The 72,089-nt window shown below is 46.7% G+C and overlaps 1 protein-coding gene and 1 long non-coding RNA gene across 2 annotated transcripts; one reads left to right on the top strand and one right to left on the bottom strand.

The window, feature by feature from the left end:
• Nucleotides 1-45,329: 45,329 nt before the first annotated feature.
• Nucleotides 45,330-48,439, top strand: LOC120976955 (uncharacterized). Its single transcript, XR_005773645.1, has 2 exons — nucleotides 45,330-45,991; nucleotides 47,889-48,439. It is a non-coding gene; the product is annotated as an uncharacterized lncRNA (long non-coding RNA).
• Nucleotides 48,440-62,107: 13,668 nt separating this feature from the next.
• On the bottom strand, nucleotides 62,108-67,323 carry LOC109741638 (D-3-phosphoglycerate dehydrogenase 3, chloroplastic). Its single transcript, XM_020300712.4, has 5 exons — nucleotides 66,024-67,323; nucleotides 63,616-63,992; nucleotides 63,411-63,521; nucleotides 63,215-63,310; nucleotides 62,108-63,127 (listed from the first exon to the last, which is right to left on the bottom strand). Exons 1-5 carry the CDS (start codon nucleotides 66,622-66,624, stop codon nucleotides 62,453-62,455), a joined length of 1,860 nt encoding a protein of 619 aa, XP_020156301.1. The 5' UTR covers nucleotides 66,625-67,323; the 3' UTR covers nucleotides 62,108-62,452.
• Between the last annotated feature and the right edge of the window lie 4,766 nt (nucleotides 67,324-72,089).

The raw sequence follows: 72,089 nt of genomic DNA, 5'->3' as shown, positions 1-72,089 counted from the left end.
TGTGGGATGTACATACCTACAGAAATGATTTTCTCGGATTACCGTGTGGGATGTACATACCTATGGAAATGATTGGGTTTCGATGCCTCGCTTGATCGCACACGGCCCCAGCCTGGGTCCCAGGAGGGCCTATCCTTGACAATTTCTGGGTTGTGTGGGAAGGACCCCGCTATCGCCCACACTCACTTGGCGACGGTTCCAAATGCCGTTGCGGAAAGGGGTTAAAAACCGTTTGTTTAGCACGTCGCTATACCAGTGAGTAGCTGGGAGTTGATAATGATTTATCTGGGATATCAACATAGCGTTAAAATGATTGTGATGTAGTATGATGACGTGGTATCCTCCTCTGAATGTTCGAGTGGCTTGACTTGGCACATGTTCATGCATGTAGTTGAGTCAAAAGCAACATAGCCTCAATGATATTTATGTTCATGGTGTTCATATCCTACTCATGCTAGTGTCCAATGTTACTTATGCATAATGCCTGGTTATGATCGTTGTTGCTCTCTAGATGGCCGCTTCTCAATCTTAATTGCTAGCCTTCGCCTGTACTAAGTGGGAATTCTCCTTGTACATCAAAAACCTTGAACCCAAAGTTATTATATTCCATACAAGTCCACCATACCTACCTATATACGGTATTACCCTGTCGTCCTAAGTAAATTTGCATGTGCCACCTCTAAAAACTTCTAAAAATTATCCTTTTTGTGTGCCTGGATCGTTCATGGAACGACAGGTGGTCGATATCTTCCGTGCTAAGCATGTTATTCTCAGGTCGAGTGTTTATTCACTCGCCATCGCGCGAGGAAATGGGCGGTATTAGGGATGCCCAGCCCCAAACTGCAAATATGAAAAAGAGTTCATCTCTTGAATAATCAAACAAAAACTCCCAATGGTGTCAAAACCTTTACTTTTATCGCTTGGGAACCGCCACTAGCATGCTTAGCATGGAAGATGTTGATAACTGATGGTCATGAAGTGAATAAGAAGGGTGCATGTCTCAAAATATCATTTATCTCTGTTTTAAAAATTGAGCTCTGGCACCTCTGCAAATCACTGCTTCCCTCTGCGAAGGGACTATCTATTTACTTTTATGTTGTGTCATCACCTTCTCAAACAAGCGCCAGAAGCTGAGTAGAGCACAGCTGTCATGATTTATGCATTGTGTATAGCTCATGTTGGGTGCATCATGACTGGATCTTTTCTACCATGAATTACAATGTTTAGTCGCTGCTTGAACTTTGGAGGTGCTCTGCATTTATGTATTGCGGTCTCAGAAAGGGCTAGCGAGATACCACTATTGTCATATTATATCATGGTTGTTTTAACAACATGTTGCTGTTTGAGATATCTTATTATTGCTCGCTAGCTGATTATGTCATTGATATCAATCATTATAATCTTTAAGAGTTATTATTGACATGGTTAGTTATAATGCTGGCTGAAAACTTGGGTGATGTTTAAGCTTATTTATGCAAACAAGAGCAAAAGAGTTCGTAAAAGTTTTTCTTTCCCACTTTCAGTTTATCAACTGAATTGCTTGAGGACAAGCAAAGGTTTAAGCTTGGGGGAGTTGATACGTCTCCAATGTATCTATTTTTTCTCACGCTTTTTCCTCTTGTTTTGGACTCTAATTTGCATGATTTGAATGAAACTAACCCCGGACTGACGCTGTTTTTAGGAGAACTACCACGGTGTTGTTTTTGTGTAGAAATAAAAGTTCTCGGAACGGAACAAAACTTTGCGAGGATTTTTTATATCAATAATAAGAATTTCTGGAGCCAAGACACACCAGAGGGGCCCCTGGTTGGTTACAACCCACCAGGGCGCGCCCCCTCTCCTGGCGCGCCCAGGTGGGTTGTACCCACCTAGTGGCCCCGCTGACGACCCCCCTGATACTATAAATTCACATTATTCCAGAAAAAAATCAGGGAGAAAGAATTATCGCGATCCACGGGATGGAGCCGCCGCCAAGCCCTGTTCTTCCTCGGGAGGGCAGATCTGGAGTCCGTTTAGGGCTCCGGAGAAGGGGATCTTCATTCTTCGTCATCACCAACCAATCTCCATCGTCAATTCCATGATGCTCCCCACCGGGAGTGAGTAATCCCTTCGTAGGCTCGCTGGTCGGTGAGGAGTTGGATGAGATTCATCATGTAATCGAGTTAGTTTCGTTAGGGCCCGATCCCTAGTATCCACTATGTTCTTAGATTGATGTTGCTATGACTTTGCTATGCTTAATGCTTGTCACTTTGGGCCCGGGTGCCATGAGCTCAGATTTGAACCGTTTATGAATTCATCATTACATCCATGTTTTAGATCCGATCTTGCAAGTTATAGTCACCTACTACGTGTTATGATCCGGCAACCCCGGAGTGACAACAACCGGGCCCACTCCCGGTGATGACCGTAGTTTGAGGAGTTCATGTATTCACTATGTGTTAATGCTTTGTTCCGGTTCTCTATTAAAAGGAGGCCTTAATATCCCTTAGTTTCCTTGGACCCCGCTGCCACGGGAGGGTAGGACAAAAGATGTCATGCAAGTTCTATTAATAAAGCACATATGACTATTTACGGAATACATGCCTACATTATATCGATGAACTGGAGCTAGTGTTGTATCACCCTAGGTTATAACTGTCACATGATGAATATCATCCAACAAGTCACCGATCAAATGCCTACGAATTTATCCTATATTGATCTTGCTACAAATTACTACTATCACTGTTACTATTACCGTTGCTGCTGTCACTACTATCAAAACTATCAAACTACTTTGCTACTGATCACTTTGCTGCAGATAATTAATCTCCAGGTGTTGTTGAATTGACAACTCAACTGCTAATACCTTCAAATATTCTTTGGCTCCCCTTGTGTCAAATCTATAAATTTGGGTTGAATACTCTACCCTCGAAAACTGTTGCGATCCCCTATACTTGTGGGTTATCAATTTTATATAATTTCATAAGTCCTTGGTTGATTTCCACCTTCGAATGCACTGCTTGTTTGCTCTCCACACGTGACAGGATCATTCCGCACTGCAATCAGCAAGTCAACGTACGAATAAGCTTATTTCATCTTGCGGTGGTCATTGTACCTAGTTACGAATGTAGGAATACCTGGAGCACCATGAGGTTAGCTGACAGCAGGTAGATGCAGCCATATAAATTTTGTGCGGTGCTACCAAAATTGAGGTTTGTATCCCTTCCCGTTATGAGAATTCTTCTTGAAGTTGGTAGAATGTGACGGCTTGTTCTTTGCATCAAACTTGCCTTTCCCCTGAGATTTGTTCTTGTTGTTTTGGGCCTGGTTGGGCTGGAAGTTCTTCTCGTGTACCATGTGGGCACTAGAAGCTCCCTCAGCGACCCGAGCACGTGTGTCTTTTGCTCTCGCCTTCTCTTCAAAATCAAGAGTGCTAATGAGATCCGAAACGGAAAACTCATGTCTCTTGTTTTTCAGAGAAGTAGCAAAATCGTTCCACTAAGGTGGAAGCTTGGCGATGATGGTCCCAGCAACAAATTTGTCCTTCAACACACACTTAAAGTACTCAAGTTCCTTAGTGAGTGACTGTATCTCATGAGTCTGCTGAACAACAAATCGCTCATCAGTCATCTTGTAGTCACATAATTGCTCCATGACGTACAACTCGTTGCCAGCGCCCGAGGCCCCAAACGTGGCCTCGAGCGCAGCCCACATGTCTTTGCCGCTGTCAAATAACATATATGAATCCACAATGGAATCGTCAATAACACTCAGCAGGGCGGCTTTGAAGAGGGTATCCATGTTCTCAAAAGCTTCTTGCTGTGTAGGATTAAGATCGCCCTCAGACTTACCCTTAGCGGCGTCATAGCAGTACATGATCTGAAACCAATATACTACTCTTATGCGCCACCTTTTATATTGCACCCCCTTAAAAGTAGGCGTCTTCAAAAGCACAGCAAAACCACTCGGAGTAAATTGCCTATAATCAGGTTTTTGGATTGGATTGTTGAATATATGAGTAATTTACTATGAGATTTAATCCGAATCAACAGTAAATAGATCATGACGACAATTGCAAAGATCAAAGTAATGATGTGGACTAAACCAGGAGGACAGAATCACATACTATACAACGGGAGCAGAACCGCTGTGGTTGATGTTGTCACTCATGTCGTTGATGAAGAGGTTACCGAGGTCGGGGAAGAAGGCTGTCATTGAGGAAGTCGTCCCTGGCAGCAGTCACAGGAGTGTGCTCCCCAAAAACCTGATCGCCCCTCTCCCGTACAGGATCATGAACGGCGGGGTTCAGAGGACTGTTGTCCCTTCTCGCGGTGCACGCCGGAAGGAGGGCTGGAGAAGAATTGCGTGGCGGCGCTAAAATCTAGAACGGCGCAAAACCATATGATACAACGGCGGCTAGGGTAGAGCCTGTCAGGTCGGTCGTGCGAGTAAGACCAAGTATAATAGTAGGCCTTTGGCCCAAACCCCACGTCCAAGTCAATAATAGCCCCACTATCCAAAAGAATCAGAAACAGTTGAGTAATTAAGGCGTCTGTTAATTATTAATTAATGACTTAATAAATTTTCCGACCAACAAATATATAGACCATGTGGATAGCTTTTGTCCTTGGACAGGCTCATTCCCGAAGAGCGCACGTGTAGGTTTCCATTATCATGCTCATGCAAATGCTAGAATAGATCACATTGTAAAGTGGTGCAACTCACACTCACCTAGCAGTATGGGACTAAACTTTAGTCCCACTCACACTACACTTAGAGCATGGTTAATAGTATAGCCAACATCCGGCTATATGAAGTTGACACATCATCTAGGACCAACCTAATAGCCTGCTAGTATAATAGTTAGTCCCTTTAGTATAATACTATATCATTAATAATGGCCCCACATTTTGTCTCACAAAGTATGTTGGAGCTCTTGCTACAACCGGCTACAAGTTTACAACCCGCTTCTCTTCTCTCTCCTCTTCTCTCTCCTTCAACTAAGCACAAATACTATATTTAAATCCTTATAGCCTGCTTATGTCATCTAATTGTAGTACTTGCTCTAAAGTTACTCTCCACTATGTAGTCTGAAATGCCGGATGTGCAGCGGGCGGTGCCCTCAGTGGGCGTGCCGCTTCAACGGCGGAAGCAGTGAGAGGTCGCGGCGCCCTGACTTACCATCAATGTGGAGCGGCGGGCTCAGCTGGCGCCGGGCCGGAAGCGCGCGTGGGAGGGGGGAGGGTTTTTTGATGGGCCAAGAAGGTGAGAAGCCAACTTGGGATCGGTCCGGACGGGGAAATATCATGTACTCCCATACTCACTAGTTTCATGCATATGACACTAGTCTGTGTTACTACTCCCTCCTTTCCGGTTTATAGGGATTATCTCAAAATCTTAGTTTTTCCATTTTATAAGGATCACTTTGGTTGTTCCCCATCACAAGTTTAGATTTCAAGGTGTATTAAATAATTGCATGCAAGTATTAATAGAAAATTATCACGTGAGCTGCCTCTTCATCCAGAAATGAGCTCCACCGTGTACCCGTGTGCATGTGTTAGGGAATGAGGCATAGAGTACATGCGTCCGTGTGTGCAATTTTTCTCTTCGTGCACGTACTCCTTTTTTTGTGGGTGATTCTTGCACGTACTCGTCCTACGTTGGTGACCGTTGGTGAGTCTCAATTATCTCTACATCTCAACATGTACATGTACATCTGCATCTACGTCTACACTACATCTACATCTACATCTACATCTACATATACCTCTACTATAGTACAACAAGTTTTAAACATGAGACCAGCCATTTTCTTGCATGACACGACCAGCCCGTATCGCTTCTTGCTCCTCGTCTCTCTCAAAGTGCGTCCGGCAGGCGATTTTGCTGTCGATTGAGGTCGGTTCGCTCACACTCGGTCCCACATGTTATAAATCTAAAAAGAATACTCTGACTAGCGGACCATTGAAAGAAGTTATTTTTTCACCCTCAAATGTAAGTTGATGGACAAATAACCCCCAAAGTCAAATTTGGTACGATTTTTACCCTCAAATATCTAAAACCGGGTATATCACGGTTTTACTGTTCACATGTTAGAGTTTAGGCGGTTTTGATTGTTGACTAGGAATTGACTAATTATTTAGACTAATGAAATGGCAACGACGCCGTCGGAAGCCGCGGATGTCGTCGGAGATGTACCCAATGGACCCCGACCTTCCCTATGAGGAGAGGAGATCATGCGGGTGCCTTTCAAGCTCAAGGGGTCGTCGGGCTACCTCGTTGGCTCGTCGCCCGCCTCATAGTGGGAGTAACTTAGGTAGTAACATAGCGGACTCTAATTTTTTTTGCTTATGTGGCATGTAGTTAATGAGGAGAGAGACGTTTAGAGTAACATAGTAATATGTTACTCCCTCCGTCCGAAAATACTTGTCATCAAAATGGATAAAAGGAGATGTAGCTAGAATTAAAATACGTCTAGATACATCATCTTTTATCCATTTTGATGACAAGTATTTCCAGACGGAGGGAGTACAATATAAGTTACTCCCACTATGACCAGCCTTGGCCTCTCCCAGTGCTCCACCATGTATAGCTGCTAAGCCTACCATGTAGGCATAAAATATGATGTGGCAAGTTAATTAAGAAGAGAGAGACTAGTTTGGTGACCCCAGGAAGAAACGGTGCTAAGCGCGTGTGCCTAGGTGGAAAGACAGTTTTGAGTCTATAGCTAATTAAATGAAGCAAGCTTAGCAACAACAAACTAAGCAACTATGCATTGGAGACTTGAGTTGCTAAGCCATTTAATGCACTTAGCACCTCATCTAAGCACATTTGCATTGGAAGAGGTCTTAATTCCATACGGTATCATAATATGATATTCAACCCTCTCTTTCTTCATTTAATTCTACGCCACCTCATAAAATTTGTCTACTACTAGTTGGCATGCATGATACTACTTATAATACTCCCATTACAACCAGCCTGGTAGAATTAAAATACCTAATCTAAATGGTCGCCGCCCGATCTCTTTGTCCTCCTCCAGCATCCGGCAAAAAAATAATCATGCAAGACATCGGCTGTACTCGCCGGCGTCGCCTCGGCGGTGGCCTTCATGGGATACAATCGGCGGCGTCCTCCTGTGTTCTACTTCTCCTCGATGATGGCGGCGGGCGGTGATACGTCTCCAACGTATCTATAAATTTTTATCGTTCCATGTTGTTTTGTTATCAATCTTGGATGTCTTATAATCATTTTATAGTCATTTTATATCATCCAGCCGCCACAGAGTCCAGAACCACCAGATCCAATCTAGACACCATCTCGGATGGGGTTCACCACCTCCATTGGTGCCTCTCCGATGATGCGTGAGTAGTTCTTTGTAGACCTTCGGGTCCGTAGTTAGTAGCTAGATGGCTTTCTCTCTCTCGCTGAATTCTCAATACAATGGTCTCTTGGAGATCCATATGATGTAACTCTTTTTGCGGTGTGTTTGTTGGGATCTGATGAACTTCGAGTTTATGATCAGTTATATCTTTTTATATCCATGAAAGTTATTTGAGTTTCTTTGATCTCTTATATGCATGATCTCTTATAGCCTCGTATTTCTTCTCCGATATTTGGGTTTTGTTTGGCCAACTTGATCTATTTATCTTGCAATGGGAAGAGGTGCCCGGTAGTGGGTTCGATCTTACGATGCTCGATCCCAGTGATAGAAAGGGAAACGACACGTATGTATCGTTGCTACTAAGGATAAAAATATGGGATCTATATCTACGCAATAGATAAACGGATCTTGTCTACATCATGTCATCGTTCTTATTGCATTACTCCGTTTTTCCATGAACTTAATACACTAGATGCATGCTGGATAGCGGTCGATGTGTGGAGTAATAGTAGTAGATGCAGGCAGGAGTCGGTCTACTAATCTTGGACGTGATGCCTATGTAATGCTCATTGCCTGGATATCGTCATAATTATTTGAAGTTCTATCAGTTGCCCAACAGTAATTTGTTTACCCACCGTTTGCTATTTTTCTCGAGAGAAGCCACTAGTGAAACCTACGGCCCCCGGGTCTTCTTTCTCATATATTTGCTTGCGATCTACTTTTCCTTTCCATTTTTATTCAGATCTATTAAACCAAAAATACTTTGTTGCACTTTATTTTATTCGCGATCTATTATCTCAATCTATCACAAATTTCTGGCATCGTTACCCGAAAGGGATTAACAACCCCTTTAACACGTCGGGTTGTGAGGATTTGTTATTTGTGTGCATGTGCTATTTACATTGTGTTGCTTGGTTCTCCTACTGGTTCGATAACCTTGGTTTCATCACCGAGGGAAATACCTACCGTCGCTGTGCTGCATCATCCCTTCCTCTTTGGGGAAATACCGATGTAGTCCTAGCAGACAGGAGCTTTTCTGGCGCTATAGTCAGAGAGCGATCAGGCGGGGACGTGCTGCCCGTCACCTCGTCGACATCTGCGGCGGCTTCTTTCTCTGCCTGCATGTCGCAGGTACGCGTGCGTCAACGGTGGATGGCGCAGTCCCGGACACTGGAGGCACTGTACGACGCGGCGGCGTCGAGGGCAGCGATGATGCCCGTGCCGCCGTGCTCCCCGACAAGCTGGCGTGGAGCAAGTCGGCACTCTTCCTTGAGCTGTATTGGAGAGGCCAGCTACGGAAACACGCGCGCTGGCTTAGTGCAGCAACTGCCTCCAACGGGCTACGCGAGGTAGGTGGAGAAGCGAGCTGCCTCGCTCATAATTGCCGGGCTCAGCGGGCCACCCAGACGGCTTTTATGCCGGAGAACTGCTCTTCCTGCTCATCGGATGCCACCGAAAGAGTGGACAAAATGGTGGAAGGAGGAGCTTGGCGAGGAGGCCGGTTTAAATGTAGGTTTTTGAATGCGGCGAGGAGGTGGGTACAGCTGGGAGTGCAGCGGGTGGCACCCTGGGCCGACACGCCGCTTCAAATGGCGGACGCAGTGAGAGGTCGCGTCCGCCCTGACCCCCTTGACCGTGGACCTTGACGGTGTATGTCACCTTGTGTCCAGATCTGAGATGCCACGTGTACCAGATGAATGACTCCAAGCTCGACCACCGTGATGCAAGAGGTGCGAGCCGAGGAACACTGTTGGAGACACCCCCCTCAGACTAGCCACAATGGGTAGTAACATAGACTAGTAACATGCTCATGTTACTAGTCTATGTTACTACCTCTATAGTAACATATGTGTGGTAACATGCAACACTTCATTTATTAGGCTATAGACACATCTTGCCTTGATATGTGTGATGTTACTCATACTACTAGTAACTTGCTATGTTACTACTTTCCTCTCTTTCTTCATTTATTTCTTGCCACATCATCTAATTTATATAGATATGTGTGATGTTACTACCTATGTTACTCCCACTATGGGTAGTCTCATAATTTTCCTCGTCATCATCTGAGTCCTAGAAGATCTCACCCACATCATCATTAGGCATGCAGCCGCCTTCATAGACAACGTGCGCAGAAGGAGTGGAGGCGACTGGGGACGCACCACGTCGTGGGCACTCCGTACGTGCTCGTGTGCGTGCAGCGTGCGTGCTTTTCCATCGGTGCTAGCTCTAAGGCCGAGGTTGCGGTCGTCTTCGTCTCCGGCTAGTCGTTGAGCAACGATGGCAAAGAGGTGTTGCAAGAGATGTGTAGGCACCGTTGTGTGCGAGCTTCGCCGTAGCACGATGAACCGGGCGTCGCCGCAGATGGCGCACACCTCCATGCAGCCGAGTTTGTGCGTATGCATGTGTTGTTCACGTGCATTCTACGGCTGAGTGTGTGTGCATGCATGTGTTGTGTACGTGCGTTGTGTGCTCCATGTTGTGCGCGTATGTGCATGAGTTGGATCGGCATGAGTTAGTGCGTTGGCGTGTGTACATGCGTGGCTGCATGCGTCCTGTACATGCGTGGCTTCTTGCGTAGTTATCAATATAAACTATAAAATATCTTCAACTTAGCATCCTGATGTATCGTCTCTAGTGGTTAGCGAAGAGTTTATTTTCTTTTATTTGTTTATAGGTAGGCAGGCGGCAAAAAACAGGGGAAAACGCGCAAGGTTCCTTGCAGACGCTCCACCGCGAGGTTCCTTGCTCCTTCTCGGTCGTCGGGAATCCATGTTCTTCCACTCTTTTTTTTACGTGAGCTTTGTTCATCCTTTTGCCAACACGCGAGACATCTAGCATCAAGGTGCACGTGTCATGCAGGAAAATGGAGATAATCAGATAAGCAGTGCGTAACTGAGTCGTGCACTTTGATGGCACCTACTACGCAATATTTTTTTCTCCTCAATGGCATGTGAATAGTGCATGTACTCAATGACGGAGCACGGGATGGTAGCCATGACATGGTCATCCCTTTTTTGGAGAGAGTACGTACTAAATAATATTGATGTGTCCCATCAACTCGCAGAACGACGCGAAGCTTTCTTACTACGCCTCCTCCCTCGCCAACGCGTGCGCGGTGGCTCGCAGCACGAGGAGAAACTTTTGCTTACAAGCAGTGGCTCGCAGCATTTAATGGGAGGAAAGAGATAGAGAGAAGGTTGAAAAAGTTATGAACTTATAGCCAATCTTATAGCCAGCTCTATTGTATAAGTAGTTAATAATGCTAACTTTAGACGACATGGCATGTTCATATAGCCAGCAGCTGGCTATATTATTAACCATGCTCTTACTCCCGCTATGACCAGCCTTAGTAGGTGACCTTGCGCTTGGCTCTTCGCCTCTTCCAGAAGTCGAATGAACTGCTGGCAATCTAGCACCAAATGAACTGCTGCACGTCCACCGCTTGTAAGCAAAAGTTTATCCTCGTGCTGCGAGCCACCGCGCACGCGTTGGCGAGGGAGAAGGCATAGTAAGCAAGCTTCTCGTCGTTCTGCGAGTTGCCGCGTGTTGGCAAAAGGATGAACAAAGCTCATGTCAAAAAAAGAGAGTGGAAGAACATAGATTCCCGACGACCGAGAAGGAGCAAGGAACCTCATGGTGGAGTGTCTGCACTCATAATATTTTATATTATTCAGCGATATAAAATCAACCAATCATCTCCACAGTAGACCGGAAGAGTACGAAACACGACAGCCCAGTGTAGTTACATCATACTACATGGCTAACCCACGCTATCACCATATTTCTTGGCCTCCGTGCGACACCTAGCTCTAGTAATCCAGCAGCCCGTATCGCTTCTCGCTCCTCGTCTCTCTCAAAGTGCGGCGGGCTGGCGTTTTTGCCGTCTATTGAGGTCAGTTAACTCATCACATGTTAGCGACATGCCAAGAGCATTCTAAAAAAATCACAGTACTCTATTGTTATGCCGAGAAGAGGAAGCGCTTTGACCGACGGACCAAACGAGACAGGCGTGTCGTGCCTTGAGTGGGTCCAGTTTCACGTTTTGAACTTGTTTGGTGTAGTAGTAACACTTGGTTTTAACTATTGATAACATTTTATATAGGGCCTAATGTATTCTTCGAGGATGCCTTTGACTATTGATAAGATTTTATATAATTTGAAAATTATATCATTCGAAGATCCTTTCACGTTTCGTGTAAAAAAAGATCCTTTGACGTACGAATTTGACTATATGCTTTGAGCAACTTGCATGTCCTATACTGCTCCTGTTTGGATACTCTAACTTAGCTAGAGGTTAGACTAACTCATGACTAACCCTGAACTAACTGTAGCCAAAGAGGTGTTTGGGTGACAGGGTTAGATTGACAATAAATGCACTTGATGGAGAGAGAAAAGTGATTTTTCAGTGGGCCCAATGAGAACTATCTCCAATTAGCACCTCTTGGGTGGGATAGTTTTTTTTGGTGGGTTCGGTGCAACTTGCTCCAATTTAACCCTCATGCTTGGATACTTTAGGGCTATATGAGCCCCAACTAGCTCAAACTAACTCTAACCCATGGATCCAAATAGGGCCAAAGTTAGTCTCGGAAAACGCATTAAGCCCTATATACATGGGCAGACGAAGTACATGATACTAGCAAACACTCACCATTAGTAGTAGTTCATTAGTTGGTTTCGATTTTTGTTTCAGTTGCTGTGCTGCTACCATCCAATATTCGCGTGTGGTTGCTTCTAGAGTAAAAAAAGGAGGTACTGGTACTTACTGTGGGGAAGGTGAAGTGATGGTTGTTTCGCCCGAGCAACTTATTACTCTGGGAATATGGGAGTACCAGCGGATTCAAGGAACAGAGAAATGATGGTTGCTTCGTTCGAGCAACTTACTGTGGCGAAGGTGGGGCTCTGTGATTTGACTGCTCACTAGTCATTACTACTGCGGCGCAATAACCGGGGTGAATCTTTCCCTGCAGTTGTGCACTCAATATTGCTGCATGGCAGGTGGAGCCGGATGAAGGATGTCCCACATGTCGGCGAAACGAAGTTGAATTGTTTCTGGCATTGCTATCAATCCTTCAGGATTTGTTTATATGTGCGCATAATTTTAATGAAATTGTACTATGATGCTATGAAGGATTCGACTTTTGTTCCTGCAGGAAAAAATGTTTCGACTTAGTATTCATGTGTCCTCTTGCCTCAAGATTATCTCGTTACAACATTCCATCAAATACAAATGAAACTACCATGGCTGCTAATGCATCTCAATGGTTCGTAGGTCAGCGCCAATATTCACATCACAACCGAAGACAAAGTTGTGAGAAGGTGTACAAATAAAGAAAAATATATAATTGATTGATGCTGTTCGTAGGCATGGCTCCATTTCCTGGGCAGTGTTCATTGCTTGGCAGCTAGTTTCACCCAGCTCTGTAGCCAAAAAAGAGGTGTATGGAGGACACCACAATCCGATCATTTTGTGCAGCTCCACTAAAATCAAGCTGACCATCCCTGTTTGCAACGATATCCAGTCAGTGTGATTACAATAATAGTGGAACTAGATGATGAAACATAACACACACAAATAGAAGCCAATCACCTCTGCGATCTCTCTTTAGGACTAAATACTTGTTGGAGAAGATTAGGCACGAAGTTGGATGAGGAGGATAGCAAAACCAATCTCCCTTTCTGCAGGCCCCCAGAAATGTAAAAACGTTGCCCGCGTGACATTTTGGCAGAACTGCACAAAACACTCTTAAGAAAAAAGTGATTTGTGCAGTTCACCAAAAGGTCGCAATAGCAACGAGGTGAAATGGATAGCCCTGTTTGCAAAAGGAGGTGGAAAGGAAACAATTACTGCCCAATAACACGAGTTGAAGACACATACACCGACAAAAAAGAAGCATATTCCATGTAATAAGGAAAGATAGCAGCATGGTGGTTTATCAAAAATGGTTTGAGGACAAGATTGCAAGATGGAAAGTACGTCGGCCGAGATACGTTTTAAGCAAACAACAGAAGATCCACATGCAGCAACGTGGGAAGATGGGCAGTGGAGCAAGGCCGGAGGAAGCTGTACCTGAGGGTCGTCGGGATGTTACCAGGAGGGCGCTGGCGGCCGGGATCTGGCCGTACTGCGGCAGCGAGCAAGTGGTCAGAGAGAACGGCGGGTACCGCAGATCGGGACGTGCTGCCTCAACGCCGTCGAATGGAGAAACGATGCACATCCTCCCTTTCCGCCGGCGGACGGGATGCGACCGGATCACTGACCAACGGTGAGAGAGAGGCCACTGCCGCCTTGTTGAGATGGTGTGACGAGAGACAAACCCCGGCAGGCAGGCTCCGTTGTATATAGTGGAGCGGATTTTTCCATTTTCCCCATGGCAATCGTTTTTTATTCTGTACGTGCCATTGAGGAATATATAACTTTATTTAATACTAACGCGTCAAGTAGAACTTTGTTCTGTCTAGGCGTGGTACCCGACCCTCCTTCGAGTAAACAACCGCTACACACGTCAAATTATCACGTGGGCTGCCTTTTCGTATAGAAACGAACTCCACCGTGTACCCGCGCGGGTGTGGCCGGGAACGAGACGTGAGTACGTGCGTCCTGCGTGCACCTCTTCTTTAGGTGCAAGTACGTACGTGGGTGGGTGTGAGAGAGATGGTTTGTGCGAAACAGAGGCAATGTGTTGATGATATCTCAAACAAAAAAGGTAACATATGCAATGTGTGTGAAACAGAGTCATGGATATATCATATATAGAGGGAGCGATCCACGAGAAGAGAGTGGAGGGATCATCGGCCTGAGATATCGATAGAATCGAAAACAGGGATGAAGTGTGTGGTTGCGCGATAGATAAAGAGTGCCATCGAATTTGTATTTGCCCACGTCAAAGATACAGGGCGGCTGGCCTACTGGAATTTGAGAGGGTAGAGGTGCAGTTTTTCTCCGTGGCATGGATACCTACCTACAACGTTCGACTATCGGTGTGTGTGGGGGGGGAGGGGGCAGAGACCTAACTATAGAGAGGTAGATCGACTAGTATATGTGTGGAGAAGGAAAGAGACCTAGCTATGTATTGAGGGAGATTGATCGGCATCCATGTATATGTGTAGCAGAGGAATAAGGTTGGGAGAAAGACAAAGGTAGAGTGTCGGAGGGTTGGTGGTGGAGTGGCGTCTCACAAATGGTGGGAGAGGCCTGCTAGACAAACGGAGGGTACGAGTGCAATATCAATAAGAGAGGGTCGGGGATGTCTGTCTGTCTATGCACGTGCGTGTGAGATACGGGTCGGGAGGTATGCAAGGATGATGAGGGGAAACGATATGGTTGTGGTAAGCATACCTAGGAAGATCAACCGTCGTGTGTCCGAGAAAGGGAGGGACATAATTAGTGAGGTAAGTCTATCGGTGCGTGGGGAAAACGAAATATGGTCGACCTGGCTATATGTAGGGAGATCGGTACGTATACATGCGTGCATGTGTCAGAAGCAAATAAGGTCTGGAAAGACAGACAGGGGGAGAGGGGTGCAGCTAGGAGGTGGTGCAAGAGGCCTACCATGTCGAGGGGGAGGAGTGTGCGAGTATGAGATCAATGAAAAGAGGGGCGGGAGTGTGCACATGCGTGGAACCGTATTGGACATAGGGGGCATGGACGTTGAAAAGAGAAGAGGGGACGTATGTGTTTGTGATAGGCACACTTGGCTAGAGAGGTATATCGACCGGTGTGTGCCGGAAAGAAGGAGCCGGGGGGCCTACACACACCGCGGGTGAACGACCTAAAGAGAAATAACGAACGTGCTCAATGGAGGGGACGCTGAGGGAGGGTGAGAGGGGGGCGGGCGTGTGCATGCACGATAGAAAGTTAGCGCTAGCTAGCTACAAAGAGAAGAGGATCATGAAGGTGTAAAAGACGAACAGAGATCATAATTCATTATAAAAAAGTGGATACGGATACTTGAAGAAGATATCATAATGTAGAAAATTGATTATAATTTGGGCTAATATGTGGCTTTTGCAGCTCAGGGCAAAATATACTTGTCATAATGTAGGGGCGGGGCACTATACTTTGTGTGATAAACACGGTGTACGTATGGAACATGGTTTAGATTATGAATATATAGTTAGTACATCAAATGTACTATTATTTGGAATCAACATCAAGTGTATTCAAAAAATTCAATTCGAGTTCATATAGTACACATAGTTCATATCTATCTCTATAGTAATCATGTGGTGTGTTGTTAAGGTAATATACGAATGATGGTTGAAGTTGGCAACAATCATGATTGTAGATTCTTATTGAAATAGAGAAACGAATTCAAATTTAGTTCGAATTGTAGCGGTAGTATAGACATTTGGAATGCACTAAAATGTTGGTATGAGTAGGTTACATGCATTATACAGCCAGCGAAAAAATTTAATTGGACATAACATGGATTCATACTCCTTCCTTCCATCTATATAGGGCCTGATGCGTTTTTAAGACCGCCTTTGACTATTGACAAGATTAATAGTACATACATGCACAATGTGAAAATTATATCATTGAAAGCTCCTTTCACACACGAATTTAACGGTGTGCTTTGTGTAAGTTGCATGTCTTATATTATTGCTCCAATATTTGGCCAAAGTTAGCCTCGAAAAACGCATTAGGCCCTATATAGACGGAAGGAGGGAGTAGCTTTGAATAGCATTTGTATAGTAAAATGGGACAAGACTCTCTCTCTTTGTGTGGTGTGAATAGTTTTATTTTTTTCGTTTTTTTCGTTGGGGAAGTGCGTACAAGTACAAGATTACACATTAGGCTTGTCCCTAAAATTCAACCCGTGCCTTGTTATATCCCGAAAATTCAGATATCGTGCTCCCAAAATTGGCGCCTTGCTATCCCGAAATTACAATGCGCGCGAAAACTCCCTCCAGCTGCCAAATCCCGACACGCGAAATCCCCCTTCTAACCCTGAGCCGAAAGGGCCGCTAGTTCAAATCGGTGGGGGTACTTTTGTAAACACCCTACATTTTGGACAAGCGCGTCCCTAAGTCATGGTCCCCCCTCCCATCGCCTCCTTTTTGCCATTCGAAATCCCAGGCCACCATAACCTCTCCGCTCCAGCCGTGAAACCCCACCCTCCTCCGTCCGCCAGCTCACCACTGCCCAGCCGTAGCCTCTTGCCCGACTACGTCGTCCACCGCAACAGCTCGACGTCCCTCATCCACCTCCCCGGATGAGGATCCGTCATCCATCTTGTCCTCCCGCCGGTTCAGCCGCCCCGTCCTCCACCTCCAAGGAGCTGCTCCGATGATCGTCTCGTCTATCACGACTGCTCCATCCCCACAGCGCCGACTTAACCTGCTCCACCGGAACCGCAGCATCCTCATCGACTCCACGGACGAAGCCGGGGCCTACTCGGCGCCACCAAAGCGGTTGTACACTCATCGCACCGCACCTTCTCCTTAACTCGACCTCCTGGCACCGACGGTGCTCCATCCCGCACCCGCACGGAGAGGCTACCTCGAAGCTGGCGCCGCATGCGACATCTCCACGGCGGCTCTCCCCCAGTGCGAGGCCCCTTCGGCGGCGGCATCCATACCAGTCGGATCTGCTGTTGCTACTCCGGCTCTCGCTCGCTCGCACTGCTGCTGCTCTCCCCCTCGCTCGTGCTGCTGCTCTGCTCTGATTTAGCTACACTTCAGTCGACTGAATCGACTTTTGGGTCAGTCGATTTTCAGGGGGTGGGTGGCTCGCCGGAGTTAAGGAAGAACCACCCGCAGCGGGGAGGGGGGCTCGCCGGAGAAGTACCCCACTATCTATCTTAGGGTTCAGGGTGGGGGCGGTGGTCGCCGACGGTGGGGGCCACGGTGGTGGGGCGGTGGCGTGGTGATCGTCGGAGAAAAAGCTCGGCGTGGGGGGGGGGCTAGAGGGCTGGCCGGGGCGGCGGCGGAACGACGGTGGGGAGTTGTTTCGGGGAGACGAGGCGGCGGCGGGCCGGCGATGGGGAGTTTTTTCGGGCCGGCGAGGCGGCGAGGCGGCACGGGGGCCGACAGTTCGGCTGGTGGTGGCTGGCGGCTCAGGGGGGTGCAGGTTGAAGATGAACTGCGAGCCCTCCCTAAACTACATCTTAAGTGCCTCTCTGCTACCATTGCATTCAGTTTCGACAGTAACATTCATATTCCACAGTAAATTTCAGTTTCGACAGTTAAGTTCAGAGTCAACAGTTTTTACCTCATCTGTTGTAGTCAGGTGGTTTTTGGTGATGTAAATTTTACGAGCATAATTGGTTTGGTGCCAAAAATAGGCATGCCAATGTTTGACATTGTGCCAAATATTTGCTACTACTTGGTTGGTTACCGAGTTGTCTTGCCTATCTCACATAAAGTTGCCAATATTTGGCAAGTCTTGGTATTTGGCAATTCCAACATTTGGCTGGCCAAATATTGGTAGCAAACCAATCATGCTCGTAAATCTATCACTTTTTGGTAATGTATTTTAGATCATCTATAGGAGATGCTATTAGAATCCCACTTGAGATTAACGATGTCTATCTTGTGCTGCTTCAGCCTCGACGTCTTACGGCTCACCGGAGCTGCTCCAACGACGAATCGATCCATCACAATAGAGCAGTGCCCTGGACGCCGTCTACAGATTCCTCAGATCTCCCTCCACACCTCCGACAGCCACCTCTCCCTCAACTTCTTCAGCGACCAACCCAATGATGCTGAGGTCGACACGGCTATGGCAAAGAGGTTGTACACTTGTCGCATCACTTATTACTCTACATTCATGTCGATCCATTAGGGCTATTTTGGTTCAACGGAAAAACATAGCAATAGGAAATTTTCCTATGGCACTCTACTATTCAATTATTCATGCATTTTGTTGAAAGGAATGGAGCAAAACATCCACCTGGACCTACTTTTCAAAATCCTATGCATGAAAACATGACCAAGTGCATTAGTGGCAGAATAACATTCTAACTGTACACGCTTTCATATGGTTTCACTTTATTTTGGCCATGTTTCTTTGCATTCCTCTGCTCTTCCAATTCCTGTGAACCAAACACCCAAGTTGACAGAAATCTTGTGTTTACGAATGCTCTGTTTACCATGTGCATTCCTATCCTATTCTGATGTTTTTCCTATCCCTGCGTTTTTAGAATCATGCAAGCCAAATGAGCCCTTACAGAATTACTTCAATTACAGGTAGGTGTCGAAGGAAACTTTGTGTGGTTTGTCCTGCTTCTGCCACGACGTCGTCCACCTCACTTGAGCTGCTCCATCGACAGAAGCATCCGCCAAACCAGACATCACGACTCCTGACCGTCTTTCGCCACCTCAGATCTCCTTCCCTGCCGGCGGCTGATGCGTCTCCAACGTATCTATAATTTTTTATTGTTCCATGTTATTTTATTATCAATCTTGGATGTTTTATAGTCATTTTATATCATTTTTTGGTACTAACCTATTGACATAGTGCCAAGTGTCAGTTGCTGTTTTTTCCATGTTTTTTACATCGCAGGAAATCAATATCAGACGGAGTCCAAATGCCACGAAACTCCACGATGATTTTTTATGGGCCAGAAGGAACACAACGGGCCCCGGTTGCACCTGGGGGGAGTCTCGAGGAGGGGACAACCCACCAGGGCGCGCCAGGAGGCCCAGGCGCTCCCTGGTGGGTTGTGCCCACCTCGGGTGCCCCCCGGACCGCCTCTTTGCTCTATAAATACCCCAAAAATCCCAAAACCCTAGGGGAGTCGACGAAATATCCATCCAGCCGCCGCAGAGTCTAGAACCACCAGATCCAATCTAGACACCATCTCGGATGGGGTTCACCACCTCCATTGGTGCCTCTCCGATGATGCGTGAGTAGTTCTTTGTAGACCTTCGGGTCCGTAGTTAGTAGCTAGATGGCTTTCTCTCTCTCGCTGAATTCTCATATATTTGCTTGCCATCTACTTTTCCTTTGCATTTTTATTCAGATCTATTAAACCAAAAATACAAAAATACTTTGCTGCACTTTATTTTATTTGCGATCTATTATTTCAATCTATCACAAATTTCTGGCATCGTTACCCGAAAGGGATTGACAACCCCTTTAACACGTCAGGTTGCGAGGTGTTGTTATTTGTGTGCAGGTGTTGCTTATGTTGTGTTGCTTGGTTCTCCTACTGGTTCGATAACATTGGTTTCTTCACTGAGGGAAATACCTACCGTCGCTGTGCTGCATCATCCCTTCCTCTTTGGGGAAATACCGACGTAGTCCTAGCAGACAGGAGCTTTTCTCGCGCTATAGTCAGAGAGCGATCACCGGCACCCACCGCAACGGCATCACCATCATCGATGCAGTAGATGAACCTGAGGAGTACACGAGTCCACAAGAGTGGTCGCACTCTTTTGTTTCTGCTTATGTTATGCATTGCTTAAAATTACCTGCTACTTTATTGTCCTGTTCACCTCTTAGACTCCAAGTCAGGTCCAAATTAATGTTCAAACTTGAGTTCTAAATTAGTTGTGGGGCACATATCGAGGCAGGAATGAATAGTATCTCTGTCTAATATCTGGTTCACCTAGGGTACGCCTATGTTGTTCATCTTGGGTGGGAAACAAATAGTAAAGCAATCATCATATGTCTTTTTATTAAATTAAAGCTATCATCAGCCTGCTATCATTATTTTTGGATCCATCCACTGGTTGTTACCATCACTCTAGATTTCTGCATGCTCTCCTTACATAATCTCACCATATTTTTTTCGTATGCATGTCAGATATTGTACACAGTCATGCTGAACATGTAGAGAAAAAGAGAAGAGTTTTGTGCGGCAATACAATGTCATGCAGACATCGCTCCATGGTGGGATCAATGGCAAGCCCCCCCTCTCCAGATTGTAATCCAGAGGAAGATATATGTTCTGAGGCGGATTCAGACGTAGCTGACCACTCCTATTTACCCCCAAAGGTGTTTGCTCTACCTTGGCATGATGATGTTAGTCATATCATGCATATGTTGCCTTGCAGTGCCTACTTTTGACATCATATATGTCATCTGCTTAGTTTAGACATATTCTGTAATGCCACCTGTTTAGTTTCTATATCATATATGGGAATTATGCAGTCTCATGTCTTTTAGCCAGCCATAATATATGTGAAATGTGCAATGCCATCCTGTTTAACAAGGCATCATATATTTGAATGATATCTTTCCCATCCTTTTCTTCATTACATTTCCATTTGTCGACAATGTTTGTACATTAAACTACTCTTCCTGTGAATCAGCCATTTGGGTGGGAGATGGAAAAATCTGGAGTGAAAACAAGGCCTTCAGAGCAGACAGTGCTACCTGTCGAGGCAGATCTCTTGTTGGGTCCCGATAGCTCCTCAGAGATGGATTCAGAGATAGATGACCAGTCCTATTCCCCCACCGAGGTGTATGCTCTAACTTGGCACAGTTATACTGCTCATATCATGCCTATGGTGTCTTGCATTGCATAGTTTAGACATCATATACACAATATTCAACACCATGTTCTTAGTTCAGACGTCGTATATAGAATCCCCTCTGTTTAGCATATAAATCACATATGTGAATTAAATCATGCGATCCTGATTACTCAGATAACATGTATGTGAATTATGTCATGCGATACTGTTTAGTTATTCATCATATCTTTGAATTATGTTATGCTATGCTATCCAGTTTAGATAGACATCATATATGTGAAATTATGTCATGCTATCTGTTTCAGTTAAAGAATATACATGTCAACTATTTCATGCCCTCTTTTTTCCACACTATCTATTGCATCTGTCTCTCATACAATGTCTGTACATTCAACTATGTTTCCTGTTTATCAACCAATTGAATTGGAGCGGGTGATGCCAGTATCTAGCAGAGTAAAAACACGGTCTTCAAATAAAACAGTGCTACCTCTTGGTCGAGATAGCACCCCGGTTCTACATGCACGAGAACCAGCCCTACCACACATAACCCAGACTCTCGCAGATTGTACCCCTACTGCGATGGACAGAGAACCAGCTTCACCCAATCTAACCCCAACCCTAGCAGATAGTAACCCAGTTCCTGTTGACACAGCACCATCTCCACCACAGAGCTCCCAAACAAGAGCAGTTAGTAAGGCAGCTCTAGTGCCCAAAGGGCCAGTACTACCACGGCGAACCCCAACTCACCAGTTAGTACGCCTATTCCTGTGGAGGAAGCACAACCAGCCAGTCGTAGTTTAGCATCTATCGCATTTGATGTTGTTAAATCCTATGTGCGTATCTTCCCATCTTGCAAATATTATACTGAAGATGAAGGAAAATGCCAGTTGCAGGTGTTTGTCCAGGAGTTATGTGTAAGTAATGTTATTCATGGCAATTACTTTGCTTTGTCCCATACATTCTACCTCTATGATGGTTATAATACATCAACTTTTCCCATTTTTGTCTATAGAGAAGGACCGATTTGGAAACTCAGGATGAGGTAATAACCTAGGCTAATACCTCTGCTATCTTCAAGAATGCTTGGTGGCAGTATTGGAATTACCTGAAGAAAACGTACTTCACTGGCAAAGAAACTCATCAAATTCCCTTACATTCTCCTGAGACACATTTACTGGATGATGACTGGGAACGCCTTGTTCTGTACTGGTCCCGAACCAAGAATGTGGTAAGGTCTATGAGCTCATTTTCTATTTTTAAGTACTATATTTTGCGTCTTACTGTACTCTGTTCATGTAGAACAAGTGCTTAAACCTAAAGAATAACTATTCTAATTTAAGATTCCATTGCTATCGTGCATACTGCTTTCTCTTGTATCACTGTATTTACTCATACAAACTTATTTTTAAATTGAAGGATCCAATCGAAACTCCAATGGCACAGCAGGTATGTTCATGCATGTTTCTTTAACAGGTTTGCTCTTATCAATAGCTCTGTTGATTCCAATTTCAATTGTGTATACAGTTGACTTCTCATATCATGCACATTACTAGCATCACAACAGAGCCAATAGTGTTGTTGTACATGTAGACCCGTGGTACCCATCTGAAATCTTGTTGTGCCGTGTAGTTTCCCACGCTTTGTATTCTTTCACTGCTGCTTTGTCTTGAACTGATATGATTTGAACCGTGTCTCTATTTTGATTTGGCAAGACAATGCAGTGACCATAGGACATAGATATATGTTTGTTTGATGCTTTTATTACGTACTACTTGGCAATAGAAGACTTGGTAGTTTAGTCCTATCCACCGTACTAATGAACTGGTTCACCGAAATGAGTTTCATATACTAGTACATGCTAAACATGTTATGTGTCTGCTTGTTTCTTCTTTTAGAATGCTGACAGAATATTGGGGAAGAGTGCCTTATTAAGCAATGGTAAGGGAAGTAATGCAGATAAGGTTCAGGATAGTGAGACATCCTTGTTGGTCTCCAACAAAGCTGATAAAACAACTAAGGAAGACTATCTTGAAGACAGTGAGACAACCCCAAAGTCCTGTCTTGGTTTAGTGTTCGAGTTACTGGCCACTACCGCTTGCACAAGCTATACAAACTCACTGTCTGAATCAGTTCGGTTTCTTGAGTCTCAACTACAAGCTGAAAGACATCGATCAGTTGTTCTGCGACAAGAAGCAGAAGGATTGCGGAAGTCCCTGGAGCATTCAAATGCATACTTTCTGGTGCAACAACAAGCGTTGGAGGATTTTAGCGCCAAACAGGACAAAGCTAATAAGATTGCTAAGCTTATTGCCACCATGGTGGATACCCAGCAAATGCTTATTGAGCTCTTCTGAAGTTGTTTCAGTTATGGACTTGTTTTGATGCCGCGTTTATTTGCACTGGTGGCCAATTTAGATAGCCAGTGTATATAATATGCTGCTTTGTTCCCTATATTTGCACTGGTGGCGAACTTTGATGCCCAGTGGATGTAATATGTGTAATAGCCGTAATAGCCTAGCGTTAGTTCCTTGCTTATTTATTTCCTTATTGTCTTGTTTAGTTGTTTGCTTGTAGTCACTGTAGTTCTTTTTCCGCGTTTTTCTAATGGCCACAAACACGGACTGTTGTGACCATGGTCCTGCTACCTGCGTAGTGACCATGGCCCTCCACGGGCTATACGATCCATGGGCCTTCCACGGGCCGTAGGATCCATGGGCCTTCTACAGTTATTCTTTGACATAGACATTATGAGCATAATTTTCATAGCAATATTTAAGTATGTCAAAATTTTCAGATTCGTAGAGAGTAATATCATACTTTTCAATCAAAGAAGCAACTTCATAAGCACCCTTAAAAGCAACAAATTCTTCAATTTGTTCGATATCGTAGTAACTATAAACACCCTTTGCATAAGAAGATGAGATTTAATTATCATTAAACTCACATAGGTAGGGGAGGTGTTTTTTAGGGTTCTTAGAGCAACAAGTAAAATCATAAATTTCACAAAGATTCCAAGCATAACACAACAATCTGTTTATTTGATCCCATAAGAGTCTCCCGTTTTCAGACAAACGGTAACGCACAAAATGAGCATGCTCATCTAAAGATTTCCCATCAACTAGGCTAGTTGGGGTTTCAGCACGAGCGCATAAGGATCAAAGATGATCCAAGTAGAACACTTTAAGTGGATCCATATCAATAGATTTTTAGGAAGCAAAGATGCAAGCAAATAGAAGGCACATGGAAACATGAATAAAGATACATACAAGAAGAAGGCGAAGAAAAAGGCAAAGGTGAAGTGGGGGAGAGGAAAACGAGAGGCAAATGGCAAATAATGTAATGCGAGGGTGAAGAGTTTATGATGGGTACTTGGTATGTCTTGACTTGTGCGTAGATCTCCCCGGCAACGGCGCCAGAAATTGGCCAGTTGCTGGGAGATCAACTCTTGACTTGACTTGGTGCAAATCTCCCCGGCAACGGCGCCAGAAATCCTTCTTGCTACCTCTTGAGCATGCGTTGGGTTTCCCTTGAAGAGGAAAGGGTGATGCAGCAAAGTAGCGTAAATATTTCCCTCAGTTTTTTAGAACCAAGGTATCAATCCAGTAGGAGATAACACGCAAGTCCCTAGTACCTGCACAAACAATCAAGAACCTTGCAACCAACGCGATAAAGGGGTTATCAATCCCTTCACGGCCACTTGCAAAAGTGAGATCTGATAAAGATAATAAGATAAATAGGTATTTTTGTCGTATAGATTGAAAAGTAAAGATTGCAAAATAAACGGCGACAGCTAGTTGACGGGAGATTAATATGATGGAAAATAGACCCGGGGGCCATAGGTTTCACTAGTGGCTTCTCTCATGATAGCAAATTCTACGGTGGGTGAACAAATTACTGTCGAGCAATTGATAGAAAAGCGCATAGTTATGAGAATATCTAGGCATGATCATGTATATAGGCATCATGTCCGTAACAAGTAGACCGAAACGATTCTGCATCTACTACTATTACTCCACACATCGACCTCTATCTAGCATGCATCTAGAGTATTAAGTTCATAAGAACGGAGTAACGCATTAAGCAAGATGACATGATGTAGAGGGATAAACTCAAGCAATATGATATAAACCCCATCTTTTTATCCTCGATGGCAACAATACAATACATGCCTTGCTGAAAGGACACCGCAAGATTGAACCCAAAGCTAAGCACTCCTCCCATTGCAAGAAAGATCAATATAGTAGGCCAAACCAAACTGATAATTTGAAGAGACTTGCAAAGATATTAAATCATGCATAAAATAATTCAGAGAAGAATAAAATATTGTTCATAGATAATCTTGAAAATAAACCCACAATTCATCGGATCTCGACAAACACACCGCAAAAAGAATTACATCGAATAGATCTCCAAGAGAATCAAGGAGAACTTTGTATTGAGATCCAAAGAGAGAGAAGAAGCCATCCGGCTAATAACTATGTACCCGAAGGTCTGTGGTAAACTACTCACACATCATCGAGAGGCCATGGTGTTGATGTAGAAGCCCTCCGTGATTGATTCCCCCTCCGGCGGAGCGCCGGAAAAGGCCCCAAGATGGGATCTCACGGGTACAGAAGGTTGCGGCGGTGGAAATAGGGTTTCGTGGTGCTCCTGGATGTTTTCAGGGTATATGAGTATATATAGGCAAAAGTAGTAGGTCGGTGGAGCCACGAGGGGCCCACGAGGGTGGGGGCGCGCCTACCCCCCTGGGCGCGCCCTCCTACCTCGTGGCCGCCTCGTTGCTTCCTTGACGTCCACTCCAAGTCTCCTGGATTGCGTTTGCTCCAAAAACGATCCTCGTGAAGGTTTCATTTCGTTTGGATTCAGTTTGATATTCCTTTTCTGTGAAACACTGAAATAGGCAAAAAAACAGCAATTTGCACTGGGCCTTTGGTTAGTAGGTTCGTCCCAAAAATAATATAAAAGTGCATAATAAAGCCCATTAAACATCCAAAACAGATAATATAATAGCATGGAACAATCAAAAATTATAGATACGTTGGAGACGTATCAAGCATCGCCAAGCTCAATTCCTACTCGTCCTCGAGTAGGTAAATGATAAAAACAAATTTTTTGATGTGGAATGCTACCTAACATAATTTTCTATGTAATTCTCTTTATTGTGGCATAAATGTTCAGATCCGAAAGATTCTAGATAAAAGTTTAATATTGACATAAAAATAATAATACTTCAAGCATACTAACTAAGCAATCATGTCTTCTCAGAATAACATGGCAAAAGAAAGCTCATCCCTACAAAATCATATAGTTTGGTCATGCTTCATTTTCGTCACACCATCATGCACAACCCCGATGAAAAGCCAAGCAATTGTTTCATACTTTAGTATTTCTCAAACTTTTTCAACTTTCACGCAATACATGAGCGTGAGCCAGGGACATAGCACTATGGGTGGAATAGAATATAATGATGGGGGTTGTGTGGAGAAGACAAAAAAGGAGAAAGTCTCACATTGACGCGGCTAATCAACGGGCTAGGGAGATTCCCATCAATTGATGTCAATGCAAGGAGTAGGGATTCCCATGCAACAGATGCACTAGAGCTATAAATGTATGAAAGCTCAACAAAAGAAACTAAGTGGGTGTGCATCCGACTTGCTTGCTCACGAAGACCTAGGGCATTTGAGGAAGCCCATTGTTGGAATATACAAGCCAAGTTCTATAATGAAAAATTCCCACTAGTATATGAAAGTGACAAAATAAGAGACTCCCTATCATAAAGATCATGGTGCTACTTTGAAGCACAAGTGTGGAAAAAAAGGATAGTAGCATTGTCCCTTTTTTTCGGGCCTTTCTTTTTATTTTTGCCTTTCTCTTTTATTTATGGGACAATGCTCTATTAATGATGATCATCATACTTCTATTCATTTACAACTCAATGATTACAACTCGGTACTAGAACAAAGTATGACTCTATATGGATGCCTCCAGCGGTGTACCGGAATAGGCAATGAATCAAGAGTGACATGTATGATAAATTATACATGGTGGCTTTGCCACAAATACGATGTCAACTTCACGATCATGCAAGGCAATATGACAATGATGAAGCGTGTCATAATAAATGAAACGGTGGAAAGTTGCATGGCAATATATCTCGGAATGGCTATGGAAATGCCATAATAGGTAGGTATGGTGGCTATTTTGAGGAAGATATAAGGAGGTTTATGTGTGATAGAGCGTATCATATCACGGGGTTTGGATGCACCGGTGAAGTTTGCACCAACTCTCAAGGTGAGAAAGGGCAATCCATGGTACCGAAGAGGCTAGCAATGATGGAAAGGTGAGAGTGCGTATAATCCATGGACTCAACATTAGTCATAAAGAACTCACATACTTATTGCAAAAATCTAGAAGTCATCAAAAACCAAGCATTACGCGCATGCTCCTAGGGGGATAGATTGGTAGGAAAAGACCATCGCTTGTCCCTGACCGCCACTCATAAGGATGACAATCAAAGAACACCTCATGTTTCAAATTTGTTACACAACGGTTACCATACGTGCATGCTACGGGACTTGCAAACTTCAACACAAGTATTTCTTAAATTCACAATTAATCAACTAGCACAACTTTAATATTACCATCTTCATATCTCAAAACAATCATCAAGTATCAAACTTCTCATAGTATTCAATGCTCTCTATATGAAAGTTTTTATTATACCCATATTGGATGCCTATCATATTAGGACTAATTTTATAACCAAAGCAAATTGCCATGCTGTTCTAAAGGACTCTCAAAATAATATAAGTGAAGCATGAGAGATCAATAATTTCTATAAAATAAAGCCACCACCATCTAAAAGATATAAGCGAAGCACTAGAGCAAAATTATCTAGCTCAAAAGATATAAGTGAAGCACATAGAGTATTATAATAAATTCTGAATCATGTGTGTCTCTCCAAAAGGTGTGTACAGCAAGGATGATTGTGTTAAACTAAAAAGCAAAGGCTCAAATCATACAAGACGCTCCAAGCAAAACACATATCATGTGGTGAATAAAAATATAGCCTCAAGTAAAGTTACCGATAGACGAAGACGAAAGAGGGGATGCCTTCTGGGGCATCCCCAAGCTTAGGCTTTTGGTTGTCCTTGAATTTTACCTTGGGGTACCTTGGGCATCCCCAATCTTAGGCTCTTTCCACTCCTTATTCCATAATCCATCAAATCTTTACCCAAAAACTTGAAAACTTCACAACACAAAACTCAACAGCAAATCTCATGAGCTCCGTTAGTATAAGAAAACAAACCACCACCTTAAGGTACTGTAATGAACTCATTATTTATTTATATTGGTGTTAAACCTACTGTATTCCAACTTCTCTATGGTTCATACCCCCCGATACTAGCCATAGACTCATCAAAATAAGCAAACAACACACAAAAAAAAACAGAATCTGTCAAAAACAGAACAGTCTGTAATAATCTGTATCCAACGCAAACTTCTGGAACTCCAAAAATTCTTCCAAAATAGGACGACCTAGATAATTTTATTATTAATCTACGGCAATTGGAATCAGTATTTTATCACTTTTTGGTGATTTTTAACAATTGTTTTCGTGAGCAGAAAGTTTCTGTTTTTTTCCAGCAAGATCAATTATCACCCAAGAAGATCCTATAGGCTTTACTTGGCACAAACACTAATTAAAAAATAAAACCACATCTAACCAGAGGCTAGATGAATTATTTATTACTAAACAGGAACAAAAAGCAAGGAACAAAAATAAAATTGGGTTGCCTCCCAACAACGCTATCGTTTAACGCCCCTAGCTAGGCATTGAAATTTTTAATGATGCTCACATCAAAGACAAGAATTAGAGCACAAAGAGAGCATCATAGGACACATGATAAACACATCCAAGTCTAACATACTTCCTATGCATAGGCATTTTATAAGCAAACAAATTATCATAGCAAGCAAAAACTAGCATATGCAAGGAAGCGGAAAGAAACAATAGCAATCTCAACATAACGAGAGGTAATTTAGTAACATGAAAATTTCTACAATCATATTTTCCTCTCTCATAATAACTACATGTGGGATCATAAGCAAATTCAGCAAAATAGCTATCACATAAACTATTTTCAATATGATCCACATGCATGCAAAGTTGACACTCGTCCAAAATAGTGGGATTAACATTAACTAAAGTCATGACCTCTCCAAACCCACTTTTATCAAAAATACCATAAGATTGAACATTCTCCAAATATGTGGGATCTAAAGTTGATACTCTTCCAAACCTACATTCAATATTATTGCAAACACTATTATCAATCTCATATTCATCATGGGGCTTAAATAAATTTTCATAATCATAAGAAGAATCACCCCAATCATGATCATTGCAACAAGTAGTAGACATAGCAAAACTAGCATCCCCAAGCTTAGGGTTTTGCATGTTATTAGCACAATTGACATCAAGAGAATTTATAGTAACGTCATTGCAATCATGCTTTTCATCGAAGGAACTACCAAGTATGGGTGCAATAGCAACGATCTCATGTTTAACATAAGGAACTATAGCAAATTCATCTTCATAAATATTGGCATCATGGCCACAAGAATAGCAAGCATCATTTTCATCAAGGGATATTTCAATCAAATCATCGGAATCATCATTACCTATAGATTCATGCATATCATTATTTTCCTCCAAAGCAACGGTCATTCTCTCAATAAATTCTTTGACATAGACATTCTGAGCATAATTTTCATAGCAATATTTAAGTATGTCAAAATTTTCAGATTCGTAGAGAGTAATATCATACTTTTCAATCAAAGAAGCAACTTCATAAGCACCCTTAAAAGTAACAAATTCTTCAATTTGTTCGATATCGTAGTAACTATAAACACCCTTTGCATAAGAAGATAAGATTTCATTATCATTAAACTCACATAGGTAGGGGAGGTGTTTTTTAGGGTTCTTAGAGCAACAAGTAAAATCATAAATTTCACAAAGATTCCAAGCATAACACAACAATCTTTTTACTTGATCCATAAGAGTCTCCCTTTTTCAGACAAACGGTAACGCACAAAATGAGCATGCTCATCTAAAGATTTCCCATCAACTAGGCTAGTTGGGGTTTCAGCACGAGTGCATAAGGATCGAAGATGATCCAAGTAGAACACTTTAAGTGGATCCATATCAATAGATTTTTAGCAAGCAAAGATGCAAGCAAATAGAAGGCACATGGAAACACGAATAAAGATACATACGGGAAGAAGGCGAAGAAAAAGGCAAAGGTGAAGTGGGGAGAGGAAAACGAGAGACAAATGGCAAATAATGTAATGCGAGGGAGAAGAGTTTATGATGGGTACTTGGTATGTCTTGACTTGTGCATAGATTTCCCCGGCAACGGCGCCAGAAATTGGCTAGTTGCTGGGAGATCAACTCTTGACTTGACTTGGTGCAAATCTCCCCGGCAACGGCGCCAGAAATCCTTCTTGCTACCTCTTGAGCATGCGTTGGTTTTCCCTTGAAGAGGAAAGGGTGATGCAGCAAAGTAGCGTAAGTATTTCCCTCAGTTTTTGAGAACCAAGGTATCAGTCCAGAAGGAGATGACATGCAAGTCCCTAGTACCTGCACAAACAATCAAGAATCTTGCAACCAACGCGATAAAGGGGTTGTCAATCCCTTCACGGCCACTTGCAAAAGTGAGATCTGATAAAGATAATAAGATAAATATTTTTGGTATTTTTGTTGTATAGATTGAAAAGTAAATATTGCAAAAATAAACGGCGACAGAAATAGCTAGTTGACGGGAGATTAATATGATGGAAAATAGACCCGGGGGCCATAGGTTTCACTAGTGGCTTCTCTCATGATAGCAAATTCTACGGTGGGTGAACAAATTACTGTCGAGCAATTGATAGAAAAGCGCATAGTTATGAGAATATCTAGGCATGATCATGTATATAGGCATCACGTCCGTAACAAGTAGACCGAAACGATTCTGCATCTACTACTATTAATCCACACATCGACCGCTATCCAGCATGCATCTAGAGTATTAAGTTCATAAGAACGGAGTAACGCATTAAGCAAGATGACATGATGTAGAGGGGTAAACTCAAGCAATATGATATAAACCCCATCTTTTTATCCTCGATGGCAACAATACAATACGTGCCTTGCTGCCCCTACTGTCACTGGGAAAGGACACTGCAAGATTGAACCCAAAGCTAAGCACTTCTCCCATTGCAAGAAAGATCAATCTAGTAGGTCAAACCAAACTGATAATTCGAAGAGACTTGCAAAGATATTAAATCATGCATAAAAGAATTCAGAGAAGAATCAAATATTGTTCATAGATAATCTTGATCATAAACCCACAATTCATCGGATCTCGACAAACACACCGCAAAAAGAATTACATCGAATAGATCTCCAAGAGAATCGATGGGAACTTTGTATTGAGATCCAAAGATTGAGAAGAAGCCATCTAGCTAATAACTATGTACCCGAAGGTCTGTGGTAAACTACTCACACATCATCGGAGAGGCCATGGTGTTGATGTAGAAGCCCTCCGTGATCGATTCCCCCTCCGGCGAAGCGCCAGAAAAGGCCCCAAGATGGGATCTCACGGGTACAGAAGGTTGCGGCGGTGGAAATAGGGTTTCGTGGTGCTCCTGGATGTTTTCAGGGTATATGAGTATATATAGGCGAAAGAAGTAGGTCGGTGGAGCCACGAGGGGCCCACGAGGGTGGGGGGCGCGCCTACCCCCCTGGGCGCGCCCTCCTACCTCGTGGCCGCCTCGTTGCTTCCTTAACGTCCACTTCAAGTCTCCTGGATTGCGTTTGTTCCAAAAACGATCCTCGCGAAGGTTTCATTCCGTTTGGATTCCGTTTGATATTCCTCTTTTGCGAAACACTGAAATAGGCAAAAAAGAACAACAATTTGCACTGGGCCTTTGGTTAGTAGGTTAGTGCCAAAAATAATATAAAAGTGTATAATAAAGCCCATTAAACATCCAAAATAGATAATATAATATCATGGAACAATCAAAAATTATAGATACGTTGGAGACGTATCGGATAGCTTAACGGCGACCCGTTACGGTGGATGCCACGTGTCGGTCACCCTTGACGAAAGCACTTCCATGTCGCACCATTTATCATCATGGAAATGGACACTTCCGTGATGATAATTTTGGTAATGTCATGGAACACTTCTACGGCAGCATATATATGACTATGTTGATTCTTTCATAAAATCATCATGGATGTACATGCATGACAGAAAACATGACCTACTATGACAAACATGTATCATCATGGAAGTGTATTTTTTTGTAGTGACGTATGGGAGTAAAGAGGACTTGATGCTTAATGCTATGGTTGGGTTTCACGACCTTAATGATCTTTAGTAGTTGCGGATGCTTGCTAGGGGTCCAATTATAAGTGCATATGATCCAAGTAGAGAAAGTATGTTAGTTCATGCCTCTCCCTCATATAAAATTGCAAGAATGATTACCGGTACTTGTTATCGATTGCCTAGGGACAAATGACTTTCTTGTTGACAAAAGCTATCCACTTTTATTACCTTGCAATTTATCGTAGTTTTATTCTCGCAAAGTACTCATAGTTTTATTCTCGCAAAATAGTTTCATACTTGTTCTAGGTAAAGCAAACGTCAAGTGTGCATAGAGTTGTATCGGTGGTCGATAGGACTTGAGGGAATATTTGTTTTACCTTTAGCTCCCCGTTGGGTTCGACACTCTTACTTATCGAAAGAGGCTACAATTGATCCCCTATACTTGTGGGTTATCATTAGGCGTATCTGGTTTGCAGCTAAGCCCCCCGAGTGAGAGGATTGCTCTTCACTCGGAGAATGTTTTGAAACTTAGGCGAGTACGGGGTCGTAGCTAAGCCCCCAAGTGAGAGGGTTGCTCTTCACTCGAAGAATGTTTTGAAACTTAGGTGAATCTGGTTCGCAGCTAAGCCCCCCGAGTGAGAGGATTACTCTTCACTCAGAGAATGTTTTGAAACTTAGGCGAGTACGGGGTCGCAGCTAAGCCCCCGAGTGAGAGGGTTGCTCTTCACTCGGAGAATGTTTTGAAACTTAGGCGAATCTGGTTCGCAGCTAAGCCCCCCGAGTGAGAGGATTGCTCTTCACTCGGAGAATGTTTTGAAACTTAGGCGAGTACGGGGTCGCAGCTAAGCCCCCAAGTGAGAGGGTTGCTCTTCACTCGGAGAATGTTTTGAAACTTAGGCGAATCTGGTTCGCAGCTAAGCCCCCGAGTGAGAGGGTTGCTCTTCACTCGGAGTATGTTTTGAAACTTAGGCGAATCTAGTTCGCAGCTAAGCCACCCATTGGGGGATTTGGACACACATTTATGAGAAAATAATCGTTATGAGACTTCGGAAATCATGTCTTTGATAAACAAACTGAAAAGTACTCTTATTACATCTCGACGATCCGAGTGTTTAGGTATAAAAGCGGCGGAGCAGATCTGCGTTCCAAGAACGTGGCTCGTCCTTCTTCTTGGCTATGTTGTAAAGGTGATATGCTCCGTTGTGGAGGACTTTGGTGATGATGAAGGGGCCTTCCTAGGCAGGAGCGGGCTTATGAGGCCGCTGCTGATCCACTCAGAGCACAAGATCTCCTTCCTGGAATGCTCGACCTTTGATGTTTCGGGCGTGGAATCGACGCAGGTCTTGCTGATAGATGGTCGACCGGATCAAAGCCATCTCTCATTCTTCCTCCAGGAGATCAACAGCGTCCTGGCGTGCTTGCTCTGCCTCGGCTTCTGAGAAGAGTTCCACTCGGGGAGTGTTGTACAACAAATCACTCGGAAGCATGGCTTCAGCCCCGCACACCATAAAGAAAGGGGTTCGATTAGTCGACCGGTTGGGAGTCGTCCGCAATACCCATAGAACAGACGGCAACTCAGTCACCCAAGCTCCAGTTGCATGCTTCAGGTCGCGCATCAATCCGGGTTTCAGCCCTTGGAGGATCAAACCATTTGCTCTTTCAGCTTGTCCATTCGACTGTGGGTGGGCAACGGATGCGTAGTCGACCCGAGTTCCTTGGGAAGCGCAGAATGCTCTGAACTCATCAGAATCAAAGTTTGATCCATTGTCCGTGATAATGCTGTACGGAACTCCGTAACGGAACACCAACTCTGTGATAAAACTGATGGCTGTGCTTGAGTCAAGGTTCTTGATAGGTTTGGCTTCAATCGACTTAGTGAACTTGTCAACTGCTACGAGCAAATGAGTGAAGCCGCTCCTGTCGATCCTTAGAGGTCCAATCATATCCAATCCCCACACAACAAATGGCCAGACGAGTGGAATAGTCTTCAAGGCAGATGCGGGCTTGTGGGACATGTTCGAGTAAAACTGGCAACCTTCGCACTTGTCGACTATATCCTTAGCCATTTCATTGGCCCGTGGCCAGTAGAATCCAGCTCGGTATGCTTTGGCCACGATGGTCTGAGAGGACGCGTGGTGACCATAAGTCCCCGAGTGGATCTCATTCAAAATCAGTCAACCCTCTTCTGGTGAGATACTTCGTTGAGCTACGCCAGTCATACTTTCCCTGAAAAGCCGTCCACCTATAACTGTAAAGGCTTTCGACGTGCGGACGATCTGACGTGCTTCAACTTCGTCTTCTGGAAGCTCCTGCCCGAGCAAATATGCAATGTATGGCACCGTCCAGTTGGGTGTGATTACGAAAATCTCCATGACTAGGTCGACCACCGCTGGCACTTCGACTTCAGTCGGATTGGTTGAACTTATCGGTTGCGGGGGCTCTTATGTAAAGGGATCCTCTTGTACTGACGGGGTATGGAGATGCTCCAAGAACACATTACTGGGAATAGGCTTCCGAGTGGAACCTATCTTCGCAAGATCATCAGCTGCTTGATTCTTGAGTCGGGGTATGTGGTGGAGCTCCAACCCTTCAAACTTCTTCTCTAATTTCCTTATTGCATTGCAGTATCCAGTCATGGCGGGGCTCCTGATATCCCACTCCTTCATCACCTGATTAACCACCAAATCTGAGTCGCCGTAAACCATCAGGGACGGACGCCGAGTGAAATGGCCATACGCAACCCATAGAGAAGCACTTCGTACTCAGCTTCATTGTTGGAGGAATCGAAGTGAATCTGGAGAACATAACTGAGCTTATCACCTCTTGGGGATACCAGAACTACTCCAGCACCAAAACCATTTAACATCTTCGATCCATCGAAGAACATGGTCCAGTGCTCCGAATGAACTTGAGTCGCTTGTTGTTGCTCAATCCACTCAGCCAAGAAATCTGCAATTGGCTGAGACTTAATTGCCTTTTTGCCTCGAACTTGATATCTAGAGGAAGAAGTTCAATCGCCCACTTAGCCACTCGACCGGTTGCATCTCGATAGTTCAAAGTTTCCGACAATGGAGCGTCACTGACAACTGAAACCGAGTGGTCTGTGAAGTAATGTGCAACTTTCTTCATGGTCAGGTAAATTCCACAGACAAGCTTTTGGTAATGTGGATACCTTTGCTTGGACAGATTCAAAACTTCAGAAATGTAATACACTGGGCGTTGAACTTTATAGGCTTTACCTTCTTCCTCCCGCTCGACTGTGAGCACTGTGCTGACAACTTGTCCAGTGGCTGCAATATATAACAACAGAGGCTCTTGGCTGACTGGGGCAGCAAGCACCGGATGGGTGGAAAGCGGGGCTCTGAGCTCTACAAACGCTGCTTCAGCTTCAAGAGTCCACTCGAATGTATTAGACTTTTTCATCAGTCGGTAAAGAGGCAATGCCTTTTCATCGAGACGAGAAATGAATCGACTCAATGCAGCCAAATAACCTGTAAGCTTCTGAACATCATGCACACGCATGGGGCGTTTCATTCGGAGAATTGCTCCGATCTTTTCAAGGTTTGCGTCGATCCCTCATTCGGAAATGAGAAAACCGAGCAACTTCCCTCCTGGGACTCCGAATGTGCACTTGGATGGATTAAGCTTGATGTCATATCTTCTTAGGTTCGCAAAGGTTTCAGCAAGGTCAGTCAGCAGGTCGGAACTCTTGCGCGACTTGACCACGATATCATCCATGTATGCTTCCACATTCCGACTGATTTGAGTGAGCAGGCACTTCTGAATCATGCACATGAACGTGGCACCAGCATTCTTGAGACCAAAAGGCATGGTAACATAGCAAAAACACCTGAATGGGGTGATGAAGGCCGTTTTTATTTCATCAGGTCCATACCGTCAGATCCGATGGTACCCGAAATATACATCCAAAAAGGACAAACGCTCACACCCCGCAGTCGAGTCAACAATGTGATCGATGCGGGGGAGAGGAAAGTGATCTTTCGGGCAGGCCCGATTGATATGCTTGAAGTCAATACACATATGAAGTGAGTCATCTTTTTTGGGGACCATGACGATGTTGGCGAGCCACTCGGAGTGGTATATCTCGCGGATGAACTTAGCTGACAGGGGCTGAGCTACTTCCTCGCCAATCGCCTTCCTCTTCTCCACGGCGGACCGACGAAGATGTTCCTTGACAGGGTTTGCTTTTGGGTCGACACGCAAATGGTGCTCAGCCAGTCCCCTGGGTACACCCGGCATGTCTGATGGAGTCCATGCAAAGATGTCCCAGTTCTCACGGAGGAACTGGATGAGCGCTTCATCCTATTTGCTGTCGAGTGTTGTTGAGATGTGGGTCGGAGCAGCATTGGGGTCTTCCGGGTGAATATGGACAGGCTTTGTCTCATCGTCTGACTGAAACGCGGACTCCGAGGCAGGCTTCTTAGCTCGCAACAAATCACTCGAATCTACATTTTTCTTGTATTCCTCCATCTCTACAGCTGCCATCTGCTCATCAGCAATTTTTGAGCCCTTCTAGAGGCACTCCTCTGCTCTCTGCCTATTTCCTGTGACTGTGATCAGACCTCTGGGTCCGGGCATCTTCAACTTGAGATATACATAACATGGTCGAGCCATGAAACGAGCATATGCGGGCCTGCCCAGAATAGCATGATAGGCGTTGTGGAAATCCACCACCTCAAATGTCAACTTCTCCTTGCGGTAAATCTTGGAATCACCGAAAACCACATCAAGAGCAATCTGTCCGAGTGACTTTGCCTTTTTTTCCGGGGATGACGCCGTGAAACTGCATGTTGCTCTCACTGAGTTTGGACATCGGAATGCCCATCCCTTGGAGGGTCTCAGCGTGTAGAATGTTCAGACCACTGCCCCCATCCATAAGGACTTTTGTTAGTCGGGTGCCCCCAACGACTGGGTCGACCACCAACGCTTGCCACCCAGGAGTAGCAACGTGCGCGGGGTGATCTGACTGGTCGAATGTAATGGGAGTCTTCGGCCACTTCAAGTATGTCATAGTTGCTGGAGCAACCATGTTCACTTCTCTATTAATGACTTTCAGTCGACTTTTGCTCTCGACATCAGCAAAAATCAACAAGGTAGCATTGACCTTAGGGTAACCATCGTCCTCTTCTTTCTCCTCATCCTTATCAGATTCTTTTTCACTGGGCCAACCCTCTCGGAACTACTGAATCGGGAGTCGACACTGTCGAGTGGTAGGCTTGGGCAAAATCAAATTACCCTCTTCACCCTTTTTCGTGTGATGTGACATGACAAATCCAAGACGTCCTGGCCTGACTAATCTTTCACCTTTTTTGGGCACCCATGACACTTTAGGCTTCCCCTTGAACTTTCCTTGATTGAAAATTGTGGCCTCAACGAGACCTGCAGGTTCAACTTTACGTTTTTGCTTCTGACCGGTGTTTCCACCTACAGTGTCGTGGTCGACTGGCTTCCCTTTACCATTACGGAGTCGGTCTTCTTCTTCGCCGTTTGCGTACCGAGTGGCTATCTCCATCATTCGGCTCAGAGACATGTCCCTGGATCGGCCAAACTTCAGGATGAGCTCTCTGTACTGGACGCCCTCTTTGAAGGCGCAAACTGCCTGGTGCTCTGACACATTTTCCACCACGTGGTGAAGGGTAGTCCATCTCTGGATGAAATCTCTCAAAGTTTCATTCGGCTTCTGAACGAAGTGTTGCAATTCAGTCAGCCCAGCTGGTCGCTTGCAGGTTCCCTCGAATCTCTTGATGAACACTCGGGCTAAATCTTCCCAACAGAAAATACTTCCAGGGGCCAACTGATTCAACCAAGCTCTGGCTGAACCCTCAAGCATTAAGGGAAGATGCTTCATGGCTACATCATCATTGCCCCCACCAATTTGTACAGGCACTCGGTGATCTTCTAACCAAGTGTCTGGCTTCGACTCACCGGTGAACTTGCTCACTCCAGCAGCTAATCTGAAGTTGGGAGGGATCTCTGCAGCTCGGATGGCTCTACTGAAACACTCAGGCCCAGAAATAAATACTCTGCTTCCAATCGGACGGTCTCTATCTTGACCCTCTCTGTTTGCTCTGCCCCTGTCGTCCAAACCTTGCGCGAGGAGTGACCTTGCATCGAACCCAGGCTCTCTTGGGTCGACTGGGGCTCTCCGCTCCTCACCATACGGGCGCCTGTCGTCATACCGCCGGGACACGTACGACCCGCCTCTCAAAGGAGGCGTATGCACTCGACGGCGGTCATCACGAGGATCAAACTGCCCGTGGCCTCGACCAAGGTACTGATCCTGGTGGCAACCACGGTCTTCGCGCTGCGGAGGCAATCTTGGGCTATGCGTCGACTGGACTATGTCTGCAACCACGGATCTGCTATGGATTCTGTTGCGCGACTGAGAAACAACCGAGTTCTGCTCTCCTGCTGCCCGGAACAGTGCTCGGATCTGCAACAAACCTTTACCAGCTTCTGAATGTGACGGCTGAATTGACTCTGCTATGCGTGCTGCTGCCGCGACATTTTGAATCGGAGTACGGTATACCTGAGGTTCGGGTGGAAACAGTTGTCGCGGCCGTCGACTGGATTCAGGGATCTGCTGACGGGCCCGCTCGTCGAGTGCTTGCTGGAGATTCTCCAGACGCGTACGCTCAGCCAAGGTGGCTAAGCACGCAGCTTCCAAGGCCCGAGCCTCGGAGGTCTCCCCAATGATAGGGGTCTGGAGTGCCTGGACGTTCCGGCGATGCAGCTCCTCCCTCTGCTCCTGAGTGAGAGCTTCGGGAATATATTCATCGTGATCACGCGATGGGCCCCTGCTGCCGCTGCCGCCGCGACGAAATCCGGGCGGACTGCATTGGGAGTTGACCATGAGGACTTCCGCCGCTGGATCGTTGCTCTCGCACTCAGAAAGTGAATCCGAGTGACCAGCCAGCAGATCAAACAAACCATACAGGTATTCGTTGGGCTCGATTGGCGTGATCTGAGGAGTGGTCGACTGTCGAGCCACTGCGTGCTTCACCCACTGCTGGAGCCGCGAACGATCGGATCGCTTGCGACGGCGAACATCGGGGAGCAAGGATACCGCGCGAGCCGACCGACACTGGGTCGACGGCTGCCGCAGGAGAACGCCGCAAGCACTCGCCCGAAAGTGCGTCGCCGCACGGACGGGGAGAGCTTCGACGTTGAGGGGGGCTTTTTGGAGCCAGGCAGAGTGGTCGGCGACGAAGACGAGTGCTCCGAGGCGGACCTCGTGGCCCATGGACAAACCACCGCCAAAAACCATGTTGATGGAGATAAGAAACCGCAACCTCACCAGAAGTCACTAAGACGCCTGCCCCACGGTGGGTGCCAACTGTCGTGGGAACGAGTCTGACAGTAAGAGTAGGGGGTACGTAGGAGGAGGCAGGGTCCTAGCTACAGCGAGGATGTACACACAGATTTACGAGTTCATGCCCCTCTCGAAAGAGGTAAAAGCCCTACGTCTCGGTGCCGCTGAGGCTAGTCGACTGGATGTGTGTTGAAGTTACAGGGGGTGCGAACCCTTGTACCAGAGGAGGAGGGTGGCTTATATAGAGTGCGCCAGGCCCCTTGCATCCCTCGGTTACACAGGGTTCAATGTAAGTTAAGTCATGGACGTTACTGGTAACGCCTGTTATTAATGACCTTTATGACTACGGAGTGAATGCCTGACCGTTGCCATCCTCGGGTGACTCTAGGCCTTCTGTGCTCTGAGTGACTCTTTCGTATGGTCGAGTGGAATCTTCCGTCGGGTGGATTACACTTCAGGGTGATTTCAGTCAGTATCTTCTGCTTGACTTTAAATGTCTTTGACTCTAGGGCAGTGTCCTTGGGTAGGGTGTCTAGGTAAGGCCTATGACCCCACCCCAGGTACATGTCATCGTCAGTCGATGCTATACATATGAATGAGGGACATTCTATGGTGGCAGCTCCAGTTTTAGATGATTGTAGAAAGTTATTACGAGAGTTCGGGAAGGTTACTATTGAGCATTGTAATAGAGAATCAAATGTAGTTGCTCATGAGCTAGCTGAGTGGGGGCGTGCAAACACCCCGTCTTTATGGGTGGATGCACCTCCGATTACTATTGCTAATTTTTAGCAGATGATGTAAGTATTATTTGAGGTTAATAAAGCTAGCCATGAAGGCCTTCCCGTAAAAAATGAATAATCTATTCTCATGGTAATGCCGCGGACACCAAATCCGGTCCCTCAAACGCCAGCAGACGCAATTGGGCACGTCTGCGGGCAACGACCAATCACACCTCATAATTTGTCCAATACATCCGCGGACCTCATATTTCATCCCTCAAATCCATACAGAACATGTAAAAGAAACCCTACGTACTACGCAAATCACACTACCCTAACTACGCTTCGCCATCAGAGATGCCCATGATCCCGTGTCAGGCGCCAGGTAGATTGGCGCATAGGAGGGCTTCGGCTCCTCATCATCATCCATATAGGCCAGCATCTCGTTGACGTCCGCTTCCTGCTCCGCCTAGAAGATACGGTGGTTGGCCTCCGCCTCCGACTCAAAGGAATCGAGGATTGTTTGCTGCTTCACCTGCGGATCTGTGTCTGCCGCGTCGCCTCCTCCTCCTCCTGGTCCTTCTATGCGTCCTCCTCCTCCTCCTCCTGTCCCGGGTCCTCATCCAGATCCACCGCGTCGAGAGGTATCTCCGCGGCGATCCGGGCTTCACGACTTGCCCGGATCTGCTCAAGGAGCTGCAGCCGATACTACGACATTACATAAGGGTAGCTCCTGACCCGTCGGCATGGTGGCATGGCTACTTGATTGTGGTGGCGGCGGGCGAGTGAAATGTGGAGGTAGAAGACGATTGGAAAGTTGTGGCGGCGGACGGGAGGGGAGGAAATGTGGATGGGTAGGGTTTCGGTGCTGGCGTCCGCCTTAAATAGCTGGGCTAGGGGCCTTGCCCGGCGCGCCGGAGCGCCGACACGTGGCGCCATCAGTCCATCACAGGAGACGAGCTTCAGACCGCTGGGTTTCGGAGTGTTTTCATGGAGGACCCGCATGTTAGTCCGACGTGGCAGAGGTGCCCGGTCGCGCCCGTGCCTCGCCATATCCGGCCTAGGTTTGGGCTAGATATGAGGGCGCCTCAAACATGCCTCAAACGCCCAGGCTGGCTGGAGAGGCACCCATCAGGGTCGCCTTTTTTACCGGTCAGTGACCGGACCGCCCGCCTAGTCTTTTTTTTGGGGGGGGGGGTGAGGCGTCTGGCTGCAGATGCTCTAAGATCATGCAAATTTGTGATTTTGTCGATAGACATTATTGTTATTTGCAAGAGTAGTTTAGCTAGATCTATAAAGAATGAGTTTCGGAGAGGGTGTGGTGTGCATGTTCCCACATGTTATTCACTGTGACAACTCATTAACATGTTTTTCTTTGTCATTGTAGTGCCAACTATGTGTGCGGTGCACCCTTACCTTTGCCACATCCCAACATTCGCGAACCTTTGCACTCCCTTACCCCTTAAATACGTGTGAACAATGTGAGTTGTGTCATAACCAACGAATCATATGGGGAGGTCTCATCATGTTCCCTTCTATAAAAGTGTGTCAACTTATCCTTACTTTTTTTGAGTGATGGCGGCGGTGGTCGGCCTTGCCCCGGGCCACGGGCGGCTGCCTGCGGCGGCTGGGCTAGATTGGGCGGCGGCGCAATGCGGTCTTCGGCGACACGTCATCTGGCTTTAGATCGGCGACGTCGTCGAGGGCCTGGTGGACTGGTCGGCGGCACCTCTGGCAGATCTGTTCTGGCCGTGTAGCCAGTGGTGGTGGTCATCTTCTTCGTCGGAGGTGGCCGGCCAGAGGCTTGGTGATCGGATCTCGAGATCCATCATCTAGTCCGACTGCAAGTTGGGGAGACATGGTTGCCGGTGAAAACCGAGCCGACGGCAGGCGATGGCGGCATTTTACGTCGTTACCTTGATGAAGGCATCGTCATGTAACTACTGTCGACCCACTCGTGCTGCTCCGGGGGAAACCCTAGAATCTGGTGTTCCAGATTCGACGATGGCTGCACTGCGGTGTCGTTTCTCTCTTGGGAGTATCGTTTGTGGAGCGCTGGAAGTCAGAGGCAGGAGGTGGAGCGGCTTCGTCTTGCACGGAGCTTCGGTGGAGATGTCAAGTCATGCCTGACCGACAGGTGCTACACTTTGTCATGCCTGGTCGGCAGGTGCTACGCACGACAGATCTTCCAAAGACTTCAAGTTGTGTCGGCTAGTGGTACTTGGCAGCACGTTGCTGATGTGTATTGGTGGCGACGACGACATGCTTAGCTGTTTGCGCACAGGGAGGTGGTGCCGTTGGGCGTCGTGATGGCATCGACGACAGCTAAATCGAGCAAGGTTCATGCATCAGTACGGCTCTAAAGATGGAGCGGTGGCAGTTGGCGACGACGGCCTCTGAGAGCACGCCAGACCGGTGTGTGCCTCAGACCCGACAAGTGGCTAGGTTGGGGCCTCAGGTGTTAGATGTTAGGCTTGGCTCCGGGGTATGTGGTATTAGGCCCGAACTATCAGCATCCCTTCATCATCTGAATAGGAGTAGCGATAGATGTTGCCTAGACGGTGGCTTCAGACTTACGGTGTATTCTTTGTGAGGTCTTTTGTGAATAATTAATAAAGTGGCTGCATGCATCGCCCAGATGCAGAGGCCAGGGGTTTTCCTCCTTTTCTAAAAATAAAATAAAATTATAGGATCAAATTTTAAAAGCTAATGATCAGCGATAAATGTGTTTTGACAACAACCCATGGTTTACGCAAACCAACCTGTGATTGGATGATTAGGTGGACAGTGGTATCCCCAACCCACAAGAGTTTAAGTCATGGTGATCGCATTTATCCTGAATTTATTTCAGAATTTTTGGCGATGCGCGTTTAGTGGGAGGAGACGTTCTTTTACTGCGACGCGCCTACAGTGACTTCGTAAAATCTCAAGATTATATGCCAACTCAGTCTCTTGGAGATGCTCATAGGGGGCTGGGCGTGAGTGTGTGCGTTTATAGGGATGAGTGTATGTGTATATATAAGCGCTTTGCATTTGTACTGTGTTAAAAAAAACAGCCCAAGGTTTATAAGTTGAATGTGCATACCTGTATGTTCCCATCACCACCTAGCTGAACTTCTTGTAATGTGACATAGCCATCGAGACCACTCACCGTGTGAGTACAATTTGATCTGTTTGAAATCTGGGTTTGGGAGAGGATGCACTGATATTCATCATGACAACTCACTTTGTCGTTGTGTTCTCATTCAACTGGACCATTGCCTTTGCCGCACCCCAGCGTCCGCCAGCTTGTTGCACGATAGTGCCCCCTCCCCCTTCTAAATGTGCATGAGCAGTGCGAACCATGAGACATAGTCACTCAGTCGTATCATTTTGATGTGTTCCCTTCCATAAAAAATGTGCAAATTGGATTCTCAATATGTGTTGTCGACTATCTCTTACAAGATCAAATTTAAACACTATTCGTCAGATGCGAAACATCTTATGACAAATGCTCGGGATTTTACACTGCTTAGAGCATCTTCAATAAAAGATATATATCTGAAGATGTAAAAGTAGGTATTGTATAATTTATATCACCAAAAAATGCCTTTTACATCTACTCCCTCTGTTCCAAAATAATTGTCGTTTTAGAATCCTATAGGACAATTTCAATCACGTAGCAAGTTTTCTTTGCTTTGGGAACGTTTGGGGCCGGGGCGCCGGCCGAACCAATCGGCCGGTCGCGTCCACGCGCGCTCCGCCTCAGCCATCCATCAAGCGACACGTAGGATGCGGGCCATCCAAATCGCTGCTTTTCTTCAACCTCCCGCAGATCCCACCCCATCCCCGTCTTCCAGCTCCGCGGATCTCACCCCATCCTCGTCTCCTGCCCCCGCGCGGCCGTCCTCATCGCCGGTGGTCACCCGCGCCGGCCGTCCCCGTCGCCGTTCGCCGTCCTCGCTCGCCGGCCCCGGCGGAAGCTGGAACCGCGTCGTGGCCTGCTGCAACCGGTGCCCAGGAGAGCTGCCATCATGGATGGTGAGCATGGTGACGGCGAGCTGCGAGGACGGCGGCGCTCGCGCTGCAGACATGGCGGAGGCATTGCAGAACTTGCCGCACGCCCTCATGCTACAACCGTTAACCAAAATGCCTCAAACCAAGATGAAAAAAGCTTCAACCAGATACATCAAAAGCTGCAAGCAGTCATTGCCATGGCGGAGTGCTACAACCGTCGACATAAAATGCTACAACCCTTGATGAAAAACTTTCAACCCGAAACGATAGAGAAAGCATTAACCAAGGCTGCTACAAAGAAAAAAGCTGCAACCGTTGATAAAAAAGCTTCGACCGTAGATGAAAAAAACTACAACCATTGAAAAAGAAAGCTACAACCATACACTGCAAACCAGAAAAGTTGCATCTGTTGTAGAGAAAGCTTCAATCGTATGTGTGAAATGCTTCAACCTACAGTCAAAGCTTTTCTGAAAACGATGGAAACTTTTTTCTTTTTCCTTTTTTGTGTTTGCTACAACCACGTCATTTTTTTGCTGCAATCGGCAACCACAGAAGCTACATACGGTTAACATTTTTGCTACAATGACGACGGCGGGCTGCAGCGGTAAGCTTTTTTGCTGGAAGCGATAAACTTTTTTGCTACAACCGGTGTCGTTTTTTGAACCAGCAAGAGCCTCGGGTGGGCACACGGCGAGGTACAACGCGAGCACAACGACAGGTGCTGCGGCCGGCGCCACCGGAGATGCGGCGAGGGCTGGGACCGGCGACGAGGACGGGGTCCGGCGGCGACGAGGAAGACCGGCGACAACGACGGGCGGCGAGGGCGGGGACCGGCGACGACGACGGGCGGCAAGGGCGGGGTCCGACGGCGACGAGGAAGACCGGCGAGGGTGGGGACCGGCGACCACCGGAGGGGACAGGAGGCGCGGCGCCGCGCTCCCCCGAACGGGACATGCGGATCCCCCCGAGGAAGAAGAGAGCTGGGGCGATTTCATTTTTTTTTCCTCGGATCCAGCGGCTGCGTGGCTCAGATCGAACGGCCCGGGCTGGACCGGCCGAAACTTTCGGCCGGCGCGCCGGCGCCTATAAGTGCCCTTTCCCAAATTGCCCTTCCACTTGCACGCACTCTCGCTCTCTCGCTCGCTCCCCACTCACTCGCTCTCTCCCGGCCCAGTCGCCCTCCCCGCCGACCACTCGCTCACCGGCCAGTCGCTCGCCGGCCAGTCGCCGTCCTCTCACTCTCGTCGGTGTCTTCCTCACCCCGCCTTGCTCCTCACCACCCCGATTCGTACCCCTAACCCTAGCAACCCGCCTGCTAGCTCTTGGTCAAAGGTGACATTTTTACCGCCGCGCTGCTCGATCTGTGGGCGGAGGTGCTCGATCTGTGGGTCGCGGTGGTCGATCCGTGGGTGGCGGTGCTTGATCCATGCTGGAGCAGCGGGAGGAGGACGGCGGTGCTGGATTGGAGACCGGAGCAGCGGGATGAGGAGAACGGCGGTGCTGGATTGGAGACCGAAGCAGCGGGCTTCTTCTGCTCGTCTTGGCCGTGGCCGCTACCTGAGCTGCCCGCGAGGCGGCGCAGCATGTCGGGGTGTGCTCTAGCCTTGGCTCGCTTGCCTCTGGTGCCGCTGCTTCGCCTGACGGTGTGGCGCAGGAGGTGCGCCTGGCTCCGGAAGAAGGAGGCGTGCGTCTGACCGAAGCAGATGTAGGACACCGCCTGCCTGGAGCACTAGAGAAGCGGCACCATCGTCCTCTCCATGCCTTGTGTCAGGTATAAAGCTGATCTTGTCCTCTCCATGCCCTGCGTTAGGATGATTGAATTTACAGTAGTCAACTCTTTGTTGTACTCCTGATAACTGAATTTACAGTACAAGCTGATCTTGTCTACTCCTGATAAGATGGCACTCCTCTCCTGATTTGTTGTGAATTTACAGTAGAAGGTGATATATGAATTTAGGAGTCGAAGCTGATGTACTGTAGTCAGCTTCAAGTGATGGTAGAAGCTGATGCAGTCAATTCTTTGGAGTATTTTCTTTGATCATCTTCAAAGTGATGGTACAAGCTGATGTTAGGAAGCTGATGTAGCCAGCTTCAAGTGATGGTCATCTTTGATCCTTTGACAGGGATTCAGGCAAGCTGCCATCCATTGTAAATATAGCTCTTCATCAGCAGAATAATTATGAGAATGTACTTACTCAAGAATTACCACCACTTAGACCAAAGGACCAGTTGGTATTAATTTCAGAGATAGATGTAATTTCAGTTAAATTCAGTTATGCACACAAATTTCAGTTAATAGCTTAATGTTTTGGACTGATGATGTTGCTGGAATTTGTACTACTAAAAATTAAGAAAATGTACTCCTTTAATTAACATTGATTCATTGAGATGGTGGTATGATCAAATTAAGAAAATTCAGTACCTTTTCTGTTACTGTAGAGTACTTAAAATTAGGAGTAGCTAGGAGCAAAATTAAAATTAGGATTAGGAGTAGGATTAATAGGATTAGTAGGAGTAGGAGTAAAATTAAAAGTTTCTCTTCTTCTCTCTTCTTGCTCTCTTTTTTCTCCTCTCTTCTCTTTCTCTTCTCTTCTCTTTCATTTAAATGGAGTACTCCACACAAGCAAATGAAACTTTTGAAACAAAAATGATTTCTCTTTGGTTGATTCACCGAGTAAGTCTTGACAAATTAAATGTACCCCTGCTTGCTCTTCTCTGAACAATGATCCACTGTTTTCAGTAGTTAAAACTAAATGAAAATTTGTTACTGTTGGAGGAACATGCAAGTACTCTGAAAATTTGTTTTTAGAAACATTTGGTTTGCAGCAATCTGGAGTAGGATTAGCTTCTACTCCATCTCCATGGTTTAGTTGCTGTGATTGATTTCGCTGGTAGTTTAGTTCCCGGTAGGGTAGTTCTTGCTAAAGATTTGTATAGAGGAGGAATTGGACCTTATTTTGTGTAAAACATGGGATCATACCATGTAGATTTACAGTAGTTTTACAGCAGGAGTACTCTTGCCAATTCAGGTAATTAAATTTCATTTAAGTACTTTTTTATACTCTAATGAAGGTTTTGTGTACTCTACTGCTTGCATCAGTACTTTTATAAATAAATGAATCTTTTCTCTCTTCTCTTCTCTTTGTCTGCTGGAGTAAACTTTAAGAAATAAGGAATATGTCAATACTTTAAGAAAATGATCTCTGCACAATATTGCTTGTTGTGAACAATACTGTTACTGAAAAATACTGTTACTGATATTAAAGTTCATAATGATCTCTGAACAATTGTACTAAATGCTGACAACAGTAGTGCACAAAGTTCATCAAACATCATGCAAGTTCAATGCATATCAATTTATCATGCTGACAGCAGTAGCATGTGGACCTATCATGGTGATTTCATATCAAAATTGAGGAGTACTCCTGTTCATTTGGAGAACTCAAACAGCAATTGATATGCATCAAAATTGGGATCAACAGTAGCATGGGCCTTATCATTCTGGTTTTTGGATGATTTAGTTAATCAAATTCCTCAATTGAGGAACACCTGGACTTGTCATTCCGGTCTTGGGATCAACTGTAGCATATGGACTTATCATTCTGGTTTTTGGATGATTTAGTTAATCAAATTGACATCAATTGACCTGTTTTTTGGATCAATTGCAGATTCTCTTGATTGGAGTGGAGAGGAGCAGAGACGAGAGGAGCAGCAGAAGTGGACAGCGCAGCGGCTAACCTCGAGCTCTTGATTGGAGTGGGGGGAGGCGGCCGGCGAAGGATCTATGGCCAGCAGCAAGGATCCGAAGCTGTGGCTGAGCAGGCAGCCGGCGGGAAAGGTGGCCGGCGAGGGAGCTGCGGACCGCGGCGGGGAAGGGCGGCCGATGAGGGAGCTGTGGACCACAGCAGGGAAGGGCGGCCGACCGGCGAGGGAGCTGCGGACCACGGCAGGGAAGGACGTCGGAGATGTGGACGACGGAGGTGCCCGGCAAAAGGGAGCAGCGACGGCGGAGAAGCCTGGCGGAGGGGAGGAGCGACGGAGGAAGACGCCTCCCGATCGATTTCAGATCGGGGGTAGTATTGTACTTTCACACTGTTTCACCTGATCGGAACGATACCCCCAGCGACAATTATTTCGGAACAGAGGGAGTATATATATATCTATATCTATATTAATATAAAAAGACCCAAATGGGCAGATCCAAGATTTTTTTTCAAAACTATGACGTATTTTATAGCAAATTTGGAAACTATTGCATGATGTGGATAAAAATCAAAAATAGCACCCCGTCGGCCACGCGTTGGCCGAAATGGGTGTTTTCGGCCACCTATAGGTCGAAGTAGGTTTTTCGGCCTTGCCTTGGCCGAAAAGGTGGGGACCTGGCCGAAATGGCTGTTTTCGGCCACCACTTGGCCAAAATAAACTTTTTGGTCAAGTATAGGCCGAAATACACTTTTTGGTCAAGTGTAGGCCGAAAAGTCCTTTTTGGTCTAGTGTTGGCCGAAGTTGCATGGCTTAGGCCGAAATGTATTTTCTCGTCACCCATTTCCCGCCAACCCCTTCCCGCCAACCCCTTCCCGTCATATGTTCCCGCCAACCCTTTCCCGCCATACCGCAGTCATTCTTTCCCGCCATTTTCTCCTCTCTATCTATAAAACCCCCTTCAGGCGAGGTGGATAAGCATTCCAGTGTAGTGTAGTCGAGATGTCCCATTATCCATTCGATCGTAGTTTTCACCATGGGATGAGCAGGACTCTTCTGAGTCTATCTAGCGATTTCAGGATGGACAATAGGATAGTTCCATGGGACGAACTCACCGGTAGTGACACCATAATGAATGAGTTGGCTCACGAATTACGTAGGTCTGGGTGGCCTGAAAGGACCTATGAGGAGGAACGTAAAGAACTTCTTAGGTTGCATGAAAGGTGGAAGAAGGTAGTGGAGCCGAACAGTGAAACTTTCAGAAGGACTGCAGCAAAGAATACATTTTTATGGACTGAGGAGAGCGAGGACGAAAATGATATCTTCATGCCGCCGCTTCCGGGTTCTGCATTGTCGAAGGGCAAGAGTTCTACATCGTCCAAAGGCAAGAGTTCTGCATCCTCGAAGGGCAAGAGTTCTGCATCGACGGAGGGCAAGAGGACCGCACCGTCGAAGGGCAAGAGGGCTGCATCAACGGAGGATGGGGATGATGACTTCATGTAGTATGTAAGATGTATTCCAGTTGTACCGTTTCATTCAGATGTATTTGCATTATTAGTTTGTACTGTATTATTGTAGGGCATTATGTTCTATGTGAATTTCATTTTGTAGTATGTAAGATGTATAGCACAAGTTCAGCCGCACCGTTTAATTCAGATGTACTTGTATCTTAATTATCGGTTGTAGTCTCTTTGGAAATGTAATTGGAATAAGAATGCGAATTAATAGTGATATGTCTCTCGCATATATAAAACAATATATGTCTCCTGATCAGATAGAAGCAAGTGCGATAGTAACACATACATGAAGCATGTCTCATACATAAATACTGACTCACAGCTGCGAATAGTCTGAAACTAACACAGATAATGAGTCATACATGGATAGATAAGCATATCACTGCGGGGGACGACGACGAGTTTGGGTCTTCCTCGGGCGAGGACCGGAAGGCGATAAGCGTTGAGGCGGTGGACGAGGCTCGCGATAACCACGACCATAGTTAACCTCGTTTGTCACGGTCTGTGTCTCCTGCGTTGATGGTGGTGATGGAGTGTGAAACACTGTCTGCGAGAAGCCATAAATGTTTGTAGCTTGGTCATCATCCTCGCCGTCGCCCTCAAAGTACGAAGCACCACCACTAAGAATCGGTGACTGCTCTGAATGCATGAACGGTTGCGACTGGTTGCCGCCTGCGGTGAAGTAAAACATGTAAAATTGATACAAATTCATGAACGAAGCACCACCAGTAAGCATCAGTGACTGGTGAGAATGCAGGAACGATTACTACACTGTTGAAAAGAATGTAGTGAGTAGTGTTACCTAGTTCCATCTGCTGATGCCAGTAAGTGCTCCCTAGCTGTGAAGGAGGTGGCTGATGCCAGGAAGAGCTCCCTGGCTGTGAAGGAGGTGGCTGATGCCAGGAAGAGCTCCCTGGCTGTGAAGGATGAGGTTCTGCACGGTGCACAGAGGGTCGTGGTTCTGAATGGTGCACAGAGCGTGGTTCTGAATGTTGTACAGAGAGACGTGGCGGACGATGTGCTGGAGGAGGAAGTGCAACATCCGAAGACCGTCTACACGCAACAGCTGCGTAAATCCCGCGTAGCTTGTCATCAAGACGCCTCAACCATGAGACCTCCTCTCGCGGTGGGATAGTTTCTCCCCTCTGAAAGCGCTGCATTAAACTCGCTAAGATCGACCCCCAACTCATTATATCGAACATTACCAGCGCTGTAGTAAACATTCAGATTTACTGATTCAGACATTTTCACCTGTCAGACATTGTCATCTTCTCATTAATCACAACAAACACTAATATTACCCGCTACACGAACTATGCGCTAAAATGCCTCCACAAATATATTAACACTAAATTTGCAATATGACTTATATACACTAACTAAACTATACAATTTAGATAAAATTTGTGACGACGTGGTTATACCTTCGAAGCGTGTGTCCCTAGCTTCTTGCTTCTCTCTTTGACTCAGCGGCACCGACCACCTCGCGAAGTACTTGCACCACGGGACAACGACAGCACCGCCCCCTCGACGACCGGAGGTTCAACTCCGGTCAGCCCCCAAGCTACTCCTCCTCACCACCTCCTCCTCCACAGCTGCTGCTACTACTCACCACCACCTACTGCCCGTCCTCCTCTCCACCATGGCTCCTCCCCAAACGCATCAAAAACTATCCCATAGCAAAAAATAACACCGTAGGCCGGCGGGGATTGCTACGATCTACCGATTCTGTGGGTTGGATATGCAAATGGGTGGCAAATGGAGGAGATCGGCGCGGGGTGGCGAGGTACAGAGAAGAACAAGAGAGACAGAAAGGAAGAACAGAGGCGAGCTAGAGGAAGGAGACGGCGCGGGCTTATCCGCACCTTTTCGGTCGACTGGTGGCCGAAAACCACTTCGGTCGACGCCTGGCCGAAAAGGCCCACTTCGGTCGCGGGGTGGCCGAAAACGGGCCATTTCAGCCGCGGGGAGGCCGAAGCTACTATTTTCGGCCGGGCCCTCACTGACACCTACTTTTCGGCCCATGTACGCATGTCTTCGGCCAAAGCGCGGCCGAAAAGCCCTCTTCGGCCTTAGCCTGGCCGAAAACTACCTTTTCGGCCCACACGAGGCCGACAGGGTCATAGTTTTGCATTTTTTTCATTTTGTGCTATAGTTTCCGAAATTGCTACAAAAAACGTGATAGTTTTGAAAAAAAATCTTACAAACCATCTCGACCGTCAAATGATGTTATTTAGCGGTTCAAATCGCTCCAATGTTGAGCACCAAACACGTTTAACGCTCTAATTACCCGCCACTGCCATTGGTTATAAACACGTTTTGACTCAACGATATCCCTTGAAATCTGCCATGTAATTAATATCCTACCATTCCTGTGAAAAAGTAATTGATATCTTACCAAATACCAACGTGCAACAGATATATCTTAATATAACGTGCAACTAATATCATACCTAATAGAAACGTGCATTGCACGTACATTATTACTAGTCTTCAAAAAAAAGTCTCGACTTCAACAAATGATGTATATTTGGTGATGTAAAACTAGTGCTCCAACAGATGATGTATTTGAAGATGTAAAACTAGTTCTTCGGCGGCATGGAGGCGGCGCGGCTGAGGCCGAGCATGGAGACAGGTGCTAGCAGGGGAGCTCGAATCGGGCGGCCGAGCATCAAATCGAGATGAGGAGCGGGGCTGGGCGGCGACGGAACTTGAAATGCGCCGGCGGCCGAGCTTCAAATGCGGTGGGGCGGGCCGATAGAGCTTCAACTAAGGTGGGGCGGGGCGACAACGCTTGAATAAAGCGGCGGCGCGGCAGAAAACAGGGCGAATGAGGTGGAACCTCATCCTCCGCTGGTGGTGGATGTGGATCATGACGACGACTGGATGTGGAGCCCGCCGAGCTCCATCCTCCGCAGCCGACCCGAGCGGGCGCTCCTCGAGGATCCCTGGTGGCGTCGCCATGGGAAGACGAGTGCGGGAGCGGCACACTACTAGGAAAAGGGCTATAGATGGAATGGCCACTAATGGCGAACCAGACATGTGGTGCGCCATTGCTATATAGCAATGGCGCACCATGTGCTGGTGCGCCATTAGTGTGAAAGACACTAATGGCGCACCAGACAAACGGTGCGCCATTAGTAACATATTTTTTATTTTGCCAGACATACTAATGGCGCACCAGCAACATAGTGCGTCACTAATTTTTTTTTTACTTTTTTGCAAAACTACTAATGGCGCACCTGGTGCACTGCTACCCGTGCGCCATTAGTGTATATTTTATGGACACTTGATCTCGATCCCCCTTCCATCTCAATCGCCACCTCGCCAGATCCAGTCCCCCTCGCCGCCGAGCACCCCCTGCACCCTCTACCCCGCTCCACCGGGCGCCGCCGCCGACCCCCCGCACCCTCCCCCGCTCCACCGCCGCCGACGACCCACCGCACCCTAGCTCCCCTGCTCCACCGCCGCCGACGACCCACCGCACCCTCCCCGGCCCGCTCCACCGCCGCCGCCGACCCCCCGCACCCTAGCTCCCCTGCTCCACCGCCGCCGACGACCCACCGCACCCTCCCCGGCCCGCTCCACCGCCGCCGACGCCCCCCCCCCCCCCGCACCCTCCCCGGCCCGCTCCACCGCCGCCGACAACCCCCCGGCCCGCTCCACCGCCGCCGACGACCACCCGCACCCTAGCTCCCCTGCTCCACCGCCGCCGACGACCCACCGAACCCTCCCCGGCCCGCTCCACCGCCGTCGACGACCCCCCGCACCCTCCCCCGCTCCACCGCCGCCGACGACCCACCGCACCCTCCCCGGCCCGCTCCACCGCCGCCGACGACCCCCCGCACCCTCCCCGGCCCGCTCCACCGTCACAAATTATTACTGTTTTTGTAAAAAATTGTTACTGTTTCATATTCATATTCATTTTCTAAAAAATTTATTAGATGCAACAAAAAAAATAAAAAATTTACTTATGGCGCACCTATGGCTGGTGCGCCATTGCTACATAAAAAAAATTACTAATGGCGCACCCGTCATGGGTGCGCCATTGCTATGTAAAAAAAACATTCTAATGGCGCACCGCTTCGGGGTGCGCCATTAGTAAGTTTCCCCCCTTAGCTAATTCCTCCCCTCTGCCTCGCCAGTGTCCACCCGCGCGCTCACCTGACCCACGACGCCGCCGCCCCGACCCCCGCTGGACTCCACCCCCGTCGCCCCCGTGCCCCCCACCACTGCAGCTCCCCCGCGCCGCCGCCCCCGCCCCCGCGCCGCCGCCCCCGCGCCCTCCCCCGCGCAGCCATCCCTTCGACGCCGCCGCCGCCGCCGACCCCGACCCCAACCCCGACCCCGACCCCTCCGGCGACCGGCTGCGCCCGCCCAGGTACCTCTCCTCCTTCCTCCTTCCTCCTTGTCCATCACTGTGTTGCCGGCTCGAGCAAGAGCTGTGCACGCCATCAAGGATTTTGGTGAGCTTTAGAAAGATTGGAACATGCTCCAGATATTGAAGGCAAAGTCCAGGCAGCGTTCTAGCAATGATGAGATTAGGAGCTCCTGCCTTGCCAATCATAAATTGGAGATATAGCAGGAGAGTAAAAATAAAGATGCTCTGTAAGTTCTGGAATTTTGAGAAACAGTACCCCGTGTTTGCAGTTTATACTAGTACAGTACAGTTAATGCAGCAATTCTCCGAACGGAGATGGAACAGAAGGGTTTCTGTGTGTGTGTGTGTGTTTCATTTTTATTCTCATGAAAGTATATTTTTCTTTGAAATCTAAGTGCAATTTCTCTGTCTTGTTGCTAACTGAATTTACAGTACTAAGTGGTCTCTAAATTCTGCAGTATTTATGTTCATGACTTTACTGAACTATGTTGTCTTTTCTAACAGTGCCTTCATTTAAATAGTTATATTTTAGCTTCATGGTTCTGTGTAATTTGTGCCTTGATTTTCTGTCATCTCTGAATTTTGTTGTTCCTGTGCTTGCTACTCCTTAATTCACACATGTACAGGAGGTACAAGAGGTTAAATTGAATCTAACCCTCCAATGTTATATGTTTTGAACTCCTTCCTGAAATCCCTTCTATTATTTTTATCCCAAACAAGTACCCAGGTTTATAAAGATCTAGTGAGCATTGCCAGTGTTGGGGAGGGAGTGATATGAAAAATTGGTTTATGTGACTCATCCTCATTAACTTTTCTCTCTAACCTTTTTTACAGTACAAATAAATTGTTCCTTCTTCTGTATTTGACCACTGTTTATTGTGGTTTTGATTTTGTTACAGTGTTCTCAAGTATAACAACATAGTGGGATCATTTGTCAACATAGTGGGATCATTTTGCAGATTCCAGCAAACAACATAGTGGGATCATTTGTCAAGGCCAGCATCGGAGTGCTAATTTACAGGTATAAATAGATAAAAGATTCAGAGTGTAGCTCTTTGTGCTCCCTGCATCCTTTTTCTGAGCTGTTTGTGCTCCCTGCATCTTTCAGCTCTCATTTTCAGTGGAGTTGTTGAATTATATGCTCTTATTGGACATGTTTTACGTGTTGATCCATCAATTGCTAGTTTGCTGGGTTTTGTCTGCGACCATCGTGTCGTGATGATTTTGCAGGTACCCCGAGAGGCCCTTGAGTTTGCCGGAATGTCGATTAACTTCCGTTCCGGCAAATTCGGGTACTCCATATGTCCTATTTTCAGCAAAGGTCATGCTGAAATTTTCCGTGAATTTTAGCATGACTTTGCTAAAAATAGGACATATGGGGCACTTCCGACTAATGCATGGGCCGGGGTATCTTAGTACTTAATTAAGTAGGATCAACTGCCTCTTGTGTTATTCATATAGAAGTGTGATATCTACTCATAGTTATTACTAATGTCAGTTGCTCGTCATCGATAAACCCTAATCTGGTAGGATGACCTACTAAAAAAGCCCATACCACATATTCTATTTGGATGGGCGTGTTTTCACCACACTGTGGATTATCTTATTGGACCCAACAGAGATGATGTAGTTTTGAATTATGAACATAGGAAATGTCGTCATCGGACGACGAAAGTCTCTCGGGGGAGTGTGACTGGTGCCACGACGGTCGAGGTCTGTGCGACAGGCCTCACCTGGACGATGATCGGCGCTTCAGCATTAAGCTCGAGGAGACCTTCGAAGTTGAAACGGTACGCAACGACGACAAGTGTTTTTTTCATAATTAAGCATGACTTCAACTATTCCAACGTGTAATTTCATCTTTTACAATTCGAGTATAGTTTATCCCATGCCATGCAAGACGCTATGTCTTGGAGAGGATGGATTTTGAAGATCATGAAAATTTTGAAACGAAGAAAATTCACCTAAGGACACATCATGATGTGGATTTTGAAGTAAATCTGTATAATGCTGAGAGCGTAACCCATTTTGGTTGCAAAAATTGGGAAGCATTTTGCAAGATGTATGGTTTTGATGAGGGTATGCTTGTCACCATGGATCTTGGTGATCCTGGCATCGACCAAGACAATATGGACATTTGGGTCCTTGTTGATACGCCTCCAGTTCTACCGCTATGTGAGTTTCTCAAACATAGTTAATTATTAACTAATCTATATTGTTTATTTCAAAATAGTTGACAACTTATTTCCATTGACAGCTTATTTTGATTGTTCAAAAAATGTGCGGAAAATGGTAGACAAAACCCACTACACCGATGGCTCCGAGTTAACTTATCAGGAGAAAAATCATCTGGTCGGATTTTGTACTGATCTTGAGAATTACAATATCTACAATCAAACTCCTCAACATTATGGTCAATACGTGCCACTAGTGCACGTGTTGAACTACGGTAACTACCATGGAGATACCCTGGTAAGATTTTGTACTATTACGACATCCGTGCATCTTTTGCATACTTCTAAAACTAGTACATCATTGCTCACTATGAAGTTATTACTATGTTTTTCAACAGAGAATCCCAGAGGATTGTGTGCCTCATTTGATGTATCAGAATGGCAGCCTTCAAGTTTTGAACTTATATCCAAGTCATCCTACAAATCTCAACTGTCCATACCGGATTTCTAGAAGAAGTGGAGACATGCTAATCAGATAATGGAAAAAATGTATGGACAGTCGTAAGGAGGTTCTTGGAAGCAAAAGGAAGCGCCGCGCAAGAATTGGAGACAGGATGATCTCCATTCTCCATAATGGAGAGTCAGGGTCTATATTGTTTTATACTATTTTACCTTAAATAGGGTATTTTAGGTCCTAATACTGATGATCATGTGCTAAGAACAATTAAGTAGGGTTGGTTCGATGACTATCAGGATGATGATCGTATGACTTGTTATTAATAACGAGTAGAAGTTGTATGATGATGATTAGTAGGACTTGTAGGATTAGTATTAATTTCGACAAACTCGCTACTCGCGGTCTCGAGACTTGTAATGTTCTATCTTTGTTCGGTCTTTTGATTTCGGAGACTAATATGATGAATTGTATTCGGAGACTAATCTTCTATTGTATTCGATGAATCTGCTGTTGCTGTGTGGTGCTGTTTATATTCTGTCCAATAATATATTTTGTAATCTGTGCAAATATCAGAAAAGAAAAAAAATCCCTAATATACATACTAATGACGCATCACCCAGACGTGCGCCATTAGTATGCCAAAGGATACTAATGGCGCATCGCCCACCAGTGCGCCATTAGTATGGCAAAGCACATGCCCACTGGGAGGCATACTAATGGCGCACCGGGGCCTATACTAATGGCGCACTGCCTGGTTCGCCATTAGAGTACCAGATACTAATGGCGCACCAGCGGTGCGCCATTAGTAAAAATTACTAGTGGCGTGATGCTAGTGGCGCACCAGTAGTGCGCCATTAGTAGGCAAAACTGGTGCGCCACTAGTAAGCCTTTTTCTAGTAGTGGCGACGACGACTGTGCGGTAGGAGGAGGCGGCCATGGCGGCCCGGTGGTGAGGGCGAGGTGCTAGAGCGGGCCGGGGCGGCGGGGAGGCTTCGAATCTGGCCGAAACCGGCCAGTGACGGCAGCGGCAAAGGGATCAACAGTTGGAAACTTTCGTGATGACGGTTGGTTGACGCGTGGCAGAGCGTTTGGTATCTGGGTTTACATCTACAACGGTTGGAGATGTAAATTTGTATCTTCAAATGTTGTATTTTACATTATTTGAAGTAGGTGATGTAAAAATATATACATCTACATCATCAGTTGCAGCGGTGTTTTTAGGCCTTGATGATGTAAAAGATAGTTATTTATACATCTATATCATTTATTGGAGATGCTTTTATAATTCAAAAAATGTATCGCCCTTACGGCCATGACAATTCACATCCAAAGCAGATCTTGGCATTAATGTCATATGACTACATTTTTTACTTTTGTTTTGAGATGAGGCCAAAGACTGCGCTGTTTTAGGGAATGCGTAACTAAAATGTTCACGTCCGAAATCCTCTCTTTAACTCAAATGATAAGTGTTACTTTCTCTCTCAGTTTACAGGGCGAGCGTGTCCTCCTAGGTCGTCAATTTAACCAACCTAATACAAGTCATATATTACAAAAAAATATACCAATATAAACTTCAGATGTTCTATTTTCAAACGGTATAATTTTTTTGTTATATAGTTTATATTAGGGTGATAAAATTGACAAGTTAGCTATACGCGCAGGACTTGTAAACTGAAACGGAGGGAGTATATGTGTGGCACGGAGTAACACCACCCTCACGTGTTTACAACTAAAATTACCATCATAAAAGAAAACAAAATCTAAAAAACAGAAACTTTTCATCCAAACAGAAAGTTGCCAAGCTTTACATCGGCGGGTAACTAAAGTTACCATTAAAAAACGTCAGAGCGAAATTGCTTCATGCCATATGTGTGGCACTTATCAGAGTCCCTCTTTAATCTTTATAAAAATTGTTATTTTATGCTTGTTTTTGTAGAGAGGCCATATTTTATGCTTCTCTCGCTTATCCATAATAATTCTCGTTGATTTAGTACATCCATATTAGTTATCATTGATTTAGTACAATTAATATGTTTTTTAGAATCAGTGCAATTAATATGGGAAAAAAGCTAGTGGTCAACCGACCGGTCTTTTCTCTCACGTCCGCGAGGTTTTACGCTTGACACACGTCTTATGGGCCAGCACACCGCTTCTCTCCTTCATCCCTTTCTCTACTAAAATGGCCGTATATTTTTATCTCTCCTATCCATACGTTGAATCTGACCTTCATCTGCAATCTCTTTATGGATCTCATCTAAACATACAGAATGCTTCGTACTGCAGTTCTTGCAAGTGGGCACCTGTTTCGAAAAGGCATACCACAACGAACAGGGTGATGCAAAGACCACGGGGTGCTCTCACTGTTGCAGCCGTCGGCGATCTTACACGTTTTTGCAACAACAGTATTATTGTAGGAATACTTAGTAGAAGCTGGAGATGTTTGGTCATATTGCAATGAAGGTTTTGTAACGAGAGTCTTGTTACAGAAAAATAGTGAAGAAGTTTTGCATCAAGGGTTTTCTTGCAAAAAAATAGAGAAGAATATTTTTTTGCAACAGTGTCTTGTTGCGGAAGAGCAAAGGTCGGATTTTGCTCGTTGCTCAACAGTGTCTAGTTTTGCTCGTTGCTCAACAGTGTCCCCCAGGCAACATAACATAACAGAAAGGTCGCCCAGGCAAGATCATTCCTCTTCCGCAAAAAGAAGAAAAGCAAGATCGTTCCTGCTACCATTGCAATTGCAGTTCCATAACCTGTGGATTGCAGATAATTAGATTAGGACAAGCAACATTCCATACAGTTCATGCATTCTGATGATCAGATCACACAAGACACCAAAAAGATTTAGGAGAATCCTGGAAAAAAAATTCTTCCATTTTGGGATGACCGACTCTCAGAACAAAGTACTAAAACCGTACGGTATTTTGAAACATGGCAAATTATAGTTCAACCATTTCCAGCTAGGTTTACATGGTTCCAAGTGAATAACAATTACCAAGCCCTTAGAGGATCTATGTCCAGACTTAGCAAATCCGACCCACTATACGTACACGGACGCTCCCGGACATGCCCGCGGGCGCATCCGGACGGGCCTTTATATTTCGCTCCCAGCATTCACATATCTCAAATCCGGACTCTTAAATCCATGCAGATCCATGCATGTTGATCATAAAAGCCAATGTCGCACATAAATAACATATGTTGGTACCGAGCATAGATAGTGTTTACATAAAATTTATTTTAAGTGCACAACTCAAGCATTAGCTCCTTGGTTTCCATTGTGGGCCCACATGTGCTCCACAAGATCATTGAGTAGTTGCGTGTGCATCTGATGATCTTGACGATTCTGATGCATTTGCTGAAAGTTCATAAGCGGAGCCACATCTTGATCTTTCGGGATTTCAACTTGTTCTTCAGGTGCTTCAAAGCCATTGGTTTGGGCTACACCATCACCCTCATCCTCGGCAATCATATTGTGCAGAATAACACGACATGTCATCAGCTACCACAAAGTTTCTGATTCCCACATCATTGCAGCGCTCCGCACAATTCCGCAACGAGATTGAAGCACAACAAATGCCCTCTCCACATCCTTTCTAGCCGCTTTCCGCATTGTTGCAAAGTGGCTCTGTTTATTGCCATGCAGTTCGGATATGGTCTTCACAAACACCACCCACTGAGGATAGATACCATGTTGTAGTCTCGGCCGTTGACGGTGTAGTTGCACGGCGGAGATTCCCCATTGCAAAGCCTCATGAACACCGCAGATCGTTGAAGGATGTTGATGTCGTTGTGAGAACCCGACATTCTAAAGAAAGCACGCGAAATCCATAAGTCATGTGATGCCACCGCTTCTAGTATGATGGTGGCCTCTCTGGTGTTATCTTGATACATTTCCCACAAACCTTTGGGGCAGTTATTTCCTTGCCAATGCATGCAATCAATTGATCCGAACATTCCTAGAAAACGCCTTGCCTCTCCAATAGCCAACAACTTCTCCGTGTCCCGTGCATTTGGTTCTCCGAGATACTCGGGTCCAAACACCTCCACCACGGCGGGAGAGTGGATTGCTCTACCAGAGCTGGCGACGCAGAGGCTAGGAACGGCGGCGGAGCTGCAAGAGGGGCGACGTGGAGCAGGGAGAAGAGAGGAGATAGCAAATGGATCCGCCAGGTCTTGGAGGCTGAAATTGGTGTAATTTACGGTGGGGTCGGGCTGTCGGGTTCGACGTGACGGGCATGTCCAGATGCCCTCATATCCGCCCCATATTTGGGTTGGGTATGAGGGGTGCCGATCAGCCCGGGCGTTTGAAGCCTGTTTGAGGGGGCCATCTGGGTTAAAAAATCGTGACCAGACAATGACCGGGCAGCCCGCCCGGACGTATGAGGCGGGTTTGTGCGCCCAGTTGTAGATGCTCTTAGAGCAACTCCAATGGGACGACCCATTTCGTCCGTTTGGGTCATCCAGACACAAAAGTTGGCCCAATGGGGTGACCCAAACGGACACAGCGTCCGCCCGCTGTCCGTTTCGTGTCCGTCCCGACCCAAACTGGGCGCAAAAATGGGCCACAAATGGGTCCGCGGCGGACAAAACTGGGCGCTCCTCTCGTCCGCTCCTCCCCCCTCGTGTCCGGCCTGGACCCACCGGGCAGCGACCCGCACTTCCTGCCATACGAGGACTCGAGGTGCAGGCCACGGCGGCAGAGGATCGCGGCGGGCGGCGCGAGAGGGACGCGGTGGCTGCGGCGGGCGGGCGGCCGGCGGTGCAGGCCGTGGCGCCAGAGGAGCGCAGTGGGCGGCCGGCCGGTGGCGGAGGAACGCGGTGGCGCGGCGAACCGGTGGGTCGGCGGCGGAGGCCGCGGTGGTGGCTGCGGCTGCGGCGGGCGGAGGAGCGCGGCGGGAGGAGGAGCGGAGGCGGTCGGAGGCCGCGGTGGCGTTCTGCGGCGTGCGGAGGAGCGCCACGGGAGGAGGAGCGGAGGCTGGCGGAGGCCGCGGTGGCAAGGCGCCCTCCATGGTCGTCGCCGACAGGGGCTTCCTCGTCTCCAACGGCCACGCCCACACGTACTGGATGGCGGCCGCGTCGCGCATGCTAGCTAGTTGTGGCTGCTGCATGTCCCGCATGCTAGCTAGCTAGTTGTGGCTGCTCCACCGCGCGAGCTCGGCAGCGCCCGGCGTCGCCTAGCCCCGCCGTGCCCTCGCGCTTGCTGCGCCATGCTCGTGGCGCTCGCCGTGCCGCCCTCGCCCGTCGGCCTCTTTGCGCGCTGTGAGCTCCCTGCCCTGCCTGCTACGTGTTTGAGGAAATGTCAGGGCGGATATGTCGAAAATGGGTCTGGCCACCGTTGGGCGCACTTGCAGACCCAAATAAAAAAGCGGACACGGACGCGCGGACGGGCGACCCAAATAAACAAAATGCGGACAAAATCGATATCCGTTGGAGTTGCTCTTACGAGTCAAAGGTGCACAAAAAAAATTCGCTTGCTATCCTTCTCCGAGCTGATGTTCACCGGTTATCATTACCCTGGAGTTTCCCACCCCCCAAAGTTGGGTGTATTCTCCCTTGCTGGTTTACCGGTTGGCAACCAGCGCAAATCTCTCCCTTCCTCTTAGGTTCGTATTCGTAACTTTGTTTTTCTCCAACTTTAATATAGCATCCTGCTGTCTTTATAAGTAAACAAAATAGAAATTAAATGACAGGTAAATCATCACCATTACATACAGAATATTTGTGTCTGTATTGCAAGTTTGCAACACACAAACAAATTATATCTAGCCAAACAATATAATACTACTATGATACGACTCTCCACAAACAAGCGCTAGGCGCACACGTTGATACACACAGCATCATAACATACACACACATCGTTCTTATTCAAACGGAGGCCAAACCAAGGCGCCGTGGAAGGATCACTTCACCCCACCCCGTGTGGCATCAAACCAATATGATGCTGCTGCGATGCCACTTATTCTAGCGATGAGTGGAGCGAGCGCCCGCTGTCTGTCCATCATAGCTCGAGGAACACAAACTCCTCGACGGCCGGGATCGCCCCAATCTTCTCGAGCGTCTTCTTGTCCGGCTCCTCGTCCACGCCGATGGCCATGATCGCCTGCTTGCCACGGGAGGTGCGGCCGACGCTCATGAAGCTGACGTTCACATTCCTCTGCCCGAGGATGTTCCCGACCTTGCCGATCATCCCGGGCTGGTCGATCTGCCGGCACAGGATCAGGTTCCCCTCCAGGCTGACGTCGACCTCGTAGGGCCCGACGACGGTCAGGTGAGGCACGCCGTACTTGACCCTGCCCACGACGACGATGTCCCCGCCGTCGCTGATCGCCCCGGCGAACTTGGACTGCACGTGCGAGAGGCGTACCTGGATGGACTCCAGCGGCGCCTCGGCGGCGGCGTTGTCGTGGGAGACCCGCTCCTCGGCGATGCGCAGGCCGCGCTGCTTCGCCGTGTAGTCCGCGTTCACGAGGTTGACGAAGGTGCTGGACACGGGCTCCACGATGCCCTTGGTGACCATCGCCCGGAGGAGCCTCGTGTCGAGGTCGTCGGGATCCCTGGCTGAGGTGTACACCACCTTGACGCCCTTGATGCCGCTCTCTCCGGCGACGAGCTGCACTGCCAGCCTCCCCAGCTTCTCCGCCAGGGAAACGTACGGAGCTAGAACTGACAAGACCTGTAAAGGGAAGAAACAGAGTCAGAAGAACGATTTGCCCCCATAATCACAGTCTATCACTGACATCTCAAGAAGCTTCGTGCGTACCTCTGCTGGGACCATGGGAGCATTCACAGCGGTCGCTGCGAGCTCACCTCTCAGTGCGCCGCCCACGGCTTCAGCAATTTCGATGGCGACGCCTTCCTGCAATGCGGCAAGTTCAGGTGCGCTGGTACCTCAGAAAGAGTAGCAAGTGGTTTGATTACATCCACATCGGAACATTTATCGTAGCCAAGACGCCGACCTGCGCCTCCACTGTGCTTGCTCCAAGATGGGGCGTGACAGTGACATTCTCATGAAGAACCAGCTTGCTGTCCTTCGCCGGGGGCTCCACTGTGAAGACATCAAGAGCTGCCTGATCCAGATTGGCAAACAAAACCTCCACCTTTCAGAGAAATCTCCACACTGGTGAGCTGAAAGAAAGCTGAGAAGAGGAAGCTTCGAATCACCTGAGCAACTTTGCCGGAGTCCAGCGCCCTGACCAGAGCATCTTCATCGATCACGCCGCCCCTGGCCACATTGATGATCCGCACGCCGGTCTTCATCTTCCCGAAGGATTCGTCGTTGAAGACCTTGGATGTCGCCGGGGTGAGCGGCATATGGAGGGAGATGAAGTCAGCCTTGGCGATGGCCTCCTCGAAGGACACCAGCTCTGCTCCAATGGCACGGGCCTTGTCGGCCGGAGCATAGGGGTCATGAGCAATCACATGCATCCCTAGCCCTTTCGCTCGCCTTGCTACCTCCGAGCCAACCTTTCCAAAGCCCATGATGGCAAGAGTCTTTCCAACTAGGGAAACTCCAACATACTTGGCTCTTTGCCATTTGCCTGTGGTAAACGAGTTCAATACTTTTATTAGTAAGAATGAACGAGTTCACTCGCATCACCTGTGGAAGTTTTTTGCTTCTGTATTCCGTTATTAAAAGTTATTCCCTCCGTCCCGAATTACTTGTCCCTCGAACAGATGATCTTTTTTTTTGCGAGATGCTCAAACAGATGATCTAGCACTAAAATACATACAGATATATCCGTTTGAGCGGCAAGTAATTCCAGACGAAGGAAGTATTTAGCTGTAAAGTTTATGCGACAATGTAAACATGGAAGATAGAAATACAATCGATTTGACACAGCTAGACCGGAAACGCTGCTAATTGTGAAGAACCCACATCCGGGAGCGTTAGCAACAGAATATCCCCACACTCTGTTACACCCTCCCTTGGGGGACCCAGTTGTTAAGTGGCGAGGTGAATTCATCGTTAAAACTTTATGGTAAAAAACTGAAAATACCTACTACTGGATAGTTAGATAGGATCATATAGCAATTTTTGCAGGCAAAACAAAGGCAGCCTACATCCATCGAATTTCTGCCTTGACAGTGCTTTTGTTTGGCTTCATAAGTGCCAGAAAGCAACAAGTTCCAAAATATCAGAGACCGATTTTGCCTCTACATGTAGCACTAAATTTTTGCCACATAGCAGATCAAAATGCTAAAGTTGAACAGGGATCATATTCCCCACTAAACTGAGGTATCATGCTTGGCACCCATCAAATTTTATGTTTCATATTGCCAAAATAGTTTTGCACAGATTCCTCAATACGAAAAAGGCATCATCCTGCTGAATTTGCAACCGCTTATCACGAGAAAAGTAAAGCCCAACGAAAGTGGTCCAGAGATTCTAAAATTATACTCCACTTTCGTTGCTGGAGTACTAAATAGCAACCATGACATTCAATAGTTTTCATACATATACACATTGTTCATTTTCCGCTGTAACAGTTCAGCATACTGATACACCCCTAATCTCTAATTCTATTGGTCCACTTTAGTTACCCCGTAAAATCCTTAAGTAAATCTCCGCGTGTCTAGCATTACTCGGTGCATGCAGCTATTACAACGCGATTAAAAGGAAATCAAACTAGAGATTAATGCTCTCCTGGAGTCACCCTGAAAATTGACCTGCTAATGGAGCATTTTTTATGTTCACAAGTCAAAGGCTGATTTTTCGAAGAAAACCCACCCTGAAAATCGCCGGCTCAATCATTGTTGCTTGCTGTGGCTAGTAAAGCGAACAGCAACATATAATCCCAAAGCAAGCACACGAGCAAAACTCAATTGATCATACGTGCTACTAGCGCTAGCCCTTTTGTGTAGTTATCACTTGACTGATCACTACCCTTATATCAGAAACAACAAATCTAATTTCCACTGTATCAGCTGCCAGAAAAGGAGAGAAGGAAGCAAGGGACAATTATTTCATGGATCAAGACAAGTACGCAAGCCTGTGGTGAAGACGGCTTCTTTGGTGGTGCTAGCCTAGAAAAATGCGGGCCCTAGAATTGGGTCCTAGCGACGTGGCGGTGTTCATAGGACGCAATCATTTAGCATAGGCTCCAACAGAGAGATTCGATCGCCGTCACGCAGAATTTACTTCTGAGCTTTTGTGGAACTCCCTCCGTGAAGAAATATAAGAACGTTTATAGATCACTAAAATATTATAGGATGCCGCTTCATCCACCCGTTTGATTCGCTGACTAATACCTTCATTGATACAACCGTTGCTTTCTAGCATTGAACCTAAATATTGAAAGGTGTCCGTCTTATACACAATATGTCCATATAAAGTCTAAATTTACCTTTCTCTCGCACCTAACGCCACTGAAGTGACACCACCAAATTGGAAATTTAATCACGTGTTCCTATTCTGAGGAGGAGTGAGCACCAAAGATTATTTGTGGTTAATCTGCCGCTCTCCCTCAGAATCGGACGTAGATGTCAAAAATAGTGCTAAAATCTGGAACAATGGCAACTAAAACGGACGTAACTAACCACCATCACAAATGAAGCGATCAGTCACTCACCGGCCTTGAGCGCGGCGTCCGCCTGCGAGACGTTGCGGGCCATGCAGGCGAGCAGCGCGATGCCGTGCTCCGCCGCGGCGACGGTGTTGGCGGTGGGGGCGTTCACGACGAGGCACCCCGCCTCCGTCGCCGCCTGCAGGTCGACGTTGTCTATCCCGACGCCGGCCCGGCCGACCACCCGCAGCCGCCCGCGCCCCGCCTCCAGCACCTCCCTCGTCACCTTGGTGCCGCTCCGCACGATGAGCGCGTCGAACTGCGCCACCTTGGCCAGGAGCTCGGCGGGGGACATGCCGTACGCGCACTCCACGTCGGCGAACTGACGCAGCACGTCCAGCCCGGCCTCGCCCAGCTTCTCCGCCACCAGGACCGCAGGCTTCGCCAGCGGCGCCGAGTCCGACACGGAGCGCGAGATCCGGCGCTTCGGCTCCGAAGAGGTCACCGGCACAGTGGCCGCCGGCGACGACAGGATCGCGGTCCGGGCGCGGAGAGCGCCGCAGCGCGCGAACGGGATCGAGGCCGCGGCGAGGCGGGTCGGCGCTCTCGTGAAGGTCCGGCTCGCACCGCCGTGCGGGCTCGAGAGGAGGGCGCGTGAGGCGGACATGTTCAATCAGGCTCGTGTCTCACGCCGGTGATAATTGATATCTGGTTAGCGGAAGAGAGGGAGGCGGAGGAACAAGAATGGTGTTTTCTCTGTTGAGGCAAAGTAGGAGGAGCAAGGATTGGTGGGTTAACGCGAGGGTACGGGGAAGTTGGTGGAGGTTATTTTGGGGAAATTAATTTTGACGGGTGGATGGGGCCGGAAATTATTGCTTGGGGGCCCTGGGAATGCAATACATGGATTAAGACCTGAGAGGAACACACCAGGAAACAAAGCTCAAAAGTGGAGAAGTACCCCCAAAGCAAAGCCCTGTACAACACAACACAGATGACTCCAGATTGTATAAACCTCCATCATCCACGTGCCAGGGATCACCTGGGAAACGACGCGTCGTCCTAGTCGGAGTCGGAAGACGGCAGGCCGCTCTGCCCCGAGTGCGATGAACGCGGTAAACTCGATCCACATGGATGAGCATGCCGTACCGCGTTGCTCCGGGCGGCCGCGCCACCCGGCGGTCGGGCGGCAAGAAGCCCTGCATCTCCTCCACCCTTCCAGCCCCGCGCGGCAGCACCCACAGCATGTGCTTGGTGGGGATGTGGGCGATATCCCATGCCCAGAGCCAGCAGACAAAAGTCTTGGCGTGGCCGTGCTCGAGCGTTCTGTCGAGGCAGTCCACGCGCACCTTGTCGCGAAGGATCTCTTCTACGCCTTCCAGGGACCAGTACTGCATCGGCACCTTCTCGATGACGACCCTGGCGTGGAGGTTGAAGTTGCCGAAGCCCGCATGGTCATGCTCATGCCACGACGCAATGTTGAAGACGGTGCCATCGACCCGGATGGAGTTGTGTCTGATAGCGTTGACGTGGTCCGCCGACTGGTTGAAGATAACGAATAAATGCTCCGGATGATGAGTCGTCACGTCAGCAAACTCCACCGCCCCCTGGCAGCGCTGCCACCGGCGGCCACAGAAGACAACTCCGACCCCCACAACAATCCGGTGGAGGCGTTCTTCGCTGCCGCCAAGAAGCCACTGACAACCTAGGCCGTGGTAGACTGCATGGCCAACGAATTGCAGGCAGCGGCTGACGCTGCGGTCGCAGCCCCGCTAGACTTCGTCAACGGTCAGCAGAAGGAAAATGTGGGTCTCGAAGACCAGCGGGATGTGTTTGGCCCCATCCTCTCTAGCCCACGGGCGAGCCCGGTCAATTTCCACAGCCAAGCCCCAGCACCCGCGCGCACCATGGAGGTCCAACTAGGCGCGGTCACCCGCCAGGTCTGCCAGCTAGAAACTGTCGGCGACGAGGAGAGCATCTAGCCCCGCCGCCTCTTTCGAGACACCCCGACTCTAGTCTTCACCAATGCACCTCCCCAACACCCCACAGTCCCGCCCAAGTCGTGTGCTGCCTCGGTCCCCGTCGCCATAGCGCGCGCCAGGCTGCGATCGCGTCCAAGGCCAGAGTGGCTCACTGAGCTTCTCTTCGCGTTGTCAAGGAGCTTGGGTTGCTCATGCCAAAGGAGAAGATGACTACTAAAGTGGAAGAGGCGCTGATTCACCGTTTTGATTGCCGCTCGCCGTCAAGAATAAATAGAAAAAAGAATTGGCTCAAAAAAAAAGAAGTCTTGCCAATTGGTAAAAGCAAAAAAGAATGATGATTCGAAGAGTGAAAGTGTACAGTTGAAACGGCTCAATCAACTAGTGTGTGTTTTGAATCCATCATATCCAAACAGGCAAGTATCATTATGAAAGAGCATGGCAAGTATAGCAAAATAACCGTGTTTGATTTTTCTAAAATGAACCTACTTCCTGCCTTATGAGTTTCGTCCCATAGAAATTGATGAGCCTAAAGGACGAGAGCAAGTAGCCGAACAAAGTTCGGTTGACAAAGATCTTCGAAGTAGTGATGCACGGAATCAAGAAAAAGAGGACTACAAGGTGTTGGGGAGTCATCCGAAGGCGAAGCAAGATATTGTTCAAGTCACACCACCATCATGCTCTCCCAATATATTTGAAGAGGTATGTCTAGCAAATAATTTACCTATTTTCATATTTGGCCATAACTTTGCTGTCAGTGCATCCATTAGAAAAATCCATATAACAAATCTTGAGAGACCAATGAAGAAGGGTAATTTATTTGTTATATCCATCATCGGACAGGTGTGATACGAGGGCACATTCTACATCTTATTTTAGACCGTCTCACAACCAATATGCAGCTCCAAGAAGACCAACATTTGATGAACAATCACATGTCAAAGACCATTTCAATCATAAGAAATCGGTCCGGAGCTCAAGGGAGAAGAAAGAGCTGGTCAAACAAGTATATCGCATCAAAGAAGATGGTCATAAGTGTGCCACTTCGGATTTGATTTCAAATGGCAAAGAGCCAATTAAGGTGTTGACATTGGCTACTAAAAGCAATGAGATGAAGCAATCAATTGTTCAAAATCCAAAATGCCAAACCTGAAGAAAAGAAGTTGAGAGCGCACAAGGCCAAGAAAGAGAAGCCCTTGTCCAAAATGGAATCACAGCCGAGGTGCTCACTCGGCTTATCGTATTGGCAAAATAAGAAATTGCAAAGCGTAGTGCACAAGAACTTGAAAAGAGGAACATGGCATGGGTTCCCAAAGGAAGTACTCTAAACAAGAATAATGTGCAAGCTTGTATTGCAAGAAGTGCAGCAAAGGCGAAGAAGGAAAAGAGTGAAAACTATGAACAACTAATCGAAGGTTTACATCTAACCACCAGAATCTTCGGTTATCACATCATCCATATTCTTCAACCATGTTATTGATGCATATGCCATGTAATTCATCACTAGGTATGATTGGTTATCCTCCATTGGCTTATTTTGGTCCATGGATGCAATACAATTTCCTAGGTCATGAAAGGGTATTACCAAATCACTATACATTTGATTAGCTACAATTTTTGTTGCTGATTCAAAGGTCCTAAATATTTGGTTTGTTATTTCATTTGTTTATTTTGGATATACATGCTTTGGCGGATGAAGTTTACATGAACCTTATGGTAATGGCCGATATTTATCTATTGCCCTAAGAATATATCTAAGCATGACAGGTGTGGTATTCTAACATCGTACTTAGTTTAATTAGAGACCAAGGCAAGGTATGCATTCATTTAAAAATATGCTTATATCAATATTGCTTACGTGGAGTTGAGACATTATAATCGGTCCATTCAATATATGTTGCATAGACCAATTCATAGTTGTAGAACTGGTGAGTGCGCTTATGCTTTGGCTGGATATGATTTGGCTCATTAATTTATTATGTATTAAAAGCCAAATCATTGTTAGTTTTATTGCTGAGCATTGGACTGAGGTCATGCATAATATTTATATTCACATGGTCTCTCTAGTACGATGGAGATTATATTTTGATGGTTCAATTCATAGCAATGGTCAAGGTGTTGGTGTTGTTTATATATATCTCCTTGTGGTGCTATTTTGTGAATCCTCATGCCGCTCAAAATATTTTTGCACAAATAATCAAAGCCGAATATGCATATTATTCAGTTTGGGGCTTTTGATTGTTATAGGTGCTACACATATTAAGGCTTCTGGTGATTCGTTATAATTTATCTTGAGGAATGTCTAGATGTAATATTCACCTTGGGTTGCTTTAATATGGCTCATATGTCTAGACATGACAATTGGCGAGCAAATGAGTTAGCACAACAAACATCTGGCTACCATGTTGATAATGGTGTATTGCATATATATCAATAGCCGATGGTTAGTGCCACCGACAAAGGTAAGGCCGAACTGGATCCCACTGCTTCGGCCACTAATGAAATTTTTGGCAGGCGAAAGCAAGGATTGAGGAAAGTTCATTGTTAATTATATCCAAGATCCTAGCTAAAGGGTGGACAATACAGATGGCTTTGAGATGCACAGTTGTATATGAAATTTTATTGCCGGATTGTTGATGGTGTTCTTTTCAAGTGCTTGGGTGAAAACTAAGCAAGGAATTGAGGAAGTTCCACCAAAGTTTGCATCAAGAAAGTTCAAGAAAGCAATGGCCGATATATACTTATCGCCCTAGGCATACAAAATGGCCGATGAAGTGTTGTCATAGTCCTTAGAACGGACTCGATGAAAGTTATTTTTTGGCACGCTAGCTTTGCCAAAAAACAGGGGGGGCATGTGTTGATGCTCAAAAGTGGCACAATCGTGAGGAGAAACTTGATGGTATAACAAGATGACATCAAACCTATGATTAGAAGTCACGATTGGATAGTCCTCTTTGAGAAGATCAAGATGGATATGAAGGTGGTCCAAAACAGAGCTCGGCCGCAAAAGATATGATAAATCCAGCGAAGCTTATGTTGACATCAGATTTTGGCATGGCTAGAAACACAGCTAAGATGGCCTCAAATGAAAATAGTTGCTACATAAAAAATCTTCTTCACGTCGAAACGGTCGATTTTGATATAAAATCATCATAATCCAAGGTTGTATGCATCATGTAGAGCCAAAATAAGGTTAGGTATAGAAGTTGCACAATCTCTTTGGACAGACAGAGTGGATTTGATTCGGTGACACCGAATGGATGTCAAAAAAATTGTCATGAGACACCCGGTGCACTCGATGAGACCGAGTGAAACCACTCAGAAATTTCTAAGTGGGACACAAAAGAGTACATAAGGTTGGCCACGTTCACTCGGTGAGACCGGACCAAACCACTCGGAGGCTCAAAATGGATCCAACAAATTGCCAAAGATTCATGTCCGAGTTAGGTTAGGGTTTTTTATGTTTTGGACGAAATTTCAGTCCTTCCCTTGTACGGGAAGTCCAGCCGCCTCATAAATAGATGAGAGGTGATGACTGATTGAGCAACACACAATCGACAAATCGATCTATGACTTTTTCACCTTTTACCTTCTCCCTTCTTCTTCTTCTTCTTCTTCTTCTTCCTCGTTCTTGGTTCGTTCATCTTGTTGCAGGGCGGCGAACCTCGAGGTCCTAGGGGTGATCAGGTTGACCTAGGGCAGCCCATATTCGCCACACGCACTGACGGCCCCCCTCTTGGGCGTGTGGGGTTTCGGGTCTACAAAAGCGCCCGCTGGATTGCTTGCATACTGTGCTTCTGGCTGGGTCTCCTTCGACGTGAGCTGCAGTGCATCATCCCCGGCGTCGAGGGTACACGGTGACGTGTTCATGTGCAAACATCTACTTCTAGATCAATCCCCCCCATTGCACTGTGAGGCCCAGTTCCCCCTCACTTTCTAAATAAATCTTGCAGCACACCCTGTAGCTTCAAAACCGTAAAATATGCCTTAAGGGTGTATTTGGTTTGAGGACCAAAATTCATGGAATGTCATGGTTCCATTCCCGAGGAATGGGTCGGTTACTTTCTTGTGTTTGGTTAAAGATAGAAAATGGCATGGTTTGGTTCCGTTCCTGCGTTTAGTTCCACCGATAGAAGGAGGAGAATCTGATTCCACT

Source organism: Aegilops tauschii, chromosome 1, assembly GCF_002575655.3.
Source record: "Aegilops tauschii subsp. strangulata cultivar AL8/78 chromosome 1, Aet v6.0, whole genome shotgun sequence".
Taxonomy (NCBI): domain Eukaryota; kingdom Viridiplantae; phylum Streptophyta; class Magnoliopsida; order Poales; family Poaceae; genus Aegilops; species Aegilops tauschii.
Note: the sequence above shows the minus strand (reverse complement) of the source record. Positions and strands in the feature narration are given on the sequence as shown.

Coding starts and splice junctions, on each gene's coding strand:
- LOC109741638 (XM_020300712.4), bottom strand. CDS start 66,624: ATGTCCGCCTCACGCGCCCTCCTCTCGAGCCCGCACGGCGGTGCGAGC. Junction 63,311..63,410: donor CAAGCACAGTGGAGGCGCAG/GTCGGCGTCTTG, acceptor GCCGCATTGCAG/GAAGGCGTCGCCATCGAAAT. Junction 63,128..63,214: donor CTCCCATGGTCCCAGCAGAG/GTACGCACGAAG, acceptor TTCCCTTTACAG/GTCTTGTCAGTTCTAGCTCC.